Here is a 72089-nt window from a genome sequence, read left to right as displayed (position 1 = left end):
GCAAAACTGGGATGTCCAATCGTTACATCTCAGTGAGAGAAATTGTGAGGGAGGACCCCCATGCTTGGGTAAACCTGTTGAGAATAGGGAAACATATAAGACAATAATGAGGTGATGTATAACACCTGCGAAACTGGAACAGGTATGGTCTTAGTAAGTATGTGGACTGGTGGGTGATATGCTACATGTGTGGTGGGTGTGCCCATGGCTCACAATTTTTGGTAAAGAAGTCCTGCGCCACATGATGGGGGCGATTGGCTTTCTGTTGCAACCCAACCCAACCCAACAATAAAGATCGTTGATATACGTCCACCGAATATAAAATGCATGACAAAAAGGTACTGGTGACTTATTACAAATATGACTAGTGGCAAAGCGACTTATAGAGTTGAAAAATAAATCACCCCATGTCCCCACATTCTTTAAAAGGTTATACCTCGGCACTCCAGTATTTACTGTCATAAGGGCATATGCTTGTAAGGGAGTTTATTCTCAGTCCTGACCCGTTTAAAGTGTCCTGACTATTAATCTTATGTAAGGACAATACCAATGCATATGTGTCAGAAGAGAACATCAAAAATGTAACATTCCTTGAGTACTTTAATATCTTGCTTGGTACAGTATTTTTTCAATTCGATACTTAGAAACAGTACATAATACAAAATTATTGTTGTGAGTTCATCTGTACTGTTGATCACGGTGAAAAGATGCAGGCAGCCGACATGTGTTTCGTTACTAAAAGTAACTTCCTCAGGGCTTATATGTGTCGTGGTTGGGAGACGTCAAGAGCTAGTTGGAAATTCTTCATGTGTTCAAAAAAATATATAGAACCTTATGTAAATAAGGCCTCCTGATCCTGTAAAATGACTGGTGATAGCCCCAAACTTCAGATGAATATAATTCTCTTCTGAAATTTTACTTGTCTATGTAGGATTTTGTTTATTCAGGAATTAGTTGCGAATAGTAGAGAAGCTCATGTAGTAATCCTGAAAGAACGATGGTGTGGGTAACAATTCCTTTCACGTATGGTACTTCTAATGGGTCCCATGTATTTTGCTGCGTGATTACATGTAACCACTTGCTTCCTCCAAGTGCGGCAGCTTGCTATACCGTACAGTGTCACTGTTGATAGAAGTTTAATAAAACTCGTAAATAGCCCGTGGTGGTGAAACAGTAAGAGGCAGTTATCCGTATGTATGTCCTAGAATGGCAGAAGGGGAACTAGGATAAGCCCTTGAGATGCTGCTGCACAACTCGACGATCTCAGAACACCTTTGAATAATCAAAACAAGGACTACCCTGCTGTCTGAATCCTGAAGGAAAACTGGACCTGCTTGGTTTGAACCCAGAACCCCAGAACTGACTCGGAGGAGCATTTGGCTGACACTTGTATGAGCTACAGGGACATAACAAGCTTCCAGAGGCCTCTCTCCCAATAACTGCCCAGCTGACCTGTCCCAACCCAAACTATCCTGGACCCTGCTGCTGGCCTCTGCTGGAGTGAGTTCTAACTACCTATTTGTGCCCCGTAGGTACGAAACCCTTGGCTGGTGTTGGAGTGTACTCCTCCTATCCTCAACCTGCAAGAAGTGGGAGTTAGAAACTTTTTGCCAACTTTTGCCTGGAGAACTGACAGAGACCAAAATTGCTGCTGAAGCCATCGAGGTTGAATCACCCGTCGGTCTCGGGTTTGTGGTGTGCCCCACTGAAGAAGAGCTGACTCGAGAAAATGTTCTAAGTCCAACGTAGAGAGCTTCTTCTGGACCTATGTCAAAACCTTCCCTGGCACAGACTATGCCCGATCCGAGTTTTCCCGTCTTCATTGACTATCACACCAGGACTCACCTTTTAGCAGCCTGCCGTTGTCGAACCTCGCTGCAGGTCCAGCTTGCAGCTATCCCCGCTGATGGCTCAGTGACAACCAGCTTATCTCCTTAGAAATGTTGAAGTCTGATGGTAAGCTGTCACTGGGATGAGACTGGTCCCTGTACCTTACCAGCTGTCCCCCGTGGTCAGCCTTAACCTTTGACTTTGATCAGGTGTACCATGACCAGATAATTACGGTTGGCACTTTGTACTTTTTGGCACAATTTTTAATTCACACTTGAAAAATTCAAATTGTCTACTTGGGTTTGGAATACTGTTTTGAGTACTGCATAAATACTTTGCACATTGCCTCTAAGTTAATCCTGGCTTCTCAGTGCCATAGCTTTAGTGACTTTTTTGAGTCATCCTTATAAGGATTCTGATTATTTGAGATGGGGTTTCACCCCATCATCTAATACTCCATTTTTTTGCATTGGTGTTCAGCTGTGGGATCCAGTACTTGTGCTTTTGTCGTGCCACCCAGACTCTCCCGAGGCTTCTCCGGGAACGCAGCCACTTTGGAATCCCTGTCTGCTTTTTAAAATTACCTGGCCCACTTCATTGTTTTAACCCTTGATTCCTCACTTTCCTTTGGGTCTCCTGCTCGCCTCCCTGTTCCCCGCGCAGCCGAGGTGAACGCTGCTGCGGGACAGGCTTTCCTTACTCGCCGCCATCAGCGAGCCTCCCCGCAGGCCACGCCCACCTGCCTGAGGCCACGCCCACTTTACTTTCATTAGGAGCTGAATACGAGCTCAGTCCCTCCCCAGACTCTCCCGAGGCTTCTCCAGGAACGCAGCCACTTTGGAATCCCTGTCTGCTTTTTAAAATTACCTGGCCCACTTCATTGTTTTAACCCTTGATTCCTCACTTTCCATTGGGTCTCCTGCTCGCCTCCCTGTTCCCCGCGCAGCCGAGGTGAACGCTGCTGCGGGACAGGCTTTCCTTACTCGCCGCCATCAGCGAGCCTCCCCGCAGGCCACGCTCACCTGCCCGAGGCCACGCCCACTTTACTTTCATTAGGAGCTGAATACGAGCGCAGTCCCTCCCCAGACTCTCCCGAGGCTTCTCCAGGAACGCAGCCACTTTGGAATCCCTGTCTGCTTTTTAAAATTACCTGGCCCACTTCATTGTTTTAACCCTTGATTCCTCACTTTCTTTTGGGTCTCCTGCTCGCCTCCCTGTTCCCCGCGCAGCCGAGGTGAACGCTGCTGCGGGACAGGCTTTCCTTACTCGCCGCCATCAGCGAGCCTCCCCGCAGGCCACGCTCACCTGCCAGAGGCCACGCCCACTTTACTTTCATTAGGAGCTGAATACGAGCTCAGTCCCTCCCCAGACTCTCCCGAGGCTTCTCCGGGAATGCAGCCACTTTGGAATCCCTGTCTGCTTTTTAAAATTACCAGGCCCACTTCAGTGTTTTAACCCTTGATTCCTCACTTTCCTTTGGGTCTCCTGCTCGCCTCCCTGTTCCCCGCGCAGCCGAGGTGAATGCTGCTGCGGGACAGGCTTTCCTTACTTGCCGCCATCAGCGAGCCTCCCCGCAGGCCACACCCACCTGCCCGAGGCCACGCCCACTTTACTTTCATTAGGAGCTGAATACGAGCTCAGTCCCTCCCCAGACTCTCCCGAGGCTTCTCTGGGAACGCAGCCACTTTGGAATCCCTGTCTGCTTTTTAAAATTACCTGGCCCACTTCATTGTTTTAACCCTTGATTCCTCACTTTCCTTTTGGTCTCCTGCTCGCCTCCCTGTTCCCCGCGCAGCCGAGGTGAACGCTGCTGCGGGACAGGCTTTCCTTATTTGCCGCCATCAGCGAGCCTCTCCGCAGGCCACGCCTACCTGCCCGAGGCCACGCCCCAAACGTCGCTATATAACATGTGCTTCCCACGTACGCGTAGCGGACGGGCGCAGCGGGCGCGCCGTTTGCGTGTCGAAGGTGAGCCTAAGGCAAGCCCGTCTGCGCCCGTCCGCGACCGACCGGGACTAGGGGCCACAGACCCTGCCCGTCCCCTGGTCTACTCTTCGGCCCAACTCACTGCACACCTGGCTCCCTTCCCTCTCCCCTCCCCTCTGTTACATCGTCTTGACTCTTTCGGTATTCTTGCCCCCCACCCACCTTGTCCGCCTCCTCTCACTCTCTGCCCAATTTCTTCCTCTTCCGCCCTCCCGCCTGTCTCTTGCCCCCCATCCACTCCTCTTGCTGCTACTGCTTGCCTGCTCAACACTCGTTCGGCAGTCAGGCATCAGACCGAACTCTTTAACCTCCTGTGCACTGAATCCCCGGATTATCTATTTCTCACGGAAACCTGGTTTTCTACTGATTCCCTCCCGGATCTACTGGCTATTCTCCCTGACACCTATTATGCTCTTCGTGCGGATCGCCCGGCTGGGAAGGCTGGGGGTGGCGTGGCGATGATTATTCGCTCCACCCTGAAATTTCAGCTCCTTGACCATCCACCAATACCCAATGTGGATTACTTGGTGGCCCGTTCCCTTAATCTCCCTGATCCCCTCACTGTCGTCCTCATGTACCGTCCTCCCCAATCCATGCCCCTATTTGTTTCCACCTTGCAGGACCTCCTGGCCACTCTGGCGGTCAATCACTCATCGGTCATCTTACTTGGCGATTTCAACTACTGGCCAGGTGACCCCAGAGAAGATTCTTTTTCCAAAGACTTTTCTGCTACCCTCCAGTGTCTGAATTTTTTACCTCACATTCTGGTTCCCACCCACGTCAAGGGTCAAACCCTTGACCAGATCTGGTCACTGCGCCGCGACATCTCACCCCCTTTTTTACTTCCCTGTATTTGGTCTGATCATTTCACTATTTCTTTTTCTATTTTTTCTGCACTTGCTGTCAAATTACCCTTATCTAAAAATGTACTAGCTCGTAGCTGGAACCAAACGGATCTTAACATACTCTCATCTTCTCTGGCCTCTTCAATGCCAGACCTTACTGGCCTCTCCTTAGACTCGCAGACAGAAGCCATTAGCACCTGGATTTCCTCCTCCTGCGATCAGGTTGCCCCTCTCAAAAAGGTTAAATCTGTCCGCCCCTACGACGCACACAAATTGTTCACCAAGGAGCTTAAAGATCTTAAACTCGATCTCAGGCGCTCGGAACGTCACTGGAGACGTAATTACTGCCCCATCCTCCGTGCTAAGTATAAACTCCTTACTGATTACAAAAAAGCCATCTTGACTGCCAAAACTAACTACTTCACTGAGAGAGTTGCTCTCTTTGTTAATAAACCTCGTGAAATTTTTTCCCTGGTTCATCATCTCGCCACCTCTGACCGCACCAGCACCAGTCTTGTCCCTACCCAGACCCTCTGCCTCTCACTTAATGATTATTTTATTGACAAGATCGCCAATATAAAGGCCAATATTCCCTTGCCACAACATACTGGTGTTCCCTGTTCCCTTCCCCTGCCTTCCTCGTCAATGGACCATTTTTCTCCTATCTCTATAGATTGCTTTCTTAATCTGCTTTCTAAAGTCAAATCCGGCTCGCCAGCGGACTGTGCCCCGGCACGGATCCTTAAAGCTCTTTTCACCAACTGTCCCGCCCCTCCTCTTGCCCTTCTTAATGCTTCCTTGACCTTGGGTTCTGTTCCTTCCTCTTTTAAAAACGCAAGAGTTCTTCCCATTCTTAAGAAACCCGGACTAGATTCTTCTCTCCCCTCTAACTTCCGGCCTATTTCTCTACTCCCCTACTTGGGGAAGATCCTTGAAAGCCATGTTACTTCTTGCCTGTCCTCTTATGTCGAGGAGAACCACCTCCTGGCTTCCCATCAGGCAGGCTTTCGACCAGGACACTCTACGGAGACAGTTATCATCGCCGTCCTGGACGAACTCAAGGGGAAAGCGGACCCCAATCTTCCCCAAGCCTTGGTTCTCCTCGACCTCTCCGCTGCGTTTGACACGGTCGACCATGCCACCCTTCTCGACCGTGTCAGCGCAGCGGACATCTGTGGTGTAGCCTTTTCTTGGCTGGCGTCCTTTCTTTCGGGCAGGTCCCTAGCGGTTCATCTCTCGAGTTTCTCCGCTCCCCCTCGTCCAGTCACCTGTGGGGTCCCTCAAGGCTCTTCCCTCTCCCCTCTTCTTTTTAACCTCTATATCCACCCTCTCATCATTTCCCTTCGCGAGCTGGGGGTCTCTGTGTACAATTACGCGGATGACCTCCAGCTCGTCTTTGATCTTTCTTCTCCCTCGATTTCTCTTCCTAAATTCTGCTCCACTTTAGTTTTTATTTCTGATTGGATGAGCACCAATCATTTAAAGCTCAATCCTCACAAAACTAAGCTCGTCCTCACGGGTGGTCCCTCCAACCCTTGGTCCTCGATTCACTGGCCCCCCTCCTTCGGCTCCCCCCCCCCTTCTCCGGTCCCCTCTGTTCGGACCTTGGGCATTAAGGTCAGCCATGACCTTACTATGCATGCCCAAGTCAGCTCCGTTGTATCCTCTTGTTTTTTGTCCCTTCGTCTCATCCGGAAGATCTGCCGGTATTTCTCAGCGGACGCCCTTAAAACCATAGTCCTGGCCCTTATCACCTCTCGCCTTGACTATGGGAATGGTCTGTATGTAGGCATTCCTGCTTATGAAATCCGCCGCCTACAGGCCATCCAAAATCAGGCTGCCCGTCTCATCCTCCGCCTCCCCAAATCATCCCATATCACGCCTGCACTTAAGTTCCTCCATTGGCTCCCCGTGCACCTCAGATCATTTTTCAAATTGGCCTGTTTGGCCTTTCGGGCCTATACACACTCAGCCCCCCTCTTCATTAGTTCTTTGATTACTCCTTACACTCCCACCCGTACTCTTCGTTCCTCTTCTCTTTCCCTCCTGCATGTCCCCCGTTTTCGTAAATCTAGAACGGGGGGAACTCGCTTTTCGGTTCTGGCCCCCCGGTTCTGGAATACCCTTCCTCTCTCTATTCGTTCTATTCCCACCTATGCTCACTTCCGTAAAGCTTTGAAAACTTTTCTGTTCTCCCAGGCATTCCCCTGTTGAACTCCCTTGGTCTCCTCCTTAGAGTCTAGTTTGGTCTCAGCGCCAGGAAGCCGCTTGGTCGCAGTGCGCTTTATTAAGTTTCTTTTTCATTTCATAAAACCAAAAATCCCATTTTAAGTTCTCCTTTCTTTTTAGTTTGTCTTTTTTTGATGTTTTTTTCCCCTACATTCCATTCCTTTCAAATTGTTTGCACCTGTAAAATTTTGCGAAGATGGATGTAGACCTATGCAGCATTGAAGGCTTCACCATGGTAGTGCTGAGAAAGCTGTGGAAGAAGAGGGGGCTGACCCTCTTCCACAAAGCTGTATTTTCAAATAGCCCTTAGAGCGTGGGAGGAGGTCCACTGGGCGCAAGCTACCACACCAGGTCAAGATGGTGATGCGGAGAAGAATGAGGGGGAAGAGGAGAGGGACTTAGCTATGGGCTCAGAGTTGAAGGAAGAGCAGGTGCCCCCAGAGATAAGATCATCTAGATTGTCTGTGGCAGAGAGCTGTGCCTCCTCCACCAGCCTGACCCTATCAGAGTTGAAGGTCAGGAAAGCTGAAAGGACTAATGTGCTGGAGTGGAAAGGGGAAGTTGCCTACCTGGTGGACCTCAATACATCAAGGAACACCTTGAGGGTCCCTACTGTGATCTACCTCAATAATGACTTTAAGAGGTCTAAAGCCACTACACTCTTGGTGACAGATGACAGTGAGGAGGAGGAGGAGAGTGAAACCCTCCCAGACCTCTGGTCTTCCAAGGAGCAAGATGGGTCAGTGGTAGCAGTTGTCCTCTCCTCTGCCATGACCCCAGAGATACAGACAAACTGTCCAATTGTTGAGGTAGTTTGCCTTCTTTGTCTCCCTTACCCCTGGGCTCACTGATTGGTACATCAATGACATGATTAGTACATCAATGACCGAGACATAGAGAACGCATGCCTGTCACAAAGGAAATCTATTGGCTGTCTGACAAAGTGAGAGCCAGCATCAAGGATGAGGTATCCAAGATGCTGGATTTGGGGGTGATTGAGCCCTCCTCTAGTCCCTCCTCCTGTGATCCAGGTACCCACAGCTGCCCCACCGACCACCACCCCAGACTCTTTGTGTGGATTACAGGGCCTCAATTTAGGCACCAAGACTGATTGATGCTCATCCCATTCCCAGAGCTGATGAGTTTATTTATCAGTTAGGGGCTGCTAAGTACCTCATACCTTTGACTTGACGCCAAGGTATTTGCAGATTGCCTTTACTGAGGGGGACAGGGTGAGGTCCGCATTCTGCACTCCAGAGGACTACTTTCAGTTCAAAGTGATGTCCTTTGGACTAAAGAAGGACCCTCCCACCTTCCAGGGTTGGTCAACTGGGTCCTGACTGGGCAGAAATCTTCAGTGCCGCCTATTTAAATTACATTGCTGTTTTCAGCTTTAGCTGGGATGACCACCTGCACCAACCATCTCCAGGAAGTGCTTCAGCCCCTACAATAGGCAGGCCTGAGAATCAAGGCTAGCAAGTGCCAGATAGGGCAGGCATCTGTGGTGCACTTAGGCCATCAAGTTAGTGGAGATCACTGATGTACAACCTCCCCATCCCATGATACAGACCATTATAGCATGGGTGCATCCCAAGACCAAGACTGAAGTGAGAGCCTTCTTAGGCCACACTGGCTACTATAGGGCATTTGCTAATTGAAAATTTACTATTTTTTCTGCCCCCTTCACTGAGATGATTTCCATGAAGCTGTCTAAGAAGGTGTTCTGGACATGAGCGTGACAGAAATCTTTTGACTCCCTGATGGAAGTCGTGTTTAGCATCAGTGCTAAAGGCACCTGACTTCTCCAAGGAATTCCTCATGCAGGCAGATGCTTCAGAGCATGGAACAGCAAAATAATGAGAGCTTGGACCGACCTGCTAATTCCCAGGGGACAAAGACTGAGGACAATCAAGAGGGAGGCTTTTGCAGTGGTCTGGGCCCTGAAGAAGTTGAGACTATACCTGTTTGGATTGACAACAGACCTCTCAGATGGCTGATGCCAACGTGGGGTCAAAATCCAAAACTGTTTAGATGGTCCGTCTACCAACAGGGAATAGGATTTTACAGTGGAACATCGCCTTGGGACTGACCATCCCATTGCCTTATCGATAAGCACTCCCATGATGGGTTATATGAAATGAGGGGTATTTATAAAGTGCACAGCTACTCCTGAAGAGTATCCGGGCGCTAAAGAACCTCCGAACTAGAAGCTGCTGTCCGCATGAAGGGGGGAACTTAAGGTAGGTGTTGGAAGAGCCAGATTTTCAGCAACTTCCTAAAAGTAAGTAGTTCAGTCATCAGTCTGAGTGTCACCGGCAAGAGGTTCCAGGCTCGGGCGACCTGCACTTTAAAGAGGCGACCTCCTAACCGGTGCGGGAAGACTTGGGGACAACAGCCAGATGCAATGAGAATAACCTCCTGGTTCTGCGGGTAACATAGTGTGTGACTCTTCTCTGAGATAGTGTGCACCTGTACCCTGAAGTGCCTTAAAGGCCAAGACCAAGGCTTTAAAGTAAATTATTTTCCTCACGAGAAGCCAGTGCAAAGCTTTCAGATGAGGAGAGGTCTGAGTCCTGGGTTTAAGCAGGAGGACCGCCCTTGCAGCAGCATTCATATCCACCTATAATCTATTCAGTAAGTACTCCAGGAGGCCTAGATAGAGGACGTTCACATAGTCCAACCTTGAGACAGCAAGAGCATGGACAACGGTCTTTCTGTGGACAAGAGGCAGGAGGGGTAGAAACTTCTTGAGCATTCGTAGGAGGCCTAAGCAAGATCCTGTGACAGACTGGATTTTGGCTTTCATGGACATGGTATCATCCAGCTTGACACCCAGGTTCTTAGCCGTGCTAACCGAGGCAAGGGGAGGTAACCGGTTTAATGGCCACCATTTCTTCCACTCATTCAGAGGTGGCGAGCAGAAGAAAATTACCTCAGATTTCTCTAGGTTCCAATTAAGCTGGTTTTCTCCGAGCCACGTGAAAACCCGAGTCAGGCATTGATTGATCTTCTCCTTTGCAAAGTCCTCACCATTGTCACAGGTAAACAGAAGCTGCGTATCGTCAGAGAGGAGATTGTCGCATTGCATGCCTCTGCCAAGGGAGCAATGGGAGACCTATAAAGGTTGAAAAGTGTCGGGCTCAAAATTGAGCCGTTGCTGTTTGGGGCGAGGGAGAGTTGCTGAAGCCCTACCCTTTACCCCGGAATAAACCTTTGACTGTTTTCGGATTTGCACCCACTCCTCGCGGCCCCTGCTCAGCGGGAGCTGCTTGTGCCCAGCCCAGGGAGGGAGTGCTGTTCTCATCAGCTTTTCACGGAGCAGCGCCGAGTCTCAGACCAGATCATCGTCAACTAGGCTCAAAGCGGGACTGCGAGGACCAGCGTGCAGTGCGGCTTGATCTGCCGCAGCTGGTCCTCTTCCCGCCCCCACCCTGTAGCTTAAATCGTGGGCCGGACTCTGGAGACCTGTTGCTGTTTGGGGCGAGGGAGAGTTGCTGAAGCCCTGCCCTTTACCACGGAATGAACCTTTGACTGTTTTTGGATTTGCACTGGGGAACCCGTCCATCCATGTGAGATGGTCCCTACTGGGTATCTCCAAGGTGAAACCAGGCATCCCCGGCGAATGTGGGGGGCCGTTTTAGAGATGAGGCAAGCTAATGCCCAGAGTTGCCAAGTGTGATCCCTGGTTAGAGTAGGCACCGAGGCGAGAATTATCAAGTCCGCTGACCCTGGTCCACGACCCTGCCGCGTTTTGAATTGAACCCTGGTCCCGGGCCGTTCTCTGCTTCCGGGTCTGCCGCCTCTAACCAGTGAGCCACACCACTCCACTCCACTATAGTGTTTAATATATCATTATGACTACCCGAGGAAGTCGGAGCAAAACAGCTGCGGGAGGGGGAACATTAATTGGCCCACTAGATAATTTTATCTTAAGGGCAAATTCGGTCATAGACCAAGTGATCTCCCTCATGGAACGCAGAGTGTCCCAAGATTTAGCGCTAGCAAAAAGATCGTCCTTGGGACTCCTTGCACCCGCTAAAACCCCTGAGCAGGTCAGGAAAGTAGGCTCCTCGGAAGTACGTGCTGACGTACACAGTGTCCCTAATGTGGTAGACCTCTCAGCATCTCAACTTCTAACTGACTCACAACTAAGCCTGGCACTGGAAAAGACCTTGGAACTGGTCTTGAATCTAACACCAGATGACCGTAATAGAAGTCAGTCTAGGGGAAGGAGGGAGGGCGCCATACCGAAACAAACGACTAATATTAAAACACATAAGGTCGGGGAGCCTCAAGAGCCATCTAATAAGCAAAGGGAGGAACTCTATCAACACTCACATAGAGGGAACGGACAATCGTACGCAGACTCGATAACTGGGGCCTAGAATTTAATTAACGTTGAGGCCTCCGCCATTCTAGTTGGAGATACTAACGATGAAGAAGCCGATGGGCTACTCCTGACAAGAATGGAGGAGCTTTTCAAAATTCATCTCTCCCCGATACTGATTAGACTGGAAAACATAGAAAAACAGTTAGCTGAACTGAGTGTTGTCCCCAAGAATCCATCGAACCACACGGTTCCTAAAACCGGGGCTAGCAAACCAAACAATAAAACTTGTAGGCCCTCTAGCCAAAAAAACACCTGCCCCAGTGGTAACTGCAAAACCGAAGACCCCTACAGCCCCAGAGAGGAGAACGTTAAATAAATCTAAAAATCCCAGCGCCCAACTCAGACAGGAAGAAAAATCTTTTAGGGCTCCCACTCTGCCCTCCACAATGGAATGGAACAGGGGAGCCACAGAGGGTAAACTCGCTGTTAATTTGCCCCCTGAGGCAAGCCCTTATGTGGTGGTCATGACGGGGGTTCCAGAATTGGTAGATCATATAGAGGAACCAAGCTGGTCATTAAAGTATAAGGTGCAATACTAGCTCAATAAAAACAGACCACTTCCTCTAAATCGGTCTAGTAAGATTTTAACAGTGCGCAGGGTGCCTTGGGTAGGGTACGAGAGGAAAACAATCCAGGGCGACTGCATCCTTGTAAATTTTTAGGATCCCCGTACGGCTGACCATATTTGCTCATGGGGAATGCAAGGTAGCAACGAAGGCATTGAAACCAAACGACTTTCCTTTTTCTACCCCTATAGGAGTCGATCGGGCCCTGTTTTTGAGGGAAATTGGCGAACAGCAGGCTATCGAGATTGGGGTGGTGATTGGGGTGAATGGGGTGGAAACTTTGATAGGGATTTCATCCCCAGGGACATATGGAGAGGTATCCAGATTGCCAACAGGTATAGTTGCCTGGAGATGGTAGACTGACTGCCATCGACTATGGAACCCTTGAATAGGTGCTGGGAGGGACACAGTTAGCCTAATAGCAGACTTATACAGACGCCCAATAGCAAGCCAAAAATTACTCCTAAGTTAAAGGATAACGATAAAGTTGCTAGACCCCAATACCCCACAGGTAAGGGGTTAACCAGGCCAGGAATCCTAGAGACTATACATTTAGATGGTGGTGAAAACAGCGTGCAAGCCCGACGGAGGTCAACAAGTGAGATAGTGGGGGATGTTAGAGATAGTATAATTCCCACACCCCAGCTAAGTCATACCTCTGATGACATTGTACTACATACAGGGACCTTATCTAATGATCAAAGGGGCAGGTTGGGCCTTTTATCCTGGAACATAGCGGGTTTGTCAAACAAGGCAAAGGACCCTATCTTCCTGGCATTTATAGAAAAGTTCGACGTAATTTGCCTTCAGGAATGTTGGGAGAAGTCCGAGATACATCTAGACGGCGACCGCACTTTCTTCTCAGCAGCGCAGCCGACTAGTAGTGGCCGATTCTCTGGCGGTCTCCATCCTTTTATATCTAACAAAGTTAATATGAACGCTAAATGCCTAACTATGGGGGGATCTAACTTCTATCAGGTACTCTCACTTAAAATGGGAGAAAATCAGTCCTTAATTCTGATTAACCTGTATAATAATATCCCAAAGATCGATCAAAACAGGGTTTTAGAAGAATTAAATGATGCCTTACGCAGGGGATCTGGACCTGAACAGAAGGAAAAATGTATCATAGTGACTGGTGATTTTAATTGCCACTTATGCCCCTATAGTGATACAGCAAAATGCGGCATGGTGAACCTTAAGGGGGACCTTTGTACCAACTTCGAGCATTCAATGCTCGGGAATCTGTTTAACAACTTACTATTCGAGTGGGACTTAGGTTTTGTAAATGAACTTTGCAATCCACAGGTTAACTTCCAATCTACCTTCTCAGGGCGGGGACTACAGTCAGTTATTGACTTTATGTTGGTTTCTATAAGTTACCATCATAGCGTCCTCTCATTTAAAACCGAGGACCTTGCGCTCAGTGATCATTTTCCCATCAGTTCAATTTTTGACACTGGGCCGTGCGGTAGAAAAACATCTAATGTAGCTGAAAATCTGTACTCCCACGGAATTTCACTGACTACAACAAACGGATACGTAATTAAATGGAACAAGGTAAACCCTACAAATTTCCTGCAGAACCTAGTTGAAGGTCAGCTAGAGGATTTTATGACTTGCCTTGAGGAAAATCCCAACCCAACTGAGGTTATCAAAGCATTTTATAAGATCTCTGCCCATATCAACAGTAAATTGACAGGCACCTCACGAGAAGGGGATAGGCGTAAGGCCAATGGTTGGTTTGATTCTTAATGCAGTAAAGCACACTCTTATCTAATCCAAACCTTAAAAAAGGAACCAAAAAATATTTTAGATATTAGATTAGCCAGGGCATCCTATAAATCCATCCTACAGAAACGGAGAAAGGACTTGAAGAAGGCAGCCTGGGGAGTCTTACTAAAGGCGTGTACTCTAAAAGACAATACCACTTTTTGGAAAGCAGTCAATGCACCCTTCTTTGTCTAAAGGAACTCTGATCAGGTAGAGATAGCTATAGAGGAAGATGTCTGGGTTAAACATTTTACTGAGTTATACAAGAAAGATGACCTGACTAGATTAAAAAGTTCAACCCCTGACCAGTTGATAACAACAGAGCCTGTTTTTACAGACTTCTTCCCACTAGATGTAGTCTTTTCCTTACAAGAGGTGGAAACAGCATTAACAGAAAGCACTAATAGTAAAGCCCCAGGACCAGATGGGATCCCAATAGACATTTTTAAGGACCATGTCACCCTGTGGGCACCGCTTCTGACCAATGTGCTTAATAGCTGCAACATTAAAGGTTTTCCAACAACTTGGCAGGAAGCAATTTTAGTGCCTATATTTCAAAAGGGCGATCGAAATGATCCTAAAGGCTATAGGCCCATCTCACTCCTTGACTCTTTGATAAAGGTCGCAGGTAGAATTATAATAAATAGACTGCAGACATGGGCTGAGGATGAAGACATTCTCACTAGATAAGTATGGCTTCAGGTCAGGGTTAGGCACCGTTGAACAATGCCTAAATTTGGCCTTGCTAATGGGTAAATATACGGTGGCAAAGAAGGGTAATCTGTTCATGACGTTTGTAGACCTCAGCTCAGCTTTTGACTGCCTGAGTCACGATATCCTGTGGGACACCATAGTAGACCTTGGCATTGATCTTAACATCCTTAATTTCCTTAAAGAGTTATATCGAGGTGCGGGGGCAAAGGTCAGTTATGGCATGAAAGGTGATTGTACGTCTAAATTCCCAATTATGAAAGGCGTTCGCCAGGGCTGTATCTTGGCACCATTCCTCTTCAATTTGTATATCAATAGTGTGGCAGACTATTTACTTAAAAGAGAGGTGTCACGTGCATTGGGTTAGGGTGGGATAAGGGGTGGGTAGTCAGGGCGTTGGGTGGTATGGGGGGTTAGGGGGGGGGGCGTTTTGAGTGATTAGGTTTTGTAAACACCTTGATATATGTCTGCCATTTTACAGTGTCCTCCTGTTTGTGGAGAACTGTATCTATGCTATGCCTAATCAATCAATAAACACAGTTGTAAAATAGAGGTGGACTACCCCCAAATTGATGGAGAAGCATACTGTATGCCGATGACGCAGTTATAATGTCGGCCTACAGAAGGCGTTAACTTGCTTCTCAGCATACATGGGAGACAAGGGACTTAAGATTAACATTGGGAAAACCTTTACTATGTGTTGTTCATCACAGGTTAAGATCACTTGCCATACCTTTTTAGAAAAGTCAAAGATAGGTGTAAACAACTCTTTTTCATATCTTGGGATTGTTTTTAACAAAAGGGGAACTTGGACTACAGCTATTACGACCAGGACGTTAGCTTTCTCGCGTGCCATTGGCGCACTTAGACAGTTCGCCAATAAACTAGGGGGCAGGCCTGTACGCGTTTTGCTCGACATATATAGGGCCAAATGCGTATCCACTGCTACATATGGAGCTGGTATTTGGGGACTCGCAGATTGCCGTGAAATCCAAGTAAAGGAAAACGCTTTCCTTCGGTATCTGCTAGCTGTCCACAAATCTACCTCTAGTTATGTCTACCACAAGGAGCTGGCCCTAGTCTATATCTCAGACCTAATTAAGATAAGTCCGGTGCTGTTATGGCACAAGATATGGACCTCAACCGAAACCGCTTTTAATAGGGCGATTATTATGGATTGCATAAAACTCAAGGGGTCCAAACAAATTCAGTGGCTTTCCTTTGTACAGAATTTCTTTATAAACATAGGCTGCCCAGATTTTTCTAATAAACCATCATTAATGTCCTCAATTTCAAGAAAAGCTTTAAAGGAATCTTGCCATGCCTTCTTGGAAGATCAACATTGGTGTCTCAAGGGGCTGAAGGCTTCTGTCATCCAACATAAATCTTTGCTGCAGGGTCCTGGCATGCAGCTTTATTTATCCCCCGGCCAGACAAGTTATAACAGAATGCTCCTAGCTCGCTTGAGAACAGGTAGCTTTTTTAGGATGGTAACTTTCCCCAACTCAAACGACTGGTCGAACAACTTAATTAAATGAACGTGTGATGACTCCTCCACACAATCCACAATTCACTGCCTTTTGTTTTGCAAATATTATTCATAGGGGCGGAAGGCATTTTTATTACCTCTTTTGAAGTCCTGGAAATTGAGACAGTGCTGAATCGCTTTATTTAAACTACTTATATTACCTGATGAAATAACCATCACTGCTGTATCCAAGTATTTGAAATTTGTAATCAGATGCAGATCTACAATGGACTAACTGCAACCAGGACTTGAACGTTAATGAACTCTCTATTTTATATTATAGCACGACAATCATGTTAACTGTTGCATAGAAATGCCCCTAGATGAAATCCCGGCATGAAATAACTATACCTTAATGTATTTTATAATGTATAAAGTGAGTCTCTTTTAATTGAATGTATGTACTTTTTATGTGTTGGTTTTATGGTTTTATACTAAAATCGAATAAAGCTATCTTTGACTTAGACTTTGAGCCTTGAGGGACACCCACCTTCATAGCAGGAATAGAAGTGGAAAAAGGGGGAGACCAGATCTCTTGATATTTATGCTCCAAAAAGGAGAACCACTTAAGAACCCTGCCAACCATGCCGCACTCCTGCAATCTGTGTAGGAGTCAGTCATGTGGCACGGTATCCCAGAGAGGTCCAGCAGAATCCACACTCTCTTTATCCAATTTCTCTTTGATGGACTCTGAAATTTAGAGCAGAGCAGTCTCTGTGCTGAAATTAGATCTAAAACCATACTGGCCCTGATGGAGATAATTTTTTCCCCATATAATCCGTAATGACTGAATTAACAATGTGAGTTTTTTTTTTACACCTTCTGCTTGGGGAGAAACATGCTTGTAATTACCATCTGTTGCATGGTGTTTTCCTGCATGTTTGCCTTGTGTTATTGATCCCATTTTCTTGACCATAAAACTCTGTGCACTTTAATCATGCCAACCAGTGGTGAAGTCCTTGTACTTTCTTTTTTAAACATGGTAAAATTGGCATACACCTAATTGCTCAATGAGTTATGGATCCTGCACTCCGTGGGGTAATCTTGAATTCAAATTCTCTTTGTGTAAAAAAAAAAGTACACAAATGTATTTGGCATGCATTGAGGTATTGTCCTCTGAACCTGGACATGAAGTTTAATAAGACGGTTGTGTTTTCCCCACTGGGAAATGTCCCTCAAGTGCACTGCCTGTGTCCGAATTAGAAAATTTGTAATCAACTTTGGTCAAAGTTCAAGAATGTTGATGCAATGAGAATTTTTATTTAGTTCATCATAATCATCATATTTTCGATTTCATGAATTAATCATGTCATAGCGTTATTATTGAAACATCGTAACATAAGGTGCAAATAATCCCCAATGCATTTCAGGCATGATGTATGCCCTTAATCAGGGGGTATACTCCTAAAAAAAGAAAAAAAAATCCAAGAAAGGCAAAAATGAAATGGCTATACCAGGATGTGGGTTTACCACTGTCCCCACTTGTCAGTGGGAGTTCAAGTGCAGGTAGTTAATAAACTCATAAACTGAAATGTGAGGTGGCATGCAAAAACGACAAGCATGTGGCAAAAGGAACAAGTGTAGAATACGAACATCAGGTGTAAGACTCTTGTTGAACAGGGCTCAAACTGGTTAACTAATAAGTTGTCGATCAGTAGTGATACAATCTCAAGATTAAAGGTCTCATTATCCAATGTTTGGCGCTGTTCGCGTATAGAGGAAAACATTTAAGCTCTCCATGTTGTAATAAAACATGCTCTCAGTGACAAAAGGCTTACGCACACCGTGGCTGTAGAAAAGCTCCAAATACCTTATGTAGTTCCAAGTCTATGCATCTTACACCAGTCATAAACACTCACAAAGTGTTCTGATAGAGAGGTAGGAATAGAGAAAGGCTGCCGAGAACTGCCGCTATCTTGGAGTTGTGTTCATGTGCGTATGGTGTGAATACAACATAATACTATAGGTGCATTGTGAATATTAATACCATGGAAGGCAAAGGGCTTTGCCGTTAGAAAATGCTGATGAAAGAAATAGGTGGTGAAAGAAATAAAGTACTAGGGTACAAGGCAGTTAGAAAAGAGAAGACAAAAGCTGACAATAAAGCTTGATAACTTTGCCGTAAGAAATATTTTTTTTGATAATCAACTTTATTAGATTTATAACGACGTGGAAATTCATTGGTTGCAGTTCAGTAATCATTGGGAATAACATGACCGGACATATTGCTGACAGGGAGAGGGGTGGTCCATCAGGGCTTAGCACGGCAGTCCATACAGTAATTACAATTATACATAGAATAAAATAAAGGCAGATCATCATGGTGGCAGCATATTAAACCATTTACCCCACACTTTGCAGAATAAGTCCGGGAATCCCTGGGCTTCGAATAGGGCCTCCTCCTGGATCCCACACCAGTCCACTCCCCTCCTCCATCCCTGCACAGTGACCTTAGCTGACCAGTGCGCTGCAATCTCTCTTGGCCACCGCCACAGCTGTCCCCAAAAGGTGCCTGTCCGTCCTAGAGCCGCCTAAGCCATCAAACACCCCCAACAACATACGCATCGGATCGTGGGGAACCTCCCATCCCAGGGCCTGTTTAAGTTCAAGCTCCACCCCCCTCCAAAACGGCGCCAAAGCCGGACAGCACCATACCATGTGGTAAAAATCAGCTGGGGCGGCATGCTGGGGAGGGTTTCAACCGGGCCTGAAATAGGTGTTTCTGGGTGAGGTATGCAGCGTGGAGATAATAAAGTTGGACCAGGTGCAACTTGGAGGATGTGGTCCGAGTTTTGGGCACCATAAGGGCATCCCTCCTGTCCGCCTCATCTAGGGGGCCCAACCAACCCTCCCATCGAGCCCTGAGCAGATCTAGGGAAGCGGGACCATTGTTCACCAGGGACCTATATATGCGGTCCCTCCTAGGTTCCCCATCATCACCTGAACCTTCAGCGGGCTGAACTCTGGAAGAGAGTCAGGAGGTGAGACGTGTATAGAGGGCGTGTCTAAGTTGCAAGTATCTAGAGTTGGGAGTGAGGAAGGGTGTGGCGTTGCTGCAGGTCCGCAAAGGAGCAGATGTGGTCCCCCACCCAAACATCTCCGAGCACTGAAACCCCAATGAGGTCCCATCGTCGGAACCCCTGCAGGGACAAGACCTCTTGCATCCAGGACCCATGCCAAAGTGGCGTCTGCCTAGTGAGTTTCCGGTCCCACCTCACATGGCGTAGGCCGTGCGCCAGGCCAGAAAGACAGTCCTGGTGACCGGGGGCATAGCCTGTGGTACTGGGCTACCGTATAAAAACGCCTGGATCTGCGTGAAGTCCGACATACTGAGTTCCACGCGATATGCAGGGTCGGACCAGCCGCCCGCATACCAATCATGGATGACTATGAGTTTCAGGGCCAGGTAGTAGAGGTGGAGATTGATCACCGCCGTCAAAAAGGGGGAGGGATACGACAGTGTGCCAGGTATAAGCGTGGTCTCCAGCCGTCAAGCTCTCGAAACCAACTACCCAGGAGGTGGATAGTAATGTTCTGCAGTATGTAAAGGAAACTGGGGAGGACCATCGTTTTGAAGAGTGCACTTCTGCCCAGGGGGTTAAGGGGGAGGGCCTGCCATCTCTTGAGATCCGCCTTCATCCTGACGTAACATTCAAGGCCCACTCAAGCTCCGGTGTAAGAGCTACCCAAACGCCAAGGTATTTGACAGAGTGTCTCCTAAGGGGGATGTCCGACTGCCAGTCATAGCAATCTCTGGAGGGATGCAGGGGGACCAAAGTGGACTTCGCCGGATTGAGGCAGAGTCCAGAGACCCGCTCGAAATTGGAAAGAACCTCCAGACACCTGGAGCCAGAGCTATCCGGGTCCGACAAATAAAGCAGAACGTTGTCTCTAAATAGGGCTATCTTATCCACCTGGCTTGAGTCCCAGGTCCAACCCCGAATAAGTGGGTCCTGCCGGATGAGCGCCGCCAGGGGCTCCATCGCCAGCGTGAACAAGTGGTGAGAGTGGACACCCCTGATGCGTGCCCCTCGGATCGGGAATGCCTCAGAAAGCTCCCCATTAATGAGTACACAGGCTCTGGGATTAGTGTAGAGAACTTTGATCAGATGGCGGAACGATGGACCGAAACCCATCCTGTCCAGCACATCCTGCAGAAAATCCCAATTCACCATATCGAAGGCCTTCTCAAAGTCTATAAAAAGCAGTGCCAAGTAAGGGGTTAGTCGACCACGGTTGGCCAGAGCCAGGTGGAGACAACAAATGCAGTGGCGAGTGCCCCTGGCAGGCATGAACCCGCACTGGTCGGGGTGGAACAGGTCCTGCAGGAGGGGTCGGAGTCTCTGAGCCAAGACAGTGGCGAAGAGCTTGATCTTCGTGTTGATCAGTGAGATCGGGCGGTAGTCCACACAGCTCAAGGAGGGCGGCTGCATCTTCGGAATAACCACTATCGTGGCCACATCCGATTCAGGTGTGAATGTTCATGTCTCCGCCATATGACGGAAGAGGTCCACCAAATGGGGGGCCAAAATAGCCGTAAGAAATATTTATGGAAGAATTCAAGTGCTAGAGTAAGAGGCAGATAGAGAAAGGAACAGGAATGTCAATAAAGCAAAATAAAAAAATTAAACGGAAAAAATTAATGTGAGAAGAGCAAATGTGATAAAGATAACACAATAAAGAGGGTAATAGAAATGGTGATAGAACTACTGATTTGAGAACCACATTAAATATGACAGCTGTATCAAAGCGGTCATTCAGACCATGGGGCATCCGTGTTCATCCTCTTAATCCAAAAAGTTTCGCATTGTATAAGGAATATTCGGTTATCTCTTCCTTCTTTCAATTCCACCATCTTCAAAACCATGAAACGCAGTTGACTGATGCTGTGTTTGTGCACCATAAAATGTGTGGCTACCACTGAATTGGTGTTTTTGTTTCTAATGTTGCTTTTGTTCCTCATTGATTCTCGTTTTAATTTTTTTCTCAGTCTTTCCTATGTAGTTGAGCCCACATGGACATTTGAGCATGTACACTAGATGCTTGGAGTCACCTGTAGCAGTCGAGAAAGATCTGATTTTGTGGCCTTTTGTTGGATCATTGACGGTGTTGCCTTTGATGATTGTGTTGCAGTTACTGCAGTTCAAGCATGGAATTGTGCCTTTGTGTGTCTCCACGCTGGTATGAGGTCTTTTTGGTCTAGCCATTCATTAAGATTTGTGCTCCTTTTGTACGCAAATAGTGGGCGACCTGTAAAAGGGTTTTTAAAGTCAGGCTCCCACGGCAGCATTGGCCAGTGCTTAAGGATAATCTTCCTGAGTCTGCCACTCTCTGTAGAAAACTTGAAGACAATTACCATTCTGTTTGGTGTCATTTTTTTCTTTATAGATGCGGTCAATAGTTGCATACGGGAAACAACTGCAATGCAGTTTGTGGATGATGTCAGAATATTTGTGGGATACCCTCTTTGGTTGAATCGATCTGTCATGTTGGTGATGTTAGGATATAGTAGTTCTGGATCCGACACAATTCTTTGAAACCTCAGGAGTTGCGAATAAGGTAGGTGAACCTTGAGCGTATTCTGATGAAAGCTGCTAAAATGCAACAAGTTGTTGCGGTCTGTGATCTCCAGCTGTTGATCCCTGATGTAAGTAACGGCATCCAAGAAGTTGATCTTTGATTCTTGGATATTGTAAGTGAACTTGATGCGATCATTTACTTGGTTCAAAGTTTTGATGGCTATGGTTAGGTCAGTTTTTGTCCCCTGCCACACTACGAAAATGTTGTCTATGTACCTTAAAAAAGTCACCAAATGTTCCTGCCATGCTTCATTATTCAAAACGTTGTCCAATTCGAACTTATGCATGAAGAGGTTTGCGTAGCTGGGAGCTGCGCAATTTCCCATGGATGTTCCAGTGAGTTGCAAGAAGAACATGTAGTTGTGAACAATGTAACTATGATATAGGGTGAATTGAAGCAACTCCATAAGAAATATTTTGAAATCCTGCTTAATGTCCGATTGTAGTAGGACAAATTCAATGGCTTCAATGCCCAGATCGTGGGGAATAGAAGTATACAAAACTGCCACATAAATGGTACATAAAAACAACTCTTTATTCCAATCGATTTTAATATCTCTACTTTTCACCAGAAACTCTGTGGTGTCCTTGATGTATGTTGACATGCTTTGTACGAATCCCTATAGATGTCTGTCGAGATACTTGCCAATTGGTTCATGTATTTAACCCTGTGTGGATACGATTGGTCTCATTGGTGGCTTCCATAGATCGTTGTGAATCTTCGGTAACATATGTAAGGTTGGGCTTTTCGGAAATTTCGGTATCTGGTATTTCCGATCTGTGTCAGTGATGGTTCCTGAAGCTACTGCACTGTCCATCAGTATTTTGAGCTCTCCGCGAAAGGCCTCAGTCGGGTTGTACCCAAGTTCCATGTATGTTGTTTGGTCCTCCACATGTTCTTTAATTCTGTGATTGTAGTAAGATGTATCCATAATGACAAAGTGCCACTTTTGTCCGCTTTAGTACAAATGATGTCATGATTGTTGGCCAAGCGTTGTATGACGCTTCTTTCCTTGATAATCAGGTTAGATTGTTTAAACCTCTTGGTTTTGAAGAGGTCTTGTACGTCTTTTTTGACAAGAGTTTCATAAGTGTTTAAGATCTTATGGCTGGGAGCCATATATGAGCTTTTGGGTTTCAGCCCATTGAGGGTGTCTTCCATTTTGAATGGTCGCTCAGTCACAACGTTATCGAAGAAAATGTCTTAATCTTAATGATCGCATGAATCTAAATACACTTATTTCTGCCTCCAATGCGGTTGATTTATAAGTTGGCACAAATGAAGTTCCTTTTTGTAAGAAGTTTATTTCTAGTGGACCGGAGAGATGTTAACAACTAAGTTCTTTGGGCTTATGTCCTTTGAAACCTGGCTATCCGCTTGGTTGTGGCAGGGTTTGTGCTCATGTCGCCTCTTCAACCTCCTGGTTCATCGTTGCCTAGAGGGCCTGATCCTAAAAAAGGAACCACTGTGGTACTGGATGCTGCTGTCGATGTAGGAGCTGGCTGTGTGTTCTCCTGGCTAAAACTATTTGTTTGACCTGTGGAGGTGTTGACTCACTTGTTGAACTCTGAGTCACTACCTGCTGATGACGTGTCGGTGTCAGATGTTTTATTTGGAGGCCTATTTTGTCTTCTTCTTGCATAGACTTCAGCCCAGTTATACACCTCCCCAAGCTTATAATCTATGGTTTCTCTTAGAAATGTTCTCACCTTTTGTTCATTAATTTATTGAGTATGCGGAGACAACTGATCGTTGATATCAGTCAAAACCTTGGACCATTCGTCGTTACTTAATTTAGAAGATAATTCACTTTTGAATTAAATGCATTGGAGATGGTTTGCACCTTATGTTCCAATGCTTCGTTAATTACGCTACGACATGAATGACTGGATTAATTCATTAAATCGAAAAGAGGATTATGATGAACTAAATGAAAAGTCTCATTTCATCAACCTTCTTGAACTTTGACCTAAGTTGATTTACAAATTTTCCAATTCAGACACAGACAGTGCACTTGAGGGACATTTCCCAGTGGGGAAGCGCAACAGTCTCGTATACCTAATTGCCACATTTAGTTTACTTATTAGTTGCTAGTTTATGGTACTACTTGTACCCAGTGCTGGTAAATTAAATGCTGCCAGTGGGCTGCAGTCTCATTGTCCCACTCACTGTAACAGCCCTGTAAAGCGTGTCTCCAGGCCAGCCCCTGGAGCCTGGCTGTGCAGTTTTCAACTGCTATATCTACCTGTCAAAATAAGGCTTTGATGACCAAAACCTTCTGATTTTAAAATCCGAGTTATCCCTAGGGTAGGTCTTATTACCCAGTGAGGCAGGGTGCCTGGCACTTAAAAGTAGCACTTGTAGAAATTGTTTTTCATGTCCAAGCAGCAAAAATGCCCAAATGCGTTATTTACTGTGGCAAGGTTGGCTCTCCCATAGGAAAACACTGGGTTACAATATAACCACTTATAATGGTTAATTTCAATTTGAAAGCAGCTAGAAAAATATTTCAAGTACTAATTTTAATGATATTTCTTTTCGTTATTCTTTTTATTGAAAACTGTTGCATGTACAGGCCAACAGTATGGCATTTGTGTAATTGCAGGCATTGGTCCAACATTATAGATAGCGACCACCAGTATAAATATCCGTTTGACTTTTTAGTATATCCTACATTAATGTCATGGGTGCTCTGTCATACCCGCAACATGGAACAGAAATAGTGGAACCAAGGAAAAAAAAAGGTGTTTTAAAAGGGGGGGGTGACTTCCGAGGGATATGCACCAACAGGCCTTCTTTGTCGACCACCTGCCCTACGAGTGGTTTACTTTAAATCTGTGCAGCCATCTCCAGGCCTGAAGGGGGAGGAGGATCACTTTGATCATGTGTGTTTATTCTGAGGTACATCTGCAGTGGCTCCCAGATGTCCCTGGGGTGTGCCTGTGCGGGCATAAGTTCCCAGTAGGCGGACAACTACCCATGGCAATATGCCGCATCCCTAAGCCAGTCTATGACGCGGGGTACCTGGCAGCGGCCCCATCACATTGCTGTTGGTCATTTAGCCAGCAGCAATAGCATGGACACTAGCTTTCTACTGTCCACTGGCACATTTCTCACATAACCAAGCAACGCTGACAAGGGGGAGCATTCTATCTGAATCTCAAGCATCTTATCCATCGCATTAAAAATGGTTCTCCGGTAAGAATTGATTTCAGGGAGGTCCCAGGCCAGGTGTAGGAAAGAAGCATCATGGGCACTGCATCTCAAGCATCTCGCATCCACACTCAATCAGACTTTATGTAACCATTCTGGCATCCTCTATAATCTATGTAGGAACTCTACGAGCCTCAAATGTAGCCAGTAATTGGGAGACAGCTTTCAAACCTGCCCGCAACACTATGCCCACTGGTCCTCTGCTATAGGTAAGCACAGCTGCACCTCCCAATCCTGCTGTACCCCAGGAATGCATATCGGTGCTGTGAACTGCATGCCTGTGTATAGTTAAGTGATGAGTTTGCAGGTCGACCGGGTAGTCAGGCAGTCTTCAGCACCTGGAACGTGAGCAGCGATGCCTGGAACGAGGCAAAACCTTTGCAAGTGCCACTTGGAGCTGGTAGTACATCATTCTGTCACACGGCCCCAGGTCCTCCCCCCCGCCAGCGCCTTGCATGGCTTTATGAAGGTTCCTTCCAGAAACGGTTTTCCCATTTTCCTAAGTCTATTGCAGGCTCCCGTATCCGCCTACAACGGCAGTGCTGGATGCCGTGGCAGAAGCACCGAGGGGGCATATACCACTGCTTTGTAACCCGTGCAAAGCAGATACTGTACAGCTCACCGTATTTTAATGGTAATTTAAAATCCAGCTAAGTGGTAACACCAGATTTTATATTATTATTAAGGAAAAGGCAGTTTCAGAAAGTTTTCTCATGTCAGCCTAAGACAAAAGGCTTTCCTGTCAGTGTTAAACTTTCACCTGACTCCTGATGGCTCCCTTGTGGTGAGATGTGTTTTGCTCCCAGAGAATGGGCAAAGGGCCAGCATATGGGGAGGGAGTTTTCGTCCTTGACCAGGTGGCCTGGGGGCTGAGCTTCAAAGGATGCCTATTCGGTCTCTGGCAGATGAAGCTCGCACCTAAGTCTGCCCCCTTTTGTCTTTCTAGTCAGGCTGGCTCCAAACCCACTGGCCCAAAACCAGTTTATGAAACAAAAGAGTCCCTAACAGTGACGTTCTGTCAGAATATGTAACAGTCTATTAGACAATGCTGGTAGTCAAAGTGCACAAATCAAAAGGAACTTATAATGCTACAATGTCAAAAATAAACACTACAATAAAAGACAGTTAAAAATTAACAATAACAAATCATATGTTGCATGGAGAAATTTATTAAATACAATTATGTACATGTATCATAAAAACATTTCATTAAAAATTGTGAAAAAACAGTCAACGCAGCGTTTCGGTATTTGATCAACACCTTCAGGACGTTTTTTCTTAATAGTGAGAAACCTACAATTAATATCTTTAAAAAAAATTAACATTTATAAATATTGACATTGAGCTTATTGTTAAGAAGCATCATTTCCTTTCTGTTCCTTATAATTAAACATGTCAAATATTCTACATGACCACCAGCACAAAAAACAGACCATTTAAACTGTAATCGCTAGATATGACCAGTCATACATACTATTATCTACAGGGAATGGTAATCGTTCTTACATAGGAAAGTTTCATACACACAACCACATACCAACTGTTTTCATCTGCAGTGTCCCCACTAGATGCGGTTTCATCAATGCACGGTAGGTGGTCTGGAAAGACCTTATACGTTCAGTGATTAAAGTTTTTAAAAAGTCTCTCTTCCATGCAATAATTCAATAAAATTCAGACAATACTGACGTGGTACTACCATATAATAATAATAATAAAGCCATTTCTAAAGCGCCTGGCTACACTCAGAACAGTGTGTCCCCGCGCTAGATTGCTACTAGTTCCCAAAAGGCAGATGTTAGAGAAAGAGGAAAGCCAGGCCAAAGAGGAGAGGGTGAATTAGATGACTGGAAACAGGTGGGTTTTCAGTTTTGCGCGGAATCTGGTTTTTGAAGGTTCCATTCGGAGGTCAAGCGGCAGTTCATTCCAGTGTTTAGGAGCCAGATACCTGAAAGAACGACCACCCATCCTGGCTCTGCGGGTACGGGGGAGTTTAAACAACATAGCTCCGGCCGACCTAAGATTCCGAGTGGGGCGGTGAATTGTGAGGAGCTTTTGCAGATAGCCTAGACCTTTGCCCTGGGCGATGCGGTGTGTAAAACATAAGGCTTTGAATTTAATGCGTTCCTTGACCGGGAGCAAGTGAAGTTTCGCTAGAGCCGTCTTCCCAGATGCTCTACGAGGCAGGTTAAGTACCAGGCGGGCAGCAGCGTTTTGCACGCACTGCAGTTGGTGCAGGCCTTTTTTACTTAAACCTAGGAGCAGGGCATTGCCATAGTCAAGGTGGGGTGTGACTAAGGCGTGGACAGGTGTCTTCCTGGCGTTGATGGGGAGAAGGTCAAGGACTTTACGGAGGGTTTTCAATATGCTGAAACACCTTCCGTAACTTTACTAACTTGAGATTTAAAAGAGAGGTCAGAGTCAAGCATCACTCCAAGATTTCTGACAGAGTCCGTGGGAGAGGGAATATTGCCCAATTCAGTAGGCCACCACATGTGCGACCAGGCCGAGGGGGATTTACCAACAACCAAAAGTTTTGTCTTTTCGCCGTTTAGGCGCAGACAGTTGTTATTCATCCACGTTGCCACTGATGACAAGCATTTGGAGAAATTAGTAGCATCTTCCGTGTGGTCGAGGGTAAGCTTGATCATCAGTTGGGTATTGTCAGCGTAAGTGACAATATCCACCCCGAAAGCTTCCACTATATGAGCCAGGGGTTCCATATAGAGATTGAACAAAGTAGGGCTTAGGCTAGGGCCCTGTGGAACCCCATGTCTCAGCTTCCGGGGGGAAGATTTGAAAGGGGGACAGTGCATCTGAAAACTCCTATTTTCCAGGAAAGATTTTAACCAGGCATGGGCAGATCCCTCCATTCCCATATCTGAGAGGCGGCACAGCAGCGTTGTGTGCAGCACGATGTCAAAAGCTGCACTGAGGTCTAATAGAACCAACGCTGCTGTCTGTCCTTCATCCACCTTCTGTCTAAGACACTCAGTGGAATAGAGGACGGCTGACTCCGTGGAGTAGCCGGCTCTAAACCCCTATTGTGTGGGGTGGAGGAGGAATTCTTCTTCCAGATATTTCATGAGTTGCCCATTTGCCACTTTTTCCACTATTTTCATACAGAAGGGAAGAAGGGAGATGGGACGAAGATTTTGAAATTGGGAGATGTGGACATTGGGTTTTTTTTTCAGAGGGATAACCTGGGCTGTTTTCCATGCATCAAGCACATGGCATTCTTGGAAAGATAGTGACGATATGTGTAATCTGATCGATCATACTCTGCAGGACTCCCTTACAGCGATTGGGAGGACTCACGTCACAGGGTGAGCCAGACTGTATGCTGTTAGCAATGTTCAGCAATTCCTGCCTATCTGGTACTTTAAAGCATGTCAGATGAGGTTTAATGGTAGAGTTGTCTCTTACTTCCACGTGTTTACTCGAAGGATCAACGTCGTCTGTAAAAGTGGCATGGATTTTGTCGACCTTGCCAACAAAATAGTCAGCTATGGAATCACATAGCTTGCTGGAGTAGGTGTCTTGGGCTTCGAGTCTGGCGGGACCGTTAGTTCTTTATAAATGGCAAAGAATTCCCTAGTGGGGTTGTCGGCAGATTCTATTCTACCCTTAAAGTGGGCGTCTTAAGCTGATCTTACAAGTTTATGATATTTTTTTAATATATATAATATAAATTGCCGATTGCGATGTCCCCGCATCCCATGCCATACCATATAATAATGGGTTTTTACATTAATAACCAAAACCGTAGTAGTCGCCACATACGCGGCTTGGATACGCGATCATCTATGATTGAAAATATTTATTCATTTATTCTTTCTCTTTAATGCAGCAATATTATACATGGCACTAGCTGCAGAGTAGCGGGGGGTTTCACTAAGTACAATTTTGCCCCACAATACTGTCGCAATATATATGGTAGTATCATGTCAGTATTGTCTGAATTTTATTGAATTATTGCATGGAAGAGAGACTTTTTTAAAACTTTAATCACTGAACGTATAAGATCATTCCAGACCCCTTACGGTGCATTGATGAAACCGCATCTAGTGGGGACACTGCAGATGAAAACAGTTGATTTAAATAGCAGATTACCTTTGGCAAAATAAGTCCCTACATTCCATCTAATCTACACTCGTTTTGAACGTATAAGGTTTTTCCAGACCCCTTACTGTGCATTGATGAAATCGCATCTAGTGGGGAGACTGCAGATGAAAATAGTTGATTTAAATAGCAGATTACCTTTGGCTAAATGAGTCCCAACGTTTCATCTATTCTATATTCGTTCTCAGTGTAAGTGTGGTAGGGTAGCGCATTTCGACTAAGATTAAAGCATTAAGTTCAAATTGCAAAATAACGATAATACTACTGAAGACAGGAAAGGCTTTTAAGTAAATACACAATAGGTAAATGTTCAATATAGTATGAGGCCTAAAGGATTAACATAGCCCTGCATGTAAACCTTTTTTATGATAAAAACGCAAATTATATAAAACGATATCTATTTGTCGTTAGTCAATCAAAGGCCAGACAAGGCGGAGGTTAACAAACCCACAGCAGGGCTGACGCACCCCTGCTAAAGCACATCAGCTTAGTATAAGCAAACCAATCACGCCATTATGGTTGGTTTCATTAAATTTTATTTGGCAAGTTCTTTCAATGTCAAATTGTAACCTTTAGGTATAACACCTATTAGACAACAAAAAATTAATATTTACTATCATTTGTTGTAGCACACCGAACATATAAATCCACGGTGGCTCCAGTGTACATACCTACACTGCGAATACTTTACATTATAAGGTACATTATTTATATTTATAAAGGTTCCTATCATGCGATATTGCAGCAAATACATTTCTTTTTCTATCAAAGGTCTAATCTCCAGAGAAGGTCATCATTTGCCTCTCTCTTCGTGTTTTTAACTTCAACGATTTTAATCACCAGAATTGGTGGATAAATTGAAGTCTATCATCACCTCTGATGTGGTTAGGTATGTAGTTGTGTGTATGAAACTTTCCTATGTAAGAAAGGTTACCTTTCCCTGTAGATAACAGTAACTATGACTGGTCATATCTAGCGATTACTGTTTAAATTGTCTACTTTTTGTGCTGGTGGTCACGTAGAATATTTGACATGTTAAATTATAAGGAACAGAAAATAAATGATGCTTGTTAACAATAAGCTCAATGTCAATTTTTATAAGATGTTCATTTAAAAAAAAAAATATGAATTGTATGTTTCTCACTATTTAGAAACACTGTCCTAAGGGGTTAATCAAATACCGAAACGCTGCGTCGACAACTGTTTTTCCACAATTTTTAATGAAATGTTTTTATGATATGTACATAATTGTATTTAATAAATTTCTTCATGCACCATATGATTTGTTATTGTTAATTTTTAACTGTATCTTTTATTGTAGTGTATATTTTTGACATTGTAGCATTATTAGTTCCTTTTGATTTGTGCACTTTCATGACTACCACATTGTCTAATAGACTGTCTCATATTCTAACAGAATGTCATGTTAGGGACTTTTATATTTCATGTACTTTTCCCTGTCCCGGATTCGACCAGTAGGGGACCTCCCTTTTTTCTCTCTACAAAAACCCGTTTAGCTAGTGGACAAAGGATTGCTCACCACCCATAGGCTGGCATTTGACATAACATGGCCTAAGCAGAACTCTCCTCAGAACATTACTGGACCTATGAAGAATCAGAGGAAAGCCCTCCTGTCTGATTCTTTAAGGCAGGCTGGACTTGATTGCTTTGAAACCAGGACCACATATATGATTCCAAGGATCAGTTGACTGACATCCTGTCTGACTTATAGGGACACAACTCGTTAAGAGGCCTTTTCCCTGCAACTGCCCAGCTGACCAGTTCAAGCTGGACCTGCACTGGACCCTGCTGCTGGAGTGAGTCCTAACCTCCAATTTGGTGCCCCCAGGTCCTGCACCCTTGGTGGGTGTTAGAGTGTATTCCTGCCCAACTGCAAGAGTGGGGACTTAGGAACTTTTTGGTAACATTTCTTTTGAAGAACCGATGGGAGACCAAGATTGCTGTCGTGCTGAAGCCATCGGCGCAGAATCGCCCGTTGGATCCAACTTGCCAGTTTGCCAGCTGAAGGAGATCGGACTTACAGAAGAGTTCCTAAGTCTAAGCTATTGCTCACCTCCCCTGCCTTATATGTACCCTTCTGGGATACCCCCAACTCCTTTCCCATGTGCGTATCCCCTGAGCTCCTGCCTTGGGGGCACTTAAAACCTCATTAAAGGGCCCCATGCAAATGCTACATCCTCATTAATATGGGGGCATATGGAATATGTTTGACCATATTCCATATGCCCCCTTCAATGCTATGTGCAAAGGTTACCTCCTCATTAAAAAGACCCTGGGCTGATCCATGGAAAGCATTTAAGATCTCCTTTACTCCCATTAAAAGGCCCCTGGATCCTCGCCGGGGAGAGGGGTATCCTTCTAGGAGGAATCAACCACGTGGTATTGATGTACAAGGACGATTTAATATTATATCTTAATAATTTACAGGATGACCTTGAGCCTGTCCCCTCTGTCTTTGACCAATTCGAATCTATTTCTGGATTGAAAATCAATGGCACAAAATCCTATGCATCCTACATGTACTACAGGGACAGCCCGGAGCCTATCCCCTTTGGTCCCATTATTTTTGTCGCTTGCAGCACATACCTTCAAAAAACTTAGTATACAAATCTACAGGACGACACAAGACCTAATAGATGGCAACCTTATGAAAGCTATACGGTTGCTGAGGACCCAGGTTGTGTTCTGGTCATCCCTTCCTCTCTCGGTCATGGGAAGAGTGGCGATATCCAAGATAGTCATGCTCCCCAAGCTGCTTTACTTCTTCACTAACCTACCACTCCTATTTCCACACAGTATATTCCGTACGTTAGACGCTCTGCTGACTGACCTAATTTGGGGGAAGGGCCGCAGGAGAATCAGTCTGGCAAAACTCTGATCGAGACCGGGAGAGGCAGGGCTGGGAGCCCCTGACTTTAGAGCATATTGCATGGCCAGTCAGCTACAGTGGGTATCGTAGTGGTTGGCTGGACAAAATTTGCATGAGATTGATAACACTCCACGGACACTGGCTCAGGGATCACGGCATACACTGCTACTGCCGGGGACCTGTGTACCTCCTGCCACTCCTCCTCTACTTAAAGTAGCCCTTCCCTACTTGAAGCGCTCCTTACAGTATACTAGGTCAGTTGCCCCCTATTCAGATAACATACCACTTCTAGGTATACTGCTTGCTACGGGACTGATTACTACACAATGTATTCAACAGTGGAAGCAAGAGGAAGTTGACACATTAGGTTGTCTAGTCACTGATTGAGTGCTGGTGGACCATAATAACTTCACCCAGACCTGGGGTACCCCTCGGACATTGTTTTTACTACACGCGGCTATTACGCACTATGTGAAAAAACAGTGGCCCCCTACGGGGGTAGAACCCCCGGTGCACAAATTAGTACACGCAGTGTATCTAATGGGACGAGGACGCCACTTGGTCCGATGGCTCTACAGAGGCATCTGGGCATACGCAGGATTCTCACTTGCTTCTTTACGCGAGAAATGGGATGGAGACATTGTGCGGAGTCTCACAGATAAGGAATGGGGAACCGTTTTAGAGCACCCTAAGAAAATGTCCAGGAATGCTAGATTCAAATACATTCAATACATGGTAATGCACAGGGCATATCTTACACCTCATCGCTTGAACTGCATGTACGCAGACGCCCAGCTCATTTGCCCTAAGTGCTGGATGCCAGATGCGGACTTGTTCCACAATCTCTGGAACTGTGCAAAACTAGGTAGATTTTGGGCACAAATAAGAAACATACTAGCAGACATCTCAGGCACATTGGTATGAAACGCAGCTGAAAGCTGCCTTCTGGGAGTACACCCCTGCCCCAGAAAACGCAATATAGGTTTGAAGACCTGGCCATACTGCTGGTGAGGAGAACCATTACCATGAGATGGAAGTCCGCGTTCCCTACTAGACTACACATGTGGAACACTGAGAGGATCCGATGGGAGCGGCAGAGAGCGCCACACTACAGCGCAAAGAAAAGAGGGCAGCACAAAAAAAAATGGTATGGACTGGAACAGCATAATGGACTCACTTAAGGCAGTCGATATATCGGAACCGGCTGGTCCTCAACCAGAGTAAAGTATACCCAAAGCATACACATAGAACAGAATATTTTTCCAGGTAATTTGACCACACTCCAGGTCAATCGGAATTGGTTTTGCTATGAGTACTGGTGTTAAGATATTGTATTGTTAGCGCCCTGTGCGAATGGTTGAATGCCAATATGTAATTAGGCGAGCCTAATCGGTGGGTGAGATGGATGGTTAAGTTAGATTAAGCTTGTTCACTGCAATGTATGCTTAGACAAATTTATTAATATGGAACTGGACTGAACAGCTGGCCTTTACAGGTAAATGTCAACATATGTACAGAGCCCAGCTGTCCGGTTGTACTAGTAATATTGTGAAAGTAATCCTAGTACTGAGGTTGTACAGATTGTATGATCATGCTGTTATCAAATGGACCTAAAAGTATATGTCTATGGTTGTCTGTAATGGCATATTATATGAAACTCAATAAAATTGTCTGAAAAAAAAAGGCCCCTGGATCCTCGAGTGTTGGTCTGTAGCCATCCTGTCATGTTTTTGCAACATTCGCGAGATCCCATGAGATTTTGGCCAGGTCACATGACTGCGGCCATTTTGTTGAAGGGCTGGTATAAATGCAATATTTGTCCTCACTGGAGTCAGTACTCCAGCTCAGGTTCCGATCCCAACCCTCAGTTCCTGCTGCTTCTGCCCATCTCCAGCAAATCTCATTGACCTCTTCAACCTCGCCCAGGGTAGTGAAATCTGCAAAAAGAAAGACAAAAGGACAGGTAAAGTAAAAACAAGCATTTACAATGCAATGGTTTCGCCTTTGGAAAAGTTAGAGCTGTTGGCATTGTAAATGACAAAATTTGTATTTGTGTTGGTTTTGAAAACAGATAAATAAATGGCATTGTCATTTACATTGCCATTAGCTTAATCTCTGCAGTCACTCTGCAGTCCCTAGCACTCCCTAGTCACTCTGCACTCCCTAGCCCTCCCTAGCCACTCTGCACTCCCTAGTCACTCTGCACTCCCTCGCACTCTGCACTCCCTCGCACTCTTCACTCCCTTGCACTCTTCACTCCCTAGCAGTACCTAGTCACTCTGCACTCCCTAGCATTCTGCAGTCACTCTGCAATCCCTAGCACTCTGCAGTCACACTGCTCTCCCTAGCACTCTGCACTCCGTAGCAGTTGGGTACAGGTGCTTTCAGTCGGCTATGGTGAGGTGTCTGTCAGATTTCACTTGGGAGTTTTGCATGCATACACAGACAAAAACACAAATTCTTATCTCAGTTTTGAAAGCCCTAAAATGATTTGGTTATTTTACGAAATATTATTTCCCCTTACATAGTCCCCCTACCGACCCGCATCCATCTCTCTTTCCACTGCCCCTAATGCCCCTCTTTGAGTCCTGCCATCATGTAATATATTTTAACATTTTATGCCAGCGTGATTATGGGGAAATCTGAAGCTCACCCACTCCCCCTAATCTTACTAATCAAGCAACGCCTATGTCAATGAAGGCTAACACGTGGTTCACACAAAAATAACCAAGCAAGAATTACAACTCTGAGGCAGAGCTAAAGTGCGTTCTATATACATTTTTGTGAATTTGTAACAAAAGGTCCGTAAAACAAAGAGATGTGTCTTTGACCAGACCAAAAACATGATACTCATGGCACCTTGTTGTTTTGTCCACTAGAAGATAGAAAGATTTAAAAAATGCCAATAAGGAGGGGGATTGCTTGTGTGGTAATGGAGCATAGTTTGAGATGCAAAGTCGTACTAGCGGCCACTCTTTCCTCTAGCAGAGGCAGCAAGCGGTTCAGGGGGTGCATACTAAGATATGGTGCGTTGCTTTAGGTTGTGCAGCAGGTGAAGAGGCTGAGGCACGGGTCCCAGAGGTTCTCACCTAACTCTACCCTTTTGTGTATTTCACTGGTCAGACATTTCCTTCCTTGCATAAAGGCCTCTTACTAGGTTACCGCACGAGGCCAGCGGAATACAAGATGTAGAGCAGGGTTTTAAATGTGATGAAAAACTGGGGAGTATCTCAAAGGGGCGTGACCTATGGAATTAAAGGCGCGGCTTAAACACCCCTATACTAAAAATCTGTGCTTAGCATAATGTGCCCCTGGACTGATATTTTGCTGTTTCGGTCATTGCATGCAGATATCAAGATACAACAAGTAACATTACACATAACAAACCAGGACTATTGGCGTTGCCACGGATTGTTAGTTTTATAAAACAAGCATCAACTATGGCATCGTTATAAACAGTACTGAGAACGCTTCCCTTCTGAAATGATGAGGCAGTTAAAGAACTAAAACGAGTCTCTTTGAAGTGACCTCAAAGGCAATGAAGGGTAGCACTGCTGCAGAGTTAATATTATTTTCACCCTAAGGGTGAGGGCAAAAATTAAGAGCCCGATAGGGACTCCTCTTGGCACCTGCTCTTTAAAACTGCCGTGCTGAGCCCCGGCAGGACCCGGCACACATAAAGCCCTGGTGTAGAGTATATCCACAGCTTTAGTGTGGCGACAATCGCTGAAAGACAATCCCCATATGGCCCCTTCATGGGCAGAGGACGACAGAAAACCACGAATGAGGGGGACGCAATGCAGGAGAAACTGGGGCTAGTACTCGCGAGGCGCGGCTCTCCAGCCAGACAAAAGGTACGATAGGGTTAAGTTAAACACAAGGACAGACGAGCCGTAGATGGAAATAGTCCTATTGCAAACAATACTCTTCACGCACATTTTCCCTCCTAACGAAACGCAGCTCTCTTTACTATGTTGGCGCGTGACAGCACCCGTTACCACATGCACACACATGAACCCGAGCTAGTCTCTCTTCACAGTCCTCTGAGCTCCGCTGCCCCATCCGCCATTTCAGGCCTTTGAACAACAACAAATACAAGCATTTACAATGTCTGAGACACGGACAGTGGGAAGGGGGGGTGGGAACGGGCACACATGGACAGCTGAGGGGGGGCGGGGGAAGACAGGACAGCAAGCACTCACCAAGGACGACTTCTTCCGGCGGCGGTCCGCGGAATGACCAAAAAAAAAAACCCCGACAAAAAAAAAAAAAACAGCTGCATGACGTAGCGAAAAGCCTAAAAATCGCCAGAACGCCCACGAATCTGCTCGCAGAATGACGAGCAGATCTCTCTTCCAATGGCTAGCCTCCATTTATGGAGATAGCAATGGAAAGAGAGGGCGGAGCAAAGCCACACAGTGTAAGTCATTAGATTTCGCCTGCGCGAAAGGCTGCTTGGGCAGCTTTCGACAGGCGAAACCTAACAAAAGCAACAATCCCAAGGTTAGTTAAACTTGTGTATTATCATTGTTGCACCTGCAGAACATTCAAGACTTTGCCTTTCTGGCCATTCCAAGATATTGTTACTATTTAGTGGTGTCCTAAAACATTGTGAGAAGCACTGCTGAGGTGTTTGTATGATAATGAACCTAGTAACTGGAGTGTAACCATATGATCCAATGCACTTTAGTTAAATGCGAGCAAGGATTGCGCAGTCTCAACTGACCTGTACTATCTGATTACCTTTCGATTATAGATGTGCCACACACAAGGGAGACCGCGCGGACAACCCAGAGCTTTATCCCGACCCACTCAAGCCATCTGTGACGAAGACATCAAGAGGTTCTTTCTTTTTCCTCCCAACCCCTTTTTCCTTTTGGGAAAGCCACCAGTGCGAGTTCAATAGACCACATCGAGTGTTGTGCAAAGAGGGGTTGGTGGATTCTCATCGCTCCTCCGACAGTCCTGTGCTTTGCAGGTGAGTGGCAAGTCTAACACAAATATTGAGGTCTTCACCAGGACCAACGCTGTGCCTCATCCGACTAATGTTGAGACCTTACTGTACACAGATTCCAGATGTTGGCCACTAGGACCTTTCCTCTTCTTCGTTGATGACTGCCCCAGGCCCCTGTTCTCCAACAACCTGCTGTAGTTGAGTCCTGCTCCAAATCAAGCTTGCAGCTTTTCCTGCCGATGAAGTTAGAAGGTAAACTTTCCACTGGGACAAATCTGGTTCCTATATCTGACTGGCAGTCTATCGCGGTTGGCCTTCCCTTTTGACATCGACCCGGTCTACCGTGACCAGATACACACAGCTGGGGCTTACAGTTTTTTTTTAAGGAATCTATCTGTTTATTCATATTTAAAGCATAAAATACATGCAATAAAATTAGCAAAAACAAGAAGCTGGACCCACAAGGTACCATCCTGCAACAAACAAATAATCAATAAAAACAAGTCAGCAGAGCATCCTGCCCCTCAGGAAGGCGCGGAGGATCTGAAGCAACGATCTTGAATCTCCCAGCGCTAAGAGCTGTTTGGTGCTATTTTTTCACTCCAACATTAAAAACCCTTTTATCTGGTTCTACTTATTGGATTAAAACTCCTGCATCCAGTTCTTATTGGATCTTTGTCATTTCGGTGTCATTTTATTCATTAAAATATTCTCAAGTTTTCTAAATGGGTTTGGGGTTTTTCTTGTGTTCTGTTTTCACTTTATCGCTTTTTGAGTACTGCATAAAGGCTTGACACATTGCCTCTAAGTTAAGCCTTGCAGCTGTGTGACTTACCTATCACGGGGTCCAGCATAGGTTTATTTAGTGTTTTTTTGTGATTCAACCTGCCAAGGATTTATTTGAGGTGATTTTTCACCACTGTTAACTAATACTTCAATTACTTACAATCAATAATTTAAAAAATATTGTAAATTTTTCATTAGGTAATTAGATAATTGATTAATTATTTAATTGATTTTAATAATTTGGATATTAACTATTATGTTTAATGCTTCTATCTTATTTTGTAGTTTTTTTTTATTTGCATTTTCTTTTGTTATTCATTTCATTTCTTTTTGTGGTTGTTAGTTTTAGGGTTATAAGGTGGGAAGTATTTTGAATCTAGTCTTTAAAATCTTTAATTGATACAATATGTTAATAAAACCTTATATATAATTTAGAAATTAAATTTGTATCAGTTTTTACAATTTTTTGTAAATTATTTAATGTTGAAAATATTTTTATATGGTTGTGCAAATATAGATAATCCTTATTTTTTCTCACGCTCTGACTCACCCTTGACTTCACCCATTTTAAAAACCTTTTTTGCGGATTTGTGAATTGAGAAGCTGGGTGAGTTCCTGTAAGGCATTTACTATTTCTTTGTCAACTGGGTCAGGCAGCCATTTTTCCTCTTTTTTGACAATTAAAGGCGCCAATTGTTTAGGTAGTGCGCACTCTAGTAGCCCAATGAAGTGCAGCCCTGGATGTTTAAAGCTGAGACACAGGTGCGGATGCGCTGCTCTTGGTAATCCTTATTTTTTTGTTGCACTGATTTAATTGTGATTAATTGCTGACTTGTGAAGCCGGGTGGGTGCCCATACTGCAATTACTATTTCTTTGTCGACCGGGTCAGGTGGCCATTTAGCCTCCTTTTCGACAACTAGAGGAAGTGTGGTCCTAGATGTTTAAAACTGGGGTGCAGACGCACCACTGGCATGCTGATAGTGTTCCCAAAGCAAGACTGTTTGCACCCGTTAGAGTCCCAGCAGCAGCCAGAGACTCGCATTTAATATTCATCAGCTGAGCTTCTTAAAGGTGCCATTAATCAATGTTACTTCCACGTTAGCCCATATAATGTCAAGTACTTTCCCTTTTGCCCTTCCTGTGGCTTCCATTTGAATCTAACTCCCACCCTCAAAGCATTTCCTCTGCTCTCATGGGGCACGCCGCTGAGCATGGCGTATTTAGCCTTCCTGATTAATGTGTGCTCCATGCAGAAACACACAGTCCTCATCTATAATTTCCTATGCGACGAGCAACCAGATGTTCTCTTTATCACTGAACTAGGTTTTCTTGCTCGGCCAGCCCGGTAATTTAATTGGCTTTCCCTAGGGGATACAAAGTCTATAATATAGACCTTCCTAATGGGAACGGAGGTAGAACTGCCATAGTATATACAAGATTATAGCTGCTTGGTGTTTCTGACTGGTGACGTGATAGGAGCAGACACGCTCTGGTTCTACCTTGCACTTCCCAGTCAACAATCTCTAGCAGTGGTCCTAATCTATAGACCGCCTGGTCTGGCAGTGATCACTCCGCTGGACACGATGTAGTCTTTTAACCTTATTCAATAGGTATCCAAGTCCACTCACCAGGCAGGACCTGGTGTGTTCAAATATAAAGCTGCAAATGCTTGATCCTATCCTCTGGACCATCACTTTTTAATTAATGTGTTTCTAAAATGGATAAAAGAATCCAGAGTAGCAAGATAATTTTGAATTTTTCTCCAGAGTAGCAAGATAATTTTTTATTTTTCTAATAATCCAGTGATTCTTCAAAAGAAAGCATCCAACACGCGTTTCGCCCCCTCTCGGCACGCAGGCCCAGGGCTTTCTCAATGCGTAAGTCAAAGGTGACGAGTGTACATTTGTTGGCTCGTGGGTATCGAATCCTTGACGATGGATCCTTTTGTACGTTCTACGACCTGCTTGTCAGACGGAACATTGACTTCTTTGCTCCGTCATCAAGGACTTGATACGCACTGAGCCAACTAATTTACATACTCTGGTCACCTTTGACATACGCATTGAGAGAGCCCCAGGCCTGCGTACAAAGAGTGCGAAACAGGTATTGGCTGCTTTCTTTGCTCTCTTTTGAAAAATCGTTCTGGATTATTAGAAAAAACTATAATTCTCTTGCTCCTCTGGATTATTTTATTACTTTTGGAAACAACAAGCAAGACTATGTAGTTACTGAGCTCTGTCCCTCATCAATCTCATGTATTTTGTTCCAATGGGTTAGGGGTTTACCATTTTTAACATCTGGGTCTCATCTGATGGTACCCAGGAAACTGGGACAGATCAATCCTGGGACAGTTTACCACTTTTTACTACTCAAGCACTTTTTAATTAAGTTTAGGTGGGACACTACACCACGGGCAAGAGAACAGCCTGGACAAGCTAGGTACTCACTTAGACCCTATAAGGAGGTCAAACAAGTTGAGCTACTTGGCTCCCTGAACGAGACTGCTCCCACTCTCCGGAACTGTCAAAGCAGATGGCATTGTGGTTGATCATTGGATCTGAAATGTGATTGATAAGATTGCACATATCTCTGTTTGTAAACCTTGTTGAAGCAGACTTCGGAAAGCCTAAGGTGAGAGAAACACTTAACATGTTGAGAGACTCTGGTGTAAAGACTATAAATGGGAAGATGAAGCCATCTAAAGGACAGCACTAAAGGTTTATTATGCCGCTGTAAAATGGTGCAGAAAATGTATTATGAAGGAAAGATCGATGCAGCAGACAAAATACCTAGAAAAGTTCTCAGAGGTGGTGAAAAACTTCATTTCACCTATTGCATATATCAGAAGTCTGCAACCTTCTGAATGATGCGAACAACTGGCTTGCTTCTTTCATAACAAAATCCTTAACATTAAATCGAGTATGAACATATTTCATGTGCATGATGAAAGACTTGCCATCTCTGAGGTAGTAACTAAAGTAGTGGAATGCTCGCTATTATCATTCGACCTTATTTTCTTGGAGGACACCATAACGGTTGTTCGAACCTTAAGTCAGGATCGCCATCTGATCCCACCCCCCTAATATCTTTTATCTATGGGGCAGAGGCGATCAACTCAGTCGTCAACAAATTGATCAATGACTCTTACAACTGCAGTAGTTTCATCAGCCTTTAAGCAGGCTAAAATCCTTCCTCTGTTGAAAATACCAGACCCCAAAGTGCTGGCTAATTATAGGCCAATTTCTCTGCTCTCTCTGTTCTGTCTGATCTGTTGGAGAAATTTGTCATCCAGCAACTCTCATGCTACCTGGAGTCTAACGATCTTCTGCGCCTGAGTCAATCAGGTTTCATGCCTAATTTTAGTACTGAAACTGCCCTGCTCGAGATAATACAGCAAATTAGAGGTACTCTAGACTCGGTGGTAAGGCTGTGCAGATATTTCTAGGCAGCCTTTGACATGGTACCTTACTCTAGGCTCCTCTCTCGCCTTCAGACTATTGGACTAGATGGCCGAGCATTGAAATGGCTGGACTCTTTCTTAGGAAATAGAGGACAGGAGATCTGCACCCCCCCTACCCCCCCCCCCCATTTATTCAAGCACTCATCAAGTCTAGGCTGGATTACACAAATGCACTTTACCTCCGCCTCCCTGACTACTTAATCAACAGGCATAAAGTGGTGCAAAATGCAGCAGCTCATTAGCTCCTCAATCTTCTGCTGACAACTCAGGATTCCCCTCATCTTCACTCTCTGCATTGGTTCCTGGTGAGGAAACATACCTTGCTCAAAGCACTTGTAGTCGCGTATAGAGCTCTTCAACAAGCTGGTCCCAGTTATCTTGTGTACAGAAATCTTGTCTATCTCCTTGCTAGGAAGCTGCGTTCCTCTAGCAGTGCGTTTGCCAAGGTACCCATGATACATCGTTTGCAGAGCAGGCAGCCACTCATTCTCATATTTGGGTCCCTCTGCCTGGAACAAACTCCTCCTGGACCTCCGCCTAGCTGAGTCTGAACCAATCTTAAAAAAGAGGTAGGAAAAGATGTCTGTTTTCTAAAAGCTGAACAACTTTACCTGTGGATCTTAGTGCCGGGATTCTATACTCATCATAAAGGAAATATATTTTATATTTATCTATTTTATCTATGTGATGTATTTTGTATTAATTTAGGATGGAAAAAATTACATCCGAGATTCCTAAAACTTAAAACATTTCTTACTGTTGCTGATGTTGGATTGGGAATACTAAATCTGATCCTTCCAAAGTACAGCTTTCCATACAGTTGCTTACATTGAAGTGGGAATCGTAAATATAACCCCTCCAATTTTACTACTTGTAACTATTTTTTTAAACCTATACTTGTTTACTTTTGTTAGTTTAATATATTTTATTAATTTTTAGTTAAATGTTATAGTAATTTATTTTGTTTTATTTTAGTTTTGTCTACATTTGTAATATATAGTTTTTGTATTTGTGTTATTTTTATTGATATTTATAAAATTGTATTTTTAAAATTGCTTGTTTGCTGATGTTTTAAAGTATATATTTTTATTTTACGTTTAATTATTTGCTTTACATTTTGAGTTTTTATTTTTTTTAAATTAAATATTTCTAAAGTTAATATATGCTTTAAAGTTGATGTACTAGATATTAGTTGAAATGTCTTATACTTAACTATTTTATGATGATATTGCAGGTTTCTATATGTTTTGTCAATACTTTTGTTGACTTTACGTGTTAAGTTGATATCGGTGTCCTCTATTTTTGTTTGGGCAATATTGTTGTTTGCGTTTTGTACTGCAACCACAGTAGAACAAGTCAGCCTAATGGTGAAACTGTTGCTCCTGTCAAGCCGACTGTAGTGCACATGTGCCCTGCAATTGAAGGGCACTTGCCCACTATGGGTGCATATATGTATGGCAGTGGAGTCTGGGTCCGACTGGGAGAGCTGCTGCCTGCAAACTGCTGTGGAGCTGTTCATGTGAGGCCACAGTCACAGAGTAGAGGTTTAGTGTTTGCAAGCACAAAGTGGTCAAGGGAGACAGTTCACTGGTGTAACTGTTGCTACATGAGTGTTGTGCACTTGATATGGGGCAGGGGAAGAGTCCATGATCGGTGCAGGTGGCTTTGTGGGGGTTACTGCCAGTGGTCAGTGGGCAATGGTTTACAAAAGTAAATAAAAGAACAGCCGGAATCATTAATTCCACTCCACTCTCTTTGTGCATCCGCATTAGGGAAAACAGACCATCTGCACTGGCTTACAAGAGGAGAAAGAGGACTCCACTTAGGTACAATCACTGCAGCATTGATTTAAAATTAAGATTAATGTATTGTTAAATAAGCCGTGGTCATGAGTTTGGGTGAAGGACAGAGCTGGTGATAGAATATGATTGGAAGTTCTCTACCACAGTGGGTCAGTCTTATTATTAATCAGAGTTATTCTGGTGATCCAGAACAAGGGACAAATGCAAATGTTGCATTATCCAGTCTTTTTTAAAAAAAATATTATTAATCCAAGTTATTCTGGTGATCCAGGTAAAAGAACAAGTGAAAATGCAGGCAACACGCATTTTGCCACCCTGTGGCGTGCAAGCCTGGAGCGTTTTCACGGCATAAAAATAAGATTGCAGTCCCAGTTACAGATATAGTATACCAGTGAAATAGTGTCAGAAAGTATTGTCTGCGGTCTCTGCGTCCCACAGAGACGATTTTACTCTATTTCATATGCCGACTTGCTGTTTAGTAAAGCAGTCCAGGACCACCGAACTCGCCCCTTCCTTCCAAGGGACGATACTTGGAATTTTCAATCATATTCTATCCCCAGCTCGGTCTTTCACCTAACCTCAGGCTTTCTATATTAACAGGTAAAGTGTTCTCATTCTGGACATCTGGTTCCAACCGATTAAACCCATTGAGTAGGACGGACACCTCTGGGACTTATAAACCCTTTCTCCAGCCTTACTAAGTATGTGTCATGCTGTGACATGTACCACAGATTTTAGCGAATGTGACCATGGGGTTACATGTGGCTAAATCTAGCTGTATGTTAGTACGACTACTGTTAGAGCCTTGCAGAACCTAGGCCTTTTAGTTTTAAAATTATATGTACAATTGTAATTAATTTCTTATTAATGTTTTTGTTTCCCACATTAATTAGGGAAGGGATTTTTCCACTCTGCAATGGCTAGCTTTCTCAGGGGATCAGCAGCTATAAACGTCCTTATTATTCTCATATCAGAGGAACTGACATGGTACAATAGGGACACAGTCTGTGTACATACTGAAATATGAACAAAAACATTTTTACCGCTCATTGTGAATTAACCAATAGCCATCCATGAATGGACCCCTTCTCATGTCAGAGTCCTCATTAGAACTACCCCGCCAAGGAAACCACTATCCGCAACACCACCACTGAGCATAGTGCATTCTTTGGACAGAACACCAAGAAGGCCGTCACTAAGGCTGACGAGATGCATTAAAGTCCTCTCAGCCATTTTGGACACCATAAGCAGGAAGGTCTTTTTGTGGGAGGAATACACTCTTGATAAAAAAGGTCTGGCCGAGCAAGTTTGGAAGCTATTGTACGCCTGGAGTGGCTCATCAAGTAACTCCGGGGGAGGATGACATACTTCATCTTGGTTATCCCTTTCTGCCTTTCAAGAGGTGTCCACTGCAAGAGGAACTAGGGAAGCAATTGCTTCAAATGAATGGTTTCTTTCACAAACAAATCCTCATCAAGTCCCCTGAAAAAATCTCTACCTTGGTGGACCCATTGAAGCAAAAGGACAGTGGGTCTTCACTTTCAGAAACAGGAGGTCCCCTTTTTTTAAACGATGAATGCCTTTGTGGATGGCTGATGTGCTTTTGTACAAGAACTGTTTATGAAAGCCAGGTGGTCTCAATAGAGTTAAACCTACACATCAATGTCTTGGAACTAAGGGACGTTAGAAGAGACTCCAAGGCATCAGCAATGAGTGGGCTGAAATGCTCAACCAGACATTCAGAGTGTTTTGTGTCAGGTGTGGAAACACAATCTAAACCAATGGAACATGTTTTTTCTTTTTTTGGAGCAAATCAAAATGCCATAAAAAATGCTTGCTTGCCTTCAGGCAATAACAGCAAGGATCCTTGAGTGCATTTTTAACCACCTTGACAAGCGGATATTTTCTTGTCTCCTTCACTCACCCCAAGAGCAGTCAGAGGGAACTGTGCCACCTCATCGTCATAGCACAGGTTTGGCCAAAGCAATACTGATGCATAGATAGTCTCCACCCCCCTGATCTCCTCATTACATTGACAAAGCACTCAAGCCTCGTGTAACAGACAGATTCAACACCGCTGAGCATATTGGCCCGATCCTTACTACATTGAGCTCTCCCATCTAGACATTCTCGTGGACTCTTAAGAAAATATTTCCCAGTCAGGAGCAGCTTCTTCAACCACGACATAAAGAGCAAATTGGCAAAATTTAAAATTTCAATGAGACTTGTTTATTGTGAATTGGTATGACATGGTTTGTCATTTTTTTGTTTTACCTTGAGTTTTTCAAATTGTGAGTAATCCACGTTTGATTAGCTTCATATTTCTAACTTTGCTTTTCCTATTTTTACAGTTTATGGATTTGTATGTTGTTTCGGACACTCATTCATTTTTTTTAATCGGTAATGTACTTTTACATTTAAGTACCACAAAACTATTTAGTAACAAGAGTTACCAAGAGACCTGTATCATATGTAAGAATATTGAGCAACAATGTTGTGCTACAAAAAAATTATTGTATTGTATAAAATGTATATGTAAATTGAATAAAATGATTGTATTCCACAATATCATGAAATTGTGATTAAATGGGTTTCAGTTTACAATTTCTTACTCCACTTTTACATACCCTGAAGACCTGTGTACCCTAAAGGTACAAATATGTGGAATTGTATTTTCTATTTTGATTTTATAAAGCACTTTTTCATCTGAGAGCTCTGCAGAGCTGGGGTACAAAACAAATCTTGGAAACAGTCAATATTTGAAAGGGTATAACCAGGTCTTTACTGCTCTCTAAAATTTGAGCAGACTGGCCTCAGGTTGGATAGTAAAAAATAAAAAGAGCTCTGCCTTTAATCTTGAGCCTTTTTACTCTGGAATTTAAAAAAGATGGTGATCCTACAATCGTAACAAATCAGGGCATACTGACTTAAAACTAGCCGTGAGAGATTTATTTGTGGTGCACGCAGTTAAATGGATTAGCCGCACAGATTTCAATGAAACCCCTTGGTTAATGGGAAGCCAGTGGAGAGAAACAAGCTTGGGACTTAAACAGTACTGTTTTGACAGGCCAAAGTACTCAGATAATCAAGGCCAGGATCTTCCAACATAAGAGCAGGATTCCTTGCAAAATCATAACTGCGCCACAAGTGGAAGACTTTCCATAACAAGGACACTCAGAAGACGACATCACGTGGCAAGTAATTGATAGCCTCCATCCCAACACCAGGGGAGGCAACCAACAGACAATTCCCAATCGATTGGAGTGTAAATGGATTTATAATTGCAGGACTATTGAGAATGGACTGAACTCAATTGATGAATGGAATACTTGTACCTAGCACCTATCTGGACTAACCCTACTCCCCTGGTACCACATCCCTCACTGCTGCATTCTCTGCATTAACCTCCTTTTATTTGACTGTATCTGGACATATTCATTGTGTACGTGTTTTACATGTGTTTAGCTATTGTATTTGTCTCTCCTTTACATTCTTCCTTTACATGTTTGGAACTATACATACCATGTCTGAACCATAAGACCATGATGTGCCACCACACTAATCCTGCATAACAATGAGACGTGTTCCACCCCTTCCCTTACTATGCCGCCCTTCAGCAATTCCGCTTCAGATCCTTAATCCCAGCATACCATGTCTGGAACCATAAGACCATGATGTGCCACCATGCTAATCCTGTATAACAATGAGACACGTTCCCACCCCCCTTCCCTTACTATGCCGCCCTTCAGCAATTCTGCTTCAGGTCCTTAATCACAGCACACACCTGCGCTCCCTGCCCAACCCATCCACGTCATAGCATGGGTCGTGCTCCTTTAGCCATACCTCTCCAGACGTCAGCTCCGTGGCTCCAGGCTCTTCGATAACTGACCGTCTCTGAGGAAGGGCTTCATTCCCAACCGGGACTCTAACACAGTAAGTTATACTTGGTCTCTTCTTCCCCCTCTCCCACCTATGTAGACACGCCAAGGTCCTGAAAAATTAGGCTAACCCCTTTCACTGTTTTTGTTTTCCAGAAATCAGACACAACTGAAGTGTTTACTACGTGAGTACTTCCCCTAACACGGCCTCCCTTCCCTGTTTACAGTACCCCTCTTAATTATTTTTTTCGTAGGCAATACCTACTAACGGGTACCTTAAATTAACTTCAGCTCACTACATTTTTGTGAGTATACAGTGCTGCTTTAAATATTTTCCCCTGAATTCATGGTGCTTGTTTGATTGATTGCTCCTTGTCTCGTGACAGTTACAACCCTTCAGCAATAACCAGTCGAAGGGGACCAATGAGACTTCCACACTGATAATTGTGCTCCTCCAGTCACCCAGGCACGCAGGAGTAAGCAGTCACCATACAGAATCCTCCCCCCCCCCCCCATCTTCCCTAATTGTAGGGCCTTTATTTAACACTGGGCTGACTTTCTTTCAATTTACAGCCTCAACCCTGCTGTTGCCCCAGAACTACTGCAGAACGCTTCTAGATTAAGGCATCCATTCCTTTACTACTTCCGGCTGGAAGTAGCTCTGCACCAGCGGTATACCAGAGGCCTTATTAGTGGGTAGTGGCCATCGGTTAATCAATTAACCAATGAACCCATTATATTTTACTCTCGCTCCTCCTCACTTGCCCCCACTGACTTTTCGCTTGATTTAGATCACAACAGTCGACCCACGCATGCGGCTTCCCGTGACTCCCTACAGAGACCATGCCCCCTCCTGGGCCAGTGACATCCTCCGGCGGAATGTCAGAGGCCTCATTAGTGAGTAGCGACCATCCGTTAATCATTTAACACTTAACCCCTTACTCGCTCTCCTTTCCACTTGCCCTGACTTTCTGCTTCATTTAGATTACAACAGCCGACCCACGCATGCGGCTTCCAGTGACTCCTTACAGAGACCACTCCCCCTTCTTGGCCTTTGACATCCTCCTTGCCAATTGAGAGTAAGTTCGCCAAAATGAGGCTTCATGCATGATTCTTACCGCTCACTACTTAAACGTGACCTCCCGTCCTCTTTTTTAAATATCTGGCGCCTCGCGCGTTCCTCTAGTCACTGGGCTTCTACACTGACCACCTAGACCTTATTCTCTGTACCTCACGCAACCTAGTAGGTTGGTCTAATGTTATCAATTGTTATAACCACTGGGTGCACTTATCCACTGCTACTAATACAGCTGTAGGGTCCATATTGTAACAATGTATTGTTCCCCTTAAGTTTCAGACTGCTCACTGAAGATGATCTTGATTTTTTTAAGATCGAAACACCGTTGACCCATACAACAGGAACTCCTATTGTTTATACTCATGTGGAGTTCCATTTGTCTTGTCAATGCAATGTTAAGGTTTTTAATCCACTATCACCTTGCCACATCACGCTCCTTTCACTTTTTGTGAGCACCTGAATATTACTTCGAGTATTAAGTTTAACTTGTGTAAAATAAACTTTCTATTTCACACAACATATGTTCCCCTTCCATGTGCTTCCAGTATGACTAATCCTCGAGTTTAACGTAAGTAGCTAGTGCCCCCTTTGGGGTTCACACTTTTTGCTCTGTTATTCCTAAACATTGACAGACCACTAGCCATCCTCTCAGCAGAATTTTGATTAACTGTAGTTGGTTGCCTGTCAAATCAAGGTAGACACCATTACAATAGTCCAACCTAGAGGAAATAGAGGCATTCAGAATCAGTACTTTCTAAGAAAAGAAGAGTGTGACACACTCGCAAATGAAAGAAACACTGCACCTGTTTGACGTTTGAGACTGGTTTAATTTAACACCCTTTTTTTCATTCATGATACTGTCCTCCGGTGCTTGAAGTTTTCCAGCAACTGAGGATACACGTTTCCAAAATGTTGATGGAACATAAGGTAGTAAAATTTCAGCTTGGACCCCATTTACTCTAAGCTTCAAATTATTTAAATCATTGATTAAAAATGATCCATGTTTTCTGTAAGTTTCTTGCGATCTATGAGCTAGGTATTCTTGGTAGACTTAAAAAGTGTAAAGTCATATTATTTATTGAAAAGGGCCAGTTGAACAACATAGAGATTATAGCGATACCACAAGCTAGTAGTCTGTGAGAATAAGAAAATGTGGAAATCCCGATCGTTTGAGTTGTGCATCCAGAAAATCTTATAACAAATGTAATGTAGTAATAACTCAAATATCTCCAAAACTCTCAATAAGGGTATTGTGGTTTATGCAGGACAGCTAACTCCACTGTCTTCATGTTGTAGCAGAAGCACACAAAAAACTGCTTGCATTTCATACCAAATGTCCTCTACATATCTGAAGTTGGTTAGAAAGATTGTTCTCCAGTAAGTTTGAGACCTGTGGATTTGAGAATTAGGGTGGTGATTGGCCAACACAATGGGGTCTAGGGAGGGCTATTGAAAAAAAAAAAAGAAAGAAAATAGGCCCAAACCTCATGTATATATAATTAATTGGAACAGAGCTTGTTCTTAACAAGGTGTTGACAAGGCTCTTCTAGGCCTTATCCTTGGGAAAGTAGAGTCTTAAGAATTTTACCAGGAAAAGCATAGGATCTAATCTTAAATCAACCAAGAAGAATCCTCTCCAGATAGCCGAAATACCAGACTCTATACAAAAAAATATTGGGCTCAATCCAGTAAGTATTAATGTTGTTAGTTTTTCTGATGTTCACAGCTGATGGAAATCCTGATATATTACCATATAGACTTCAGTGAGTTGATTGCAACTTTCATTTGATAAAGTAATATACCTAGAATATATAGGAGTGCTAACTTTCTTTTGGAAATCGAGAAATCATAGTGGATAGGTTGAGAGCCGAAATTGGAGCTACTCTGCGGGCCAACCGAAGATTAATTCCCTATGTCCCAAGAGACATTCACCTCCATGATCCTCCGAACCTTAAAATATTTGCCTTTTTCCACATTTCCACCAATGCAATGAAATGATTGCTGCATTTGCTGGACTTACATAATTGTCTCAGATTCTACATTACCAGGTCAAGTGGCTTTAAAAAACATGATCAGCTACTGGTCCCTTATAGACACCCTTACAAAGGGCATCACCTCTTCAAGCAAGATGGGTGGTGGCTATTTTAACATGTTTTGTAAAAGTAAGTCACCCTCTTCGGGCATCTAGAGGTTTAATTGTACAAGGAATGGAGCAACATTGGCTACTCTCTATTTAAGGGTACTACTAGTGGACACCTTCATCTGCTTCAGTAAGGAGAGCCTTTAGTCTTCCCCCTCCCGCGGCAATGCATGCACATTATTGTAGTATACTACTTTCTATTCAGATTCAAGTATGTGACTATTAAAAGATCCACCTTTCACACCAATGCTTGAAATTTGAGATATGTTGGCCTCTCGGGTTGTGGAATTTAGTTCAGTCCTACCTCACAGGAGTATATGTATTTTCCACCTCACTGGAGTTTGTGTTTTTCTAGTGAGGCAATTTATTACATACATGGTTCTGATTACGGTCTTTAAGGCACACAAAGGTCTCACACTGCTGTACAAAAGTACTGTGGGGCTCCTATCTGCATGATAGGGAATGATTAAGGAATGGGCATCTATGAAAGATACGAAGGCTGAATGTTTTTTTTAACAACATATTTTATTGATTTTACAAGGTATATGCCGGGTTGCGTCCCGAAGGATACATTTTGATGGATATATGTAACATTACATATCACTGATCGTAGTTTCTGAAAAACGTCTGTATATAACAAAGGCTAAATGTTTTTACACATAAGTTATTTCTTTTTTCCCATGCTTGGATTGTATTTTGAATTTAATACAAGTCAACTAATGAGAAATACCATATAGTACATCATCCTTTGCAACACAGGCCTTTACCATTATGCAGCGCATTAGTGAGGCTCTGTTCTTACTTCCCTACTCGACCTGAACAACCTTCTTCACTGATAGTCATAAACGTAAAATATTCCCACCCATTTGTGGGGACCACAGAAAACATCTAAATATATAGTCAGTCTTTAATTGAAGGTACACACCGGTGTGTCCATAGTTTGGGGATACCTCCATATTCAGCAAGACTGGTCCGTTTGTACTGCATTTTTCTAGTTTACTGTCAAGAAGCTCCTATCTTGGGCTGAGAGAGACAGACGACAGCAGCAGACTGTCTTCACCCCCTGAGTGTTTAATACACTAATAATCACAGTGGAGATGGCATCATGGGTGGCTTGTCAGTATAGCAGATTTGATTCCCAGTTTACAGACATTCCTGTTTGGGGCCATTCACCAATGCAGCATTCATCTAAATAGTACTGCCTCATGTGTTCCTTATAGGTCTCCGATTGACTTTTCTTTTCAACATCTTGGGTGTTAAAATAGTCCTTTTCCAGCTGGAGAATGAAATGTTGCTTGTACTCCTAGTGCTGCGTCTTAGGTATCCTCAATGTATTCATAAACAAAGAATATTCCAACCCAATCTTCGGGGACCCAAGAACACTTTATTCCAAATATTTAGTCAGTCTGTGGTGGGAAGTAGATGCCTCAATGTCCTTAGTCTTGTGCCGCCTTCATAATTAGCAAGACAGGTCAGCTTTTACTGCATTTTTCTAGTTTATACAAAAGGTTATTCTTTAATACAATAAGACGATATTGCATCATCTAACTGAAGACAGTGCTGTACACTCTTCAAAATAACCTGTAACCTACACAAGGCAGAGAGACAAATTAATAAAAGGGTGCCTTTCAGGTCAAAAGAGCAGACTGTAGAGGGAAATACACTGTTACTTTAATAAGCCTGCAGCTTCTCCTTTCCAGGATGCATTTTCTGGCAGTTTGCCTCGCAAATGTTGTAAAAAAATAACAAAAAGCGCCCTTACGGACATGGAGGACATTTGCCTCAAGAGGAAGATGTAAGCAGAAGAAGACAGAGAGGAGGTTCATCTTCTAAGACCAAACCCACTTCTGAAAAAGATTCCCATAGCGGGAGAGCTTAAAAGAGACGGCGTAAAAAACATCGCCACTACTATTCTGATCGGCTCTCGTCTTAACCCAGACCACTGATGAATGTCGGCAGTCTGGGGAGAGGCGGGATTATCGCCCGGGGGAGATCCGGATAGTGAGGCAGCGGCATTGAGTGGAGACAAGCTGGGGGCACAGAGACACCACCATGTTTCTCAGAGGTCATGCAGAAATGCCTCGGAGAAACGCACGTCATTTTCGGGATTGAGGGGCGTGGTTTTCGTTCTCTCTTCCCATTGGCTGGAATGTAAAATTCAGCCAATGGGAAGAGTGGAGAAAGAACCTAAAGAAACACGCCCCTCAATCCCAAAAACACGTGGCTTAAATGGACAGACGCCCCTCTCCTCCAATGGCTGGCCTCAGTTTAGGAAGCCAGCCAATGTAGGAGAGGGGCGGGTTCAAGCCCCACACTGAAAAACATAAGATCTCGCCAGCAAGACTGCGCAAGCGCAGCCTACGCAGGCCGAGACCTAAAAAAACGCCCGGCCATGCTTTAAGGTGGAGAGCACCGCGCTATTTGCACCTACAAAAGCATTTAAATCATTGACATAGAGTGAAAGCACCCGGCTAAGCTGTGGGATAAAGCGCGACAGGTTCGCAGCGTACGCACAAAAGAAAGAGGGGCTGAAATAAAGTGAAAGCGTCCCCCAGCCGGCCATGCTGTGTGATAAAGCGTGGCAGGGGTGCAGTGTATGAAATGAAGTGGGGAGGGAGAGTGTTAAAAAGCTAATGATATGGCACTGCTTGTTACTCCATAGTAAAAGAGAAAGAGAGTAGAGGGCACTGCAAAAAAAAACAAGATTGGAGCAGTCAAGGGTTTAAAGCCCGCAGGAGGTCCTTCTTTCCCTGTTTAAGCAAAGCAACCAAACTCGGGGATTCATTACTAAACGTAAGGTACACGCACTACAACATTATCTTGGGAAGATTACAAGAGTTGCCTCTTTCCTTCACAAACCCCATACTCCAACACTAATGTGCATAACATGCCTTTGTATGTGAACATTTATGATTATATGCCTCTAGGTTTGTAGTTCTTTAAATACCCTGGTATTTGTAATAAGCAAACTAATCACCCCTGAGGGTCTCAAGGCGCTGGGGGCCATTTGGGAGATTAAGCAACCTATGGCCCAAATACTGCAAGAAAAAGCAAATTATACGACACGGTATTATTAATTATTTAGTGCTGTATAAATATTACACAACTTATGCAAAGACTTCACCTTATTGGTAGCAGATGAACAGCCAAATACAGCTGTAACCAACTGAAAGGTGACCAGCAAACCTTTGCAGGACCGATGCTGCCAGGTTTAGTAACTCGACCAGTGCCAGCTAGAAAGTTGATGGTTACCAGTATATATATATATATATATATATATATATATATATATATATATATATATATATATATATATAGCATTTCAGTACCCTTTCGCAAACAACCCTACCACCTGAGGGAACACTACACATGCAAAACGGACTATGCTGTATACATGCTGACATGTGTATGTGGTAAAATATACGTAGGGTCGACCATTCACCCAGTGCATGTGAGGGTGTTGCAACACCTGAGGGCGATTACAAACAAGGACCCAGCTTACCCTGTAGCTAGGCACATCCACGAGATACATGGTGGAGATGCCAAAGGTCTAACCTACTGTGTCATAGACAATGTCCCAAAAAATGTTAGGGGCGGCAACCGCAAACTTGCATTGCGCCGCCTGGAATCCAGGTATATTATTCTGTTGAATTCCAAGATTCCCGCAGGGCTGGATGCTGATGAAGCCCTAAATTTGCATATCTAGAACAGCTTACCTCATCTTTCCCAAGTACCCCTTAACATCGCATACCAGATTGCGCGATAAATTACATTAAATCACACTATCTGTCACATGTAGTCACATAGCACCCTGAGTAGATATCAACCACCTCACTTGCTTCATTGGTTCCCCTTGTATTCTATACGGGATGAGGGTTCATTTACATGTAGGGGGAGTAAATGCGCACTGGCGCGGGACTGTACCTCTCCATTTGGTTCATAATTGACGTTAATGGAGAAATGTCCGTGGAGGCTCACTCTGACAAACAGAGGTCTTACTTACCGGCTGCACGAGGACGAGTGATAGCATTGCAACATGTTCTGCCTCTGCCGTCAGGCCAGCAAACCGATTTCCGATGAAACGGAGCCCATTTGTATGAATCAGGTCCGTGAAACCAATCACAGATACGGGTTTAACACACCTCCCCTCAGATACGCCCGATCCTCGATGACGCAGGTCAACATGCAGGGTGTCACGGAATACGGGCAATTCTACTAATGATTAACTATAAATAAATGTAGAATATAAGGATCAGCAACGCAATATAGTATGCTGATAAACATGATGTAAATGTTTGATTAATGCATGCCAATGAACGTGACATTTAAAAATGTACTAAAAACGCCAAAAAATGTCAGTAACAATGTAAGCAGTCACGTAATCGTGTGGGTGTAACTCTAAGTCACCATGGCAACAAACCAATGCCAATTAGGGATGACAATTACGACTCATGTGAAACTTGAAACATGTATATAAAGCGTTACTTTGCCTGGTCAGATGTTAGTGAGCAAGGCGGAGGTAGCCGCCGAAACGCGTCTGAGCAGAAGTTGATTTAAAAATAAACACCCTTGAACTGAGATACACGGAGTCAGCGCCTTCTTGGATGGTGAAGTTTGGTGTGGTGTCAATATATATATATATATATATATATTGCGCTCAAAACAACCTTGCGAATCCAAGGAAGAAAAGACAGCACTCGGGGGGGTACCAAATTCACACAGTAGTTTTATTCACCACAAGCGTGCCACAGACGCGTTTCGGCTCTTAGCCTTCGTCAGTGTGTGATTTACACATTGAAAACCGGTACATGTTATATATTTTACAATGTGAACAGGTTACACCTCTCAGTCGACATCGACAGAGGACCAAAGCACTCCCAGCTAGCGCGGACGCCATCTTGGAACGGTAAAGAATATACACACATTCCTATTCACAAAGAATGCACTGCATATGATCATACCTACAGATAGGTAATATATATATATATATATATATATATATATATATATTTGTAAATGCTGCACCTTTTATGAGTCCACCTCACAGGGATGCATAGACTCCGCATTTCATCCAGAAGTGAATCTTGTTTACTGCTGAGGCAATGGAGAGTCTCGAGCGCGCTGTAGATAATTATTATTACTTTGACCTACCCTGATTTCCTGAGCTCTCAGCGGGGCTCGTCTTCTCGTGACCCCGGCTGCTCCCTTCGCACTAATGGAGACGCTTACTTAAGCGAGGCGCCTTTCCAGGTATCAGACTGTGGAAGAGGCCTAGTCAGCTCTCCATCTTTCCGAGGTCGGTAACATGGGTATCCCAACATGCTTGTTCACCTTTAAACTACCTACATGTGAACCAACCGTGCGAGTAGATTTTTCCAATCTACTGTTGACGTGAGCTTTACAAAAATATACTTTTTTGGGAGAGGTTGGCTGCATATGGCCAATTCTGAAATGTGTCGTCCACAAATGATAGTTGGAAGGTCTGTATACGTTCCTATTTCGATTATTTGTGACGAGGCCACCACAGGTTTCCAGACAACAAATCTTTTCATATTATGGCATAAAACAAAGGGCTCTGGGCGCCACCATTCAACACAAAGGGTTCCTCCTATCAAGCACTTAGCCATTTCCATTACTGTCCAGAACAGCTGATTCCTGCAGACACGGAGCTGTTGACTAAGCAGGCCCTCAACATGTGTGAAAACACAGAACTTAGTGAGATTGTACTCTCGCATTTATATAGCACTTTGCCTCAACGCGGGAGAGCCGAAGGACAGATAGGTATTTTTAGCACGCAAAGATGTGCATCAGTGCAAAACACACATTGTACCACTATGCGCGTGCATCAGTGCAAGACTGTGCAAAACACACACTGTACCACTAGGCTATGGAACACTGACGCATACATAAGACGTACGAAACCCATGGAAAATACAAGGTGTGCAGTCTTAGACCTTACTGATGGACACGGATGAGATGCATTCTTACACGGACGGTCAGGCTGGAGGACACATTCTTCAAAACTTTCACTGCCTGGCTGTACTAAACAAGTGTTCACGTGACTATTTTTTCCAGCTGTGGTGTACAAGACGTAATGCCCAACCGGCTGGCAGTGCTGGGGAGGATAGTGTGTCATGGGCCCTACAATGTCAGATGGTATCCGGAAGATTTCTGGCATCAAGCATTGCCTGTCTGTGCTGGAGGTCACCGAGGGATCCGAATACTTGCATGCCGTTAACTGAGCAGATAAGAGAAGGCCGTGAAACAAAGGTGGTCTGGCACTGCAGTGCTGGAGAGCGATGGAGTCTCGTAAGATGTGTGGTGGGACACAGAGCTGCAGGAAACCTGCTAGAAAACATGGATGGTTCACAAGACTTGCTTTCCTTGGTGGCCTCTGACTGGACTGGGCTAAAACGCAGAGGGCATTAAAGGATTTCTTGGCTGCACCACATAAAAGAACGGTCCAAGAGTCCCAAGTTGTCGGGCAATGCTGATGGACAATGATGGCTCAGGAGACCTGCCGGTCTAGCTGTGCTGGAGAACATCGACGGTTCAAGAGCAGTGCACTATTCGTCTGTGCTGGATAACACGGAGGGCGTTCACATGCTGCAGAGTAAACAGAGGGCGCTGAAGAATTTCTTGGCTGCGCTGGAGAACAAGGAGGGTTTAGCGAATCCCGCCTGGGCGGCAATTTAAGTGGAATGCATTACAAAAACACGTCAGAGCTTGCATCAGTGATTTCCCTCATGAGCGAGGAGGGGGTGCGAGGGATGAGTGAGGATGGGGTAGCAGGGGAGGGAACATAGCCTGGGGGAAGCTGGCTGGGGAGGGGGAGGAGAAATCCAAGGAAGGCTGTGTGCCGGGAGAGAGAGGGGAGGTGCTGGAGCTGGGGAACAGATGGCCGTGAAAGTTTATGGCCCAAAAGCGCGTGCCTGTGGCCACGTGAACTCAAAGAAAACCGCACAAAAAACCCGTGGTTTCACGGGTATTTTGAGCACTTGAATTCTCGCCATTTCCCAATGGAAAAGGCGAGACCTAAAAAAAAAAAAAAACGGCCACCATTACTAAAGCCCTACCAGTGCTCTTTAGATAAATTGAGCAAAGAGTTCTCCCGAAGGGCTAATAGAAGCTAAACAGTGAGGACACTGTAAAAGGTTCAGTCCTGATGGGTGGTGACAAATGTGGACAAGGCAGTACTAAGGAGGGACTAACAAGCCTGTTAAGGAATCAGAAGCAACCATTTAGCAAGGACAAAAACATGAGCCAATTGAAAAGATGGGCAGAAAGTGGGCAGAACTTCAAGTCCATACCCCAGTACAGCATGTCTCACAGCAGCGCATGCGCTGCCTAGGATCGACCTAAAAATGTTTCGGCCAGGTAAATGTAGACATTCCCAATTGCTGCTTTATGTGTGAGCAAAGGTGTTTTAAATTTCACATGGAAGGCCACTGGCAGTCTCTGATGTTTCCTTACGGCTTGTAATACACGAGTACATTTAGGTACATTAAGCATTGCTCTGGCTGTTGCATTTCGAACAACCCGATGCTTTGATATTTTATCTTTGGGGGTTCCAGCTACAGGACATCTCCACAGTCTGTAATTCAGCACTGTTAGGTCAATAGCACATCTGAGCCGATTGAAAGCATGTGTGGCTTTAAGAGACGACTGCAGATGTGCACGTATTTGTACCACAATTATATTTTTTTCATAGAGTTTTAGTTATATCTGGCTTCATATAGTGCTAAAATCTAAACCTCATCTAAATGCGCCAGGACACTGTTTCGGTAACAGTGCGCTTAACAAATGTGCAAAATAAATAAATAAATCAGAGTACACATTAATCAGTAAATATAAAAAGATACTCGAAGCAACTTAATTATTTATTTGATGACAAAATGAATATAGGTAAAATACAGACGTGAACGGAAATAAAAAAATATATACCAGAAATAGCGAGCCTTATTTAGAACTTACTAGGATAAAATGTAGTAGATTTGGCTATATGATTTGGCAATATGAAGACTACTGCCCGTGCTATAGTAAGCTGCTTTACGGAGTGCTCAATGTTTAAAGGCTTGTTATGAGAAAATTAAGTATAAATGTAATCGATGTCCGCTCACAACATAAAACAGAGGTGTAGTCATTCACTGAACGGCGGGACACATGGTTTCAAGGCCTCACCCCACAGCTCCGCCGATGCATTAAGTTGCACAGCCTTAAAGGCAGCCTCTATTTTTAAGCTCATGCCTTTCAAATTTTGAATGCTTAGATAGGTGTTTCATAACTGCTAAGGTTTCCGATAGCCACGTGTGACATGTTCCTAATTTCAGTGTAATTGTGTGTGATATTTCAATGACTATGAGTAAAACTTTTTGTGAGCAAAATCAAGCAATGAAGACAGGGAAAACATAAAAATATTAGCAATGAACCCCTTGCGGGGAACGAGTAGTTGTTTTCAAGCAGGGCCCACAGGCTCCATAATGGTTTACCGCAGGACACAATAAGTGCGTCTGAACAACGCTGAAAACGACGTAGTACAGTGAGCAGACACTGCAGTGTGGTAGTTCAGAATAAATGTGATCATAAATGTGCGGCGCACATGTAGTCTAAAAGTATATTTTTATTAGGTAGCATTAGCAACTTTCAAATTATACCTCACTCGAAATTAGGCAGAGAGAGCACCAATTCCGTGGCCGGCCTCCACTTACGGTCAAGTTTGGCTCCCGGCCCAACTTTGCAACTGGTGTACAGTTTCAGGTGTGAGTCCTGGCGTGAGTTAAAACAAAAACATACGTGCTTCACTCAGTCGTGTGGGGAGGGGGTGGTTGGGACGAAGGAGGCATCATCATAACACCGGCAGTTCTTTATTACTGCGGTGCAAGAAGCAGTGAGCTGCGCAAGATTGCACCTCTTGGTGAGCAGAGGTAGTTAGTAAATTGTTGAAAGTTGGTGCAGCTTTTTTCCTCGATGCTCCTTCGCACCCCACCACCATCAACATTCCCACCGAACCTGAATCGCTCTGACGTACAGATACAAAGATTACAACGCAGATCTTGCCATACACACTTCAGTAATCTAGATTGATTCCAACTCAAATAAAGGAATTCATTATTTGGATGGCTTGGGACAATTTACATTAAATGCATTAAAGGAACCGGACTCATAAATCTAAATTGAACTGTGAAGTGCTCGGAGGCTCCCGATCCAGGGTCGGATTGGGATTGAAAATCGGCCCGGGCACACAAAAAAAAATCGGCCCCATTTGCATAATGCCTTTTCTCAAATAACTGCGTTGGTGTAATTGCATTAAAAAGAAGGGGGTAAAAAAATGCCCGCATTCATTTACACTGGAGAAACACACCTGAAAACAAGTGAGGCCACTTCTATTCAGGCCCCCTGCACCCGCTCAATATGTGCACACATTAATGGGCCGGCCCAGTGAGACAAAGGGAGTGTGACACCTCTTCCTGTTGCTAAACGGGGGTAATGAGCGCCCATCTGCCTCTAAGAAAGGCCACTCAGACACCCAACGGGGCCCCTGGCTATATTCCAACACTAGAGACACCGCCCAAGTCGCCCCCAGACTGCTAAAAAAAGCAGCCCACAGCAGGAGCTCGGACACCCGCACCCCGGGCATTGCCCGAGTGCCCGCCTTACCAATCCGATGCTGTCCCGATCCACACATGCAGGAATGGACAAAGGACAAACCAAATGTGTGTGACCGCAATACTTAGAAAAGGCTGGGGTGGCCGCCGTACTTATTATAATTAAAATGTTACTTGGGGAGGTGGGCCGCCTTCCTGAAGTAGCCACCATTGTTAAAGTTGAATTGAGGTGCCACGCTGATGAAGGGAAGCGAACGAACGTGCGTAAAGAGCTGTTTAAAAGAAGGAAACAAAAAAAAAAAGTGTAACAATGTGATAAAAAACCTATTGCCGTTCTGTTTTATTTTAACTGTACAATTAATTAAAATCTTTACAGTAAAAAGAGAAAGTGCAGAGAACAGTAATTCTAAAAAAACTTCTTTGCTTGTTTAAAAAAAGGTATACGCCAGAGCTAGTAAAAAAAAAAATAGTATAAATAAAAAAAACAAAAAGCAAAAAAACTGAGTGAGAAAGAAGAAGGATACAGCTCCCACAGTCTTAGTCCCATTGATTGGGCTTTCCCAGCAATTGTATGCGTTAGGACAAGTCCATACTTTCTTCCATATGGGGGCGTGCAAGTGGCACTGTCAATGAAACTGCGTGACGAGTGCACTTCAACTCTGATCAGTTGCTTTTAAGGTGAGACTCCTGAGTGATGGAATACTCTCATTATGGGTTTTTAGTTCTAAACTAATTTGGTGAACGAATTTCGCTAGGAACATAGTGTTGGTGGTTGACAAACACAGGGCTGATGCTTCCGAGCATGTTGTTATGCTCCGATTAAGGCAGATTGGGCGCAGCAGTCGCTGGCATTCATTCTTAAAATGACAGCAACAGATGAGGTGCAGCCAGGATTCCCTTTTGTACGTGAATAGCCTGCATAACCCCCTCTTTGGGCCCAAGCGGGGTTGAAATCTGCTATCCCGAGTGATCAGCCTCATGGATAGGATTTTGCTTCGGGCCTGTGTTGTGATGGCCTCGCTTAGTTATGATTGTGCTTTGCCCACAGTGTACGAGTAGTTTAGGGGTTCAAAATTGGGGCTACGGCGAAGGGATTTATAATCAAGTTCAAAGGAGATTTTGTTCACTTGTTTAATGGCTCTCTTCCAACCGTTCAGTGGGATGTCCTGCCACACAAGATTTTCCTCCACTATCTTAAGAGCTTTATTTGCAATTCCCAGCCTGGTGTGCCATGTCGATGCTGGGTCTTCAAAGATGTATCTCAAGTGGTGTTTAAGGGAGTTAGCCGGGGCCTTTAATATCCTTAGATACAACTTGATAAGGCTCCCTGGCCGATCACTTCAGGCCAAGCTAGGCCAAGCTCCAGCCTCAGCCTGGTTCTTCTTGCAGACCTAGGTATATGTAGCACCGACTTGTAAGCCTTAACTTTGGCAGAGTTGAGAAGTGGGCCCAGCTTCCCAGGGAATGCCAGATGTCCATAGGAGATTGCAGGAAGCAGCTTTGCTCTTAAGGCTATCAGAATTGGGCTAGCGGAAGGGCTGATCAGGTTTTGGCTTAATTGTCTTAGCAAATGTGTTACCTTGTTGGCTTTCGAGGTCAGCTGATTAAGGTGGACATTTGCTTTGGCCCGTTCTGAGAACCAGACCCCCAGATAGTTGTGAGAGGCCACAGTGTGTATTTGAGCATTTCCCAGCTGCCAATGTGCTTGCTGTTTCTGATGGTAGGATCCTAAAATGATGACCTTAGTTTTCCCTTGGTTGATTGTCAGGCTATTGGCGATGTTGAAGCTGTTTAGGGCCGTTAAAGCTCGTTGTAGGCCTATCCTCGTGTGATCTATTATGGCTGTGTCATCAGCGTACTGTAAAACTGGTAGCCTCACTCTTCATAATCTGGGGGCTACTAGACTGGCACCTCTTAGGGCCTCACCCAAATCCGCGTGTATAGATTAAATAGGATGGGGGCCAGCACGCACCCTTGCTTCAGCCCGTTTGCTGTGGCTATTTTGCGAGTGACAGTGCGAGTGCTTGTTTTGACCCGCACCCAGGTGGCCTCATATAGTGACCTAATAGCCTTCAAAAGTTTCGGTGGTATCCCCCATTTTTCTAATTTCCACCATAGGCGTTTTCTGTCCACTTTGTCAAATGCTGTGCTGTAGTCCACAAAGCAGCAGAACAGTGGGGGATGGTTCTTCAAGGTTGCCTTGGCTGAAAGATGTGCTAGCGCCAGGACGTTGTCCATTGTAGATGCCTTGGCCCTAAAACCAGTCTGATACGTTGGTATTATATTTCATCTTCAGCCCATTTTTCTAGGTCGCTGAGTAATAGGTGTGCATATGCCTTGGCCTCCAAGTCGAGCAGGGCGATGAGCTTTTAGTTCGAAGGCTCCGAGCGGTCCCCTTTTATAAAGATGGGAAACAGTATAGAGCCCCTCCAAGAGTCGGGGATTGTAGCGGTCAGGTAGGTGTGGTTAAAAAGCGGAGTTAAGAGTGATGCCCAGACCTCTAATGCCTGTTTAAAGACCGGCGCTGGAATCCCATTGGGCTCCGGCGCACCGTCAATCCTCATCCGCTTGATGGTATTGATGACCTGTCTGGTGTTTGTCCAGGTTGGTGTAGTAACATCAACGTCGGCCGGAGAGCTACTACCCCTTATGTTATTGCCTGGGCTTGAGATGGCTGCTTCTGGGTGGAGGCGGGACTGTTGGACATCCTCAGTTAGCTCCGCCTTGTCCGTTGTCGAAGGTTCATGACTGGGGGCTGTTTCGGAAAGCGGTTTCACATGTTGGATCCAATCTTTTTCGGCTACCCAGTTTTCTCTAGTTGGCCCTCGGTTGCTCAGCTGATTGATGAATCTCCAGAGTCGTGCCAGGTTCTTTTGTTTGAGAAGGAAGAAAACTTTTAGCCATTTGTTTTACAAGTCTGTTTTTTTAAGTTCCCTTAGCTTCTTCCTTAGGGAGGCCCTCAGTTCAGATGTTGAAGGCGCTACTGTTTGGCAGCCCCCTCTTTTCTTTGTTGCGCGAGCCTTGCGCAGGAGTCGTTTAAGTTCCCGTATTTTCTGAGGGCACGTGTTCCGGTTCTTGAGAGGCGCTTTTATCATTGAGTTTTGTGGTTTGGGATTTCCAAGTTTGTTTTGTAAATCCGCAATGATTTGCACCCATCCTGTTGGGGGGGGGGGGGGGGAATCAAATGCAAGCAGACTCCCTGGCTTTGTCTGATCCAGCCATGATTGAAGTTTCCCCTCTGTCTTGTCTGTCCACTTGATTCTCCGCAGGACGGTGTGAGTCTCCTCCCCACTTCACTACCCAATGGGTTGGTAGAGGGTGGCGGCCGGTATGACCAGCTGGAATGATGCTCTTAATGGCCTATGGTCGCTATCCTGCCGGTTCACAACTTCAAAATCAGTCATTCTATCCGCCAGTACTCCACTTATCAAGATGTAATCAATTCTGGACACGTTCCGAAAAGTGGGCTGAGGCTGCCAGGCACTTGAGCGAGATGTTTTCTGTACACGAGTTGATGTCAGTTTGTAGCTGAGAAAAAGGTCGCGCAGGGGAGCCGCCCTTCCCAATCCTCGGGGAAGGGTTTCCAAATTGTCTAGATTTTTTAGTTTAAAGTCCCCCGCTAAGATGACCTGGTGTGTTTTATATTTATTCAGCAAGTCCTCCAGATTTGATGCCAGTGCCTCCAGATGGTCTTTCATTATTATTATTATTAGTATAGAGGCTTTTGTAGCGCGCTCTGTTACTAAGAAAATAGTATCCTGGCGCGAGATGGGTGAGAAGCAAAGCAGAGTAGATCCGGTGAGAAGAAAAGGGGGGAGACCCTATACAGTGATGTTAAAAAGGTGGGTCTTCAGTCGCTTCTTAAACACAGTAATGGATGGGGCTGTTCTTAGATGGAGCGGAAGGGTGTTCCATGCTCTCGCCGCTCTGACCGAGATGGATTGGCCACCAAGCCTGCTGTATTTGAATTTTGGAACAGTCATTTGGTGCAGATTAGTTGATCTGAGAGGGCGGTTGGGAACATATAGGGAAAATCTTTTCCTCAAGTAGACTGGGCCGGTTTGATGGACAGCTCGGTAAGCGAGGACAAGGATTTTAAATAAAATCCTGTGGGCAACTGGGAGCCAGTGTAGGGTGCGGAGAGGTTGACGGACACTTGAACTTTTTGGAATGTTAAACAAGAGCCGTACAGCGGCATTTTGAATAACTTGGAGGCGGTGGATCAGATAGGCAGGTAGGCCACAGAAGAGGCCATTCGTGTAATCCAGTCTGGTTAAATTAGAGTCTGTGAGGGATTGATGTGGCAGTTTAGTACTAGCAGATGGATTGGATGTTTGGTGAGACTCGGACCCCTTATCTGTAGCGCTTGTAGACCAAGCATGTTCGCGTTGATGGAATGTAGCGCAGTGTAGAAGCAGACCAAGACAAATGAGATGCCTTATATTGTCAGGATTTATTTAGAGTCAAAGGAGTATATATTCCAAACTAAACAAGGGAATTCTGGGAGATGTAGTTCAAGTGCATAGGAAATGTAGAATTAGGGATACAACTTTGTCCCACTCTGTTCTCCTCCTCAGGTTTCCAACCAAAACGGAGTTCCCTGGTTTTCAGGCTTGACAGGCCTCCTCGGATACCGTAAAACAAAACAGAAACAAGAATGGTTGTAAGGTGTGGGGTTTTTATGTGTTATATCTGCGCAGGAAGCAAGGGAAGTGAGGGGAAGCTGTACACCAGAACCTTCACCAGTGTGCGTGCAGCTCTTTAAAAAGGTCCTTTTGTGCCCCGTTCTCTATGCACAGTATCAGCACCAACTACTCGGTTCCACCCGGTTTCCCCCCTCCTTTCCCGTCCTCCGGTCCCCGACCCCAAGACAGTTGAATTTTCTCTCGTACCTTGTGCAGCCACGACCCCCGGTGGCCGTGGCTGGCGTGCTCGCGTTGCCAGGTAGGGTCTGGCTGCCCTTCTGTTCCGGCGCTAAGCTCCTCAGCGTTGCAGGTGTCTTTGGCCGTTGTTGTCCTCTTCCCGGTGTCAGGCTCCGTCCCTCCGTTCTCCGACGGCGAAATAAAGAAGGTCCTCACCGGTGTCTCCTCTTGGCTTCCGATCCGTGGTCCCCATGAACGACGTTCTTGCTCGGCGTCTTCCTTTTTTAGAACGCTGGAACCACGTGACTCCACCAGCGGAGTGGCCCAGGCACAGGAATTAAAGGGGCCGCAGTCTTCATTGTCGTTCTGCGAACAGAGAATGGGAGAGCAATGAGGGGAAAAGTGCCCCGAGGGGGCATCCACAGAGTCTGTATCATCACACACCCCTACCCCAGTTTGTTCACGTTCGGGGAACAAAGGAAGGCGGGAAAGAAAGTCAGCGTTTCCATTGTCAATTCTCTTCCGATGCACCACCTCAAAAGAAAAAGGCTGGAGGGAGAGGAACCATCTCAAGATTCGTGGATTGTTGCCTTTGTTGCGGCCCATTGCAAGGGGGCATGATCGGTGTAAAGGATGAAATGGGCCACCTCCAGATAGTAACGTAATTTCTCAATCGCCCACTTAATGGCCAGGCACTCTTTTTCTATGATAGGATATTTCTGCTCCAGAGGAAAGAGTTTTCTGCTGATGAAAAGAACGGGATGCTCAGTGCCATCAGATGACATTTGGGACAATACCGCCCCTAATCCATGTTCAGAAGCGTCTGTATGTAACAGGAAAGCTTTCGAGAAATTAGGAGATCTCAAAATGGGGACAGAGGATATGGTCTTTTTCAGATTCACAAATGCAGCTATGGTACCTTCACTGGGTTTTTGAAAGTCTTTGTTTTTAACATTTTTCTGTAGTAGGTCAGTCAGGGGAGTAGCCAGTTCAGAATATTGTGGAAAGAAACGTCTGTAATATTCCAGGAGCCCCAGGAAAGCCCTAACCTCTTTCTTGGTCGAAGGGAAAGGGGCTTCTGTTATTGCCTTCACCTTTTCAGACTGTGGTTCGATAACACCGTTTTCCCAGAAGGAACCCAAGATATTTCACTTTCCTAAAGCCTGCTCTGGATTTTTTTGCGTTTATGTGCAACCCCGCCGCTTGTAGGGGCTTAAGAACCTGAGTACAATGCTGTAAATGTGTTTCCCAATCTGGACTAAATATGACAATGTCATCAAGGTATGCGGAGGAATACTCCTGATGTTGTTGTAACACCTTGTTCATAAGGCGTTGGAACGTTGCAGGTGCCCCGTGTAACCCAAAGGGTAAGACAGTAAACTCATACAGGCCTGTTGGTGTAACAAAGGCAGTCTTTTCCTGATCTTCTGGCTTGAGGGGTACCTGCCAATAGCCTTTTGTGAGGTCAAGGGTTGTAATGTAGTGAGCTTCCCCCAATCGCTCTATTAACTCGTCGACTCTAGGGATTGGATATGAGTCACACTTTGAAATAGAGTTGACCGCGCGGAAATCAATGCAAAAACTAACTGACCCATCCGGTTTTGGCACTAGGACTATAGGAGAGGACCAATCGCTTTTGGAGGGCTTTATGACTCCTAAGTCTAGCATGCTCTTAACCTCTTCCTCAATCGCCTGTCTCCTGGCAGCTGGAATGCGATATGGTTTTTGTTTTACTATTTTTCCAACCTGTGTGTTTATAGTATGCTCAGCTAACCTTGTTTTTCCAGGTAGGTTAGAAAAAAGATGGGAAAAGGGTTGTAGGGTCTCCTGAATGGTTCTGTCTTGTTCTTCCGTTAAATCAGGATTGACAACTAACTCCTTCAGGGTGGTTTCACCCTGGGACAGGGTTCCTACATGTTGTACATTTTGAGGGGGGGGGGCCTAACCATTTTTTAAAGAGATTTATATGATACAGTTGGGTCTTTCTGGGTTTGATCTGTACTCTATACGAAGTTAAACCCACTTTCTCTGTGATTTTATACGGGCCCTGCCACCCAGATCGTGGTTTCCCTAGGTTGGACGGTAACAGGACCAACACCCAATCTCCTACGTTGAGGTGGCGCCACTTCTTTCCCTGGTCATATAGGGTTTGTTGTTGTCTCTGGGCTTTCTCTAGGTTGGAATCAGCGAATTCCCTTAATTTGTGGAGTCGGGAGTGGAGACTCAAGAAAATTTTTAGTATCTTCTTCTTTCTCTTGTTCCCACACTTCCTTCGTAATCTCCAAAAGACTCCTTGGCTCCCTTCCGTAGAGGAGCTGAAATGGGGAACACCCTAGACTAGCTTGTACCTGGCTCCGGATTACATACAAAGCTAGAGGAAGTAGCTGGTGCCATTCTTTGCCCTCAACAGTTAGGAGTTTTTTCAATGTCAATTTCAATCTGGCGTTGTAACGCTCACAGAGTCCATCCGTCTGGGGACGATATACTGATGTTTTGATGTGGGAAATGTCTAAAGACTTACAGATTTGTCCCATCAACTTAGAAACAAAGGGAGTGCCCTGGTCAGTCAGTATCTCCTGAGGGAAAACAACTCGTGAAAAGAGCTCCAAGAGCTTCTCAGAAATGTTTCGGGTTGTGTGAGTGCGCAGAGGAAAGGCTTCAGGGTATCTTGTGGCATAGTCAACCACAACCAAAGCGTAGAGGTGTCCCTTCTTGGTACGTGGTAATGGACCAATTAGATCCATACCGATTCTTTCAAATGGATTTCCCACAATTGGTAACGGTTGTAACGGGACAGCGGGTGGCTTGTAAGGATTCTTTTTTTGGCACACCTCGCACTCTTGGCAGAATCTAGTGACTTGGGAAAATATACCAGGCCAATAAAAATGTTGCAACAACATCTGCATCGTCTTTTGGGCCCCTCTGTGCCCTGCGAGCAGATGCGAATGAGCAAAGAAAAGAACCTGTTCCCGAAATGCTTGAGGCACTAACAATTGGGGAGTATCCCCTTGTTTCCCTATGCGATATAACAATTCGTTTTTTATGTGAAAAGAGGTAAAGCTATCGGGTGTTTGTTGCACTTGAGTCCATGCTGCTTGTAAGGTTGGGTCATTTTTCTGAGCGTATCTGAAGCTCCGGTCGGTGACCCATGGAGCTTGGGTTAGAAGGGTAGGTTGTGTTCTGGAGGTGGGAGGGATGTTCTGTAACTCGTTTCGTAGCATGTTAAGAAATGAGGTATTGTCTTGCCCTATTATCATTTCCTCCGGTAGACTAGGAACAACCCCGAGCCTAATCTTTATGGTCTGACCTTGGGGAAGGACAACAGGGACTTTGATAACAGGATACACCTTTACATCCCCATGAACACACCTAATTGGTACAGAGTCTTCCACCTCTTCAGGGAGTGGTAATACAATGGACTGAAGAATGACTGACTGTTTGCACCCCGAATCTAGCAATGCCCTCACCTGCACACCCTTGACCTGGACACTTACGTGAAAACTGGGTCCGAGTTCCGCAGAATATAGGATGGAATGGGGTATGCATCCGATGTCCATCGGTTCTTCAGGAGGTTTCTTCCTGGGACAGTTACGTGCTATATGACCCCACTCTCCACATTCAAAACACTGGGGGTTGCGTAGGGGAGGTGGCTCTAATCGGGGTGTTCTTGGTTTTACCGTTTCTAGTGGGGGTTTCAGTGGTTTCTTTTCAGGTCCTACAGGACCACTCCCTAGTTTTGAGAGCTTTTCAGAGTCCCAAGGTAAGGCCCTAGGTTGCGCCCTATAAAACGTGGTGGCCATTTCTACCGCCTGTTCAGTACTCAAATGTTTGTGTTGTTTCAACCATCTTTGAATGGGGTATGGCAAGGCCTCTAGGAATTGCTCTAAATAAATCATGTCCATGATTTCATCCTTTGTTTGGGAATGTGGTCTTAGCCATTTGTCCTCTGCTGCCTTTAGCTTAACATATAGGGTTTTGGGATTATCTGATGTGGTGCCGCGTTCTTTCCTGAACCGTACCCTATATGCCTCTGCATCCAGGCCCATATGGTCCAGTATCAAGGCTTTTATTTCTGTATAGGAAGTATTGCCATTAGGGTTAGCTACTTGGTAGGCAGCTTGCGCTTCTCCGGTAAGAAGTGGGGCTAGGAAGAAAGGCCACTTAGCTTCAGGCCATCCAGGCGCCCTTGCCGCCCTTTCGAAGTTAAGAAGGAAGGCATTGGGGTCCTCTCCTGTCGCATACTTCTGGAGAGACACGTTTGGCCCAGTCCCTGCCCTTATCTACTTTTTGCATTTGGTCTGCATGGTTAGCTATACTATCTCTCATGAGTTCTCGGTCTGCTTGAGCAGAAGTCATCTGCTTTTCTACTGCCCATTCTAACTTCTCCTGACCTCGTATTAACTGTAGGATGAGGTTTTCCATGGTGAGGCGACAAGATCCCACTTCTGACACCACGTGTAGCGCAGTGTAGAAGCAGACCAAGACAAATGAGATGCCTTATATTGTCAGGATTTATTCAGAGTCAAAGGAGTATATATTCCAAACTAAACAAGGGAATTCTGGGAGAAGTAGTTCAAGTCCAAACTAAACAAGGGAATTCTGGGAGATGTAGTTCAAGTCCAAAGGAAATGTAGAATTAGGGATACAACTTTGTCCCACTCTGTTCTCCTCCTCAGGTTTCCAACCAAAACGGAGTTCCCTGGTTTTCAGGCTTGACAGACCTCCTCGGATACCGTAAAACAAAACAGAAACAAGAACGGTTGTCAGGTGTGGGGTTTTTACGTGTTATATCTGCGCAGGGAGCAAGGGAAGTGAGGGGAAGCTGTTCACCAGAACCTTCACCAGTGTGCGTGCAGCTCTTTAAAATGGTCCTTTTGTGCCTCGTTCTCTATGCACAGTATCAGCACCAACTACTCGGTTCCACCCGGTTTCCCCCCTCCTTTCCCGTCCTCCGGTCCCCGACCCCAAGACAGTTGAATTTTCTCTCGTACCTTGTGCAGCCATGACCCCCGGTGGCCGTGGCTGGCGTGCTCGCGTTGCCAGGTAGGGTCTGGCTGCCCTTCTGTTCCGGCGCTCAGCTCCTCAGCGTCGTAGGTGTCTTCGGCCGTTGTTGTCCTCTTCCCGGTATCAGGCTCCGTCCCTCCGTTCTCCGACGGCGAAATAAAGAAGGTCCTCACCGGTGTCTCCTCTTGGCTTCCGATCCGTGGTCCCCATGAACGACGTTCTTCCTCGCTGTCTTCCTTTTTTAGAATGCTGGAACCACGTGACTCCACCAGCGGAGTGGCCCAGGCACAGGAATTAAAGGGGCCGCAGTCTTCATTGTCGTTCTGCGAACAGAGAATGGGAGAGCAATGAGGGGAAAAGTGCCCCGAGGGGGCATCCATAGAGTCTGTATCGTCACATGGAAGTAGCTTCGAGGGCACACTCATGTTTTATGAAAATTGATAGTCCGCCTGCTGGACGACCGAAGAGGTTTCTTTTCGTTGCTGGTAATTGGAATTCGTAATACCCGGCCAGAGGGGTGTGGGCCAGGGCCCAGGTTTCTTGGAGACAAATTAGGTCTCCACATTCCAGGAACTGCTTCAGGTTTTCATTGTTGCGGATTTTGCTAATCCATGCTATATTCCATGAAATTACTGTTAGATGAGACTTCGCAGTGGTACCGAGCCTGACGTCCCCGCAGGGGTGCAGACTTTTGTTGCGGCTAGGAATGCTGTGTCCTCCTACTTCCGAGTGTTTGTTCAGGGGTGGGAGAGATGTTGTGTAGGACTCGTTGCTCATTTTCGCATAGGATTTGGATTCCTGTGGGTGCCCTATGGCCCGTCTGGCTTCTGTTTGGGGGACCCAAACTGGTTGTCCCTTTTAGGACTGATCGGGTGGCCTTTCTCCCGCTGTCTGGGACCAAAACGAGTGGATATTTTGGGGGCGATAATATCTGAACTTCGATGCCCCACTCCGCAAGCAGAGCGGAGTTTCGCTTGATGGCTTGCTGTATTCCTTTATTCTTCAAACCCACCACAGTGGAGTCTCCAAGAGTGTCTCCTTTCAAACTCTCGAATTTCACCAATTCTATATCCCCTGATTGTGTCTTGTCCAGGGCGTCCTGATGTTTAAAAAGACGTAGGAGGTTGCTCCGGTTCAGGATGTCATGGTGTCCTGTGCTGGAAAATCTTGGAGTAGGAACCACCTCATAGACGGCTGCAAGTGCATTCAAATTTTGGGCCCAGCCTCCTTTTTTTGTGGCTGGTTCTACTGGGGAGGGCGCTGACCTGTGACTGCCTTGGGAGGTTGAATGCGGGCCTCCTTGCGGCCTCTTGTTTTGGTCGTAGTTGATCCTAGTTGAGAGCTGGGGGCTTGTTTGAGGTTGATGCAGAATCGCTCCTTGTGGCATGGATATTGATGGAGTTGGCTGCAAGGGCCATGTTGGCGCTGGTAAGCTTGTTCCGGCCATTGTCTGATTTGCCGTGGGGGTAGTTCGCATTGCTGATGCCTTTTCATCCTTTGAGCTGGGGGGACTGTTGGACTTGGCCCTTCTGGCAGGTTCACCCCTGAACTTTTTGCTTTTAATGGTGACCTGGTGATAGTGATTTTTGATTTCTGCGCACTTTCACTGTGTCCCGGTGGAAAGTGCGTGCGCACTCTGAGTGCATGGAGTGAGGTTGGCCTGCCCTCCCATAGGAATGCATGGGGAATGTCTGTGTCCCCGGTAGTTCCTGATGCGTGAGGCGTGCATGCTCAAGTTTGGTATGTGCGAACTCGTGAGAGTGAATGCTGCACAATGGTATGTGCGGCATGTATGTGTCTAGTGGGGAAATGCCACTTCTAGACATGGCTGTACGTGTGCTTTGAGGGTGCTGGAGTGTGATTGGCTGGAGCTGGCTGGGGAGCCTGGCTCTAGGAAGGCTGGATGGGTCTGCCCAGTGGTGAGTGCTGAGATTAGCATGCTGATGTGAGGGGAGGAGTGCACCTGTGTCCTGAATGAGGCTGGGTTTTCCCCGCACAATGCTGGCTCCGCCCCCTGTGGTGCGTCTAATGACCCTAGCCCTGCCAGTGAATAGAGTGAGGGAATGAGCCCATCAAGGGTGCTCCAAAACCAGCTGCGACTGGTTTCTCCCCCACCCTGCACCTACAGACAAAGGAATGTGGTGTATAAGAATGGGGCTGTGTCCCCACAGGAGTTGTTCTCTTCCAGGATCCTGCCTGAGGGGGCTGCTGTTGCTGGGCCAGAGGACCGCCACTTGGATTGTCTCCCTGCCTGGAGACCCAGTGAGCTGGCTCTGGGCCCAGCTTTGCCCCCCTGCCTTGCTGAAGGACTTTGCCTGGACTTTGCTGGCTTCCAGCGCCTGGAAGCGCTGCATCTTGGCCCTTAGCGCCTGGGATCGCTTTATTTCGTCCTAGCGTTGGGAGCGCTGTTGTAAGGCAGGTGCCCACCCTGCATTTTGCTGCTCTAGCGGCTGCCCACGCCGCATATTTGTGTGATTTATTTAAATTATCAGGAGCTCACCCAGTGTTGAAATCACCGCCGCAGCCCAGGAACCCTGCCGGGCCGCCGCGCTGCCTACGGCGACCCGGAAGTCCCGCCTCCTTATCTCCAGCGCCGCGCTGCTATTGGCTGCAGCGCGACCCGGAAGTCAGGCAAGCTTTGGTGGGACAGCAGGAAGCAGACGGGAGCCCACCCCGCGCTCCTGCACCGGAGAAGAGAAGACCGGCCGTCTCCTTTCCCCGGTCTGGGGAAGCCAAGCCGAGTCCGCGCTCAAGGAAGCAAGGGGAGCGGGAGGAGAACGCGACCGAGGAGAGTCCAGAGGAGCGGGAGCTCTCCAGCCAGCTACCGCGAGACCGGGTGAGACACGGCGCAGTGGTTGC

At 45.2% G+C, this 72089-nt stretch overlaps 1 pseudogene; it reads right to left on the bottom strand.

The window, feature by feature from the left end:
* Window positions 1-39866: 39866 nt before the first annotated feature.
* LOC147751733 (uncharacterized) lies at window positions 39867-68648 on the bottom strand (annotated as a pseudogene).
* Window positions 68649-72089: the final 3441 nt, after the last annotated feature.

The sequence above is a fragment of the Lissotriton vulgaris genome, chromosome 1_1 (assembly GCF_964263255.1).
Source record: "Lissotriton vulgaris chromosome 1_1, aLisVul1.2, whole genome shotgun sequence".
NCBI lineage: Eukaryota > Metazoa > Chordata > Amphibia > Caudata > Salamandridae > Lissotriton > Lissotriton vulgaris.
Note: the sequence above shows the minus strand (reverse complement) of the source record. Positions and strands in the feature narration are given on the sequence as shown.